Source organism: Sciurus carolinensis, chromosome 12 (genome assembly GCF_902686445.1).
Source record: "Sciurus carolinensis chromosome 12, mSciCar1.2, whole genome shotgun sequence".
Lineage (NCBI taxonomy): Eukaryota > Metazoa > Chordata > Mammalia > Rodentia > Sciuridae > Sciurus > Sciurus carolinensis.
Genome location: NC_062224.1, coordinates 68,488,462 through 68,560,550, shown reverse-complemented (window position 1 = coordinate 68,560,550; position 72,089 = coordinate 68,488,462). Strand labels below are relative to the sequence as shown.

General features: G+C 44.1%; 1 protein-coding gene across 1 annotated transcript; it reads right to left on the bottom strand.

Moving 5' to 3' along the window:
- Nucleotides 1-42,139: 42,139 nt before the first annotated feature.
- Nucleotides 42,140-71,238, bottom strand: Tlr5 (toll like receptor 5). Its single transcript, XM_047521619.1, has 2 exons — nt 70,627-71,238; nt 42,140-45,758 (listed from the first exon to the last, which is right to left on the bottom strand). Exon 2 carries the CDS (start codon nt 45,752-45,754, stop codon nt 43,178-43,180), a length of 2,577 nt encoding a protein of 858 aa, XP_047377575.1. The 5' UTR covers nt 45,755-45,758; nt 70,627-71,238; the 3' UTR covers nt 42,140-43,177.
- Nucleotides 71,239-72,089: the final 851 nt, after the last annotated feature.

The window sequence follows — 72,089 nt, the reverse complement described above, 5'->3', positions numbered from 1 at the left end:
TCTTCTGTTACCAACTTGTCAATACTCTTTGACCAGTGAGGACTTTAAATCTATATCTCTTTTACATAAGTAGAAAAAATGAAATGGTGAGGCGTCTTTGTGTTGTGGGGCACAACTTAAGAACAGACTGATCACCACTGAGAAGTTCAAATTTGAGAGTCTTTATTAGCCAACTGGCTGACTGTCTCACACAATTGCCCAAAACCCCAACCATTGGGTTGTAGGGTTTTTATACCATAAGTCAGTACATCGATCATAAGTAGCTGTTGCTATGATTCAAAACTACAAACTAACATCATGAGATCTAAAAGGAAGTGGGTCAAAATGACCTTAGTTGGGTACAAGTTAAAGAATGGTTACTAACATCTAGACAAATACTGTTGACATCACTGTTGACATGATACATTGTTTAGGAAAAATAGGAATAAAAAAAGAACAATTTTTCATTATACAAGAGTTGCTGTTTTGTGTTGCTAAACATGCTATGCTAAGCACTGTTGGGTACAGAGGTGGGGCATTCCCATGGGAGAAGTATTTTCTACATGACATGGAGTCTCAAGGTAAAATGGAGTCTGTTTAGTCATTGCCCATATAGCCTGGCCATATAACATTTTCATGGAGTCAAATATGTCCTCCTGTGGCACTCGCTATGAGATCTTACGTAGTCAGGGGTCTTTCCTCAGAGAAGATGAATGGTAATCTGAGGAATTAAGTTCTTGGTACACTAGAGAAGACAGAAGGGAGCTAATACCCCAGAAAAGGGAAAATGAAGGATTTCATCAAGATAGGGGTTGGAACCTGTTTTAGTGAGTTTTTCTGATGCTGTGAACAAAAGACCTGACAAGGACAATTTTAGAGGAAGCAAAGTTTATTTGTCACTCAAGGTTTCAGAGGTTTTAGTCCTTAGATGGTTGATTCCTTTACTTTGGGCCAGAGATGAGACAGAACATCATGGCATAAGGATATGGCAGAGGAAAGCACTTGGGAATATGGCACTAGGAAGTGGAGAGAGTTTTGTCTTCTCACAAAGGACAAAATATATATCTCAAAGGCATATCCCATTGACCCACTGCCTCCAGCCATGAGTTACCTGCCTATACCACAACTTAATCCCTATGAAGGGATTAATGTACTGCTCAGGTTAACACTCTCATAACCTAATCATTTCACCTCTAAATTTTCTTGCATTGTCTCACACATGAGCTTTTGGAGGACACCTAATATTTGAACTATAACAGAACCCATAGGCTGGATTCTGCATGCTTCCTTTTGGAAACTGATATTGGTACAGTTGTGTGTGTGTGTGTGTCTGTCTGTCTGTCTAGGGGCAACTGAAGATTGTGAGGAGTTGATGAACCCCTGAGGCTTCCATGGACTTGTTTGATCTTCAGCTGAGATGTCAGGGAGGCATCTGTTTGTCCTAGACCTTGCACAACCAGTGACCCTTTCATTTAAGCCCTCTTTGCATGATTGTTATACTTGAGGAGTGCTGAAGGGTATTGAAGGGTGCTTATAGGAGTACTTGAAAGTAAGAAGGTGCAACATTCCAGATTGATGTAAAGTTTGCAGGATACACTCTACCTAATAACATGGAAATCCTTCACTCAATTTAATATGATTATTTGCAAAAATTGATTTAAAAACTGAGAACAATTTCTACAATAAACCTCTGCTTCCATCAGCTTTTTCACTGCTGTGACCAAAAGACCTGAAAATAACAATTTCAGCAGAGGAGAAGTTTATTTTGGGCCTCACATTTCAAAGGTCTCAGTCCCTTGAGGGCTGACTTCATTGTTGTGGGCACGAGGTGAGACAGAACATCATGGTAGAAGAGTGTGGTAGAAGAAAGCAGCTTAGAACGTGGCAACATGCAAGCAGAGAGAGACAGCTCCACTCTCTACGTACAAAATATATATTTCAATATATGTTTTGGCACACCCCAATTACCTCCTTTAGTCATACCTATATACCTATTTAGTGAGTCCTGCCTATACTATCACCCCTTAATCCCTATGAAGGGATTAATGTACTGCTCAGGTTAACACTCATAATTTCACCTCTAAACTTTCTTGCATGGCCTCACACATAAGCTTTTGGGGAATGCCTAATATCTAAACCATAACAATCACAAAATCATGCCTTGCTCCTTTGTTTCCTCTTGTATATGTTGTATTTTCACTGCTCAGGTCATGTTTTTCTCTTAGAATTTAGTATTGGAAAATAGTGGAAACTTTCATTTTTCCTTTAGAACTTATAAGCTTCCTGCAAGGACCATGCAGGTACATCATCCAGATCTTCCTCTGAGGAAAACACTTGCCAGTCAGTACAAAGAGCTAGAGAGTCATCCCTACAGTATTTAGCTGAGGCCATACTCTACCTAGGCAACCCCTGCCCAAAACAGCAAGGCGGAGGTCCTGGGGCCTGGCTCTTTCTGCCCATCTGGGGGACCTACTAAGGGCAGTTTTTCATTGAAGCACCCCCTGGGGCTGACCAAGATTTTCTTGAGGTTGCATTAGAGTCTGAGGTCTTTCCTATCTGAACCTCTGTCCTTCCCCCTGTACTCCCTATATCACAATCCTGAAGGCGTCCTCTGTCTGCTCCCGGTCCCTCTCCCCTGCGCCCTTCACAGGCATTGTCCCTAACGCCTTTCTAAGTCCATCTTGGAGTTTGTTTCCCAGAAGAACTCAACTGATAATCCAAGAAGATAATGACTCCCTTGATCGCCTGCAATCTTGGTTACAGTTTTTTTTTTTTTTTTTTTTTGCAGTGCTGGGGATTGAACCCAGGGCCTTGTGCTTGCAAGCCAAGCACTCTACCAACTGAGCTATCTCCCAGCGCTTAGTTACAGTTTTAATTACAGAATCTCAAGCCATCATCTCCCAAAGTATGCTTTGAAGAACAAACTGTGTTGTAAATATCTAACTACTCTAAGACACAAGGTACAATTGGGAAACTTTGCCTACTCTCCTTTCTTTCCCATGATTATTTATAAAAACTTCAATGTAAAACAGCTCTGAGGAATCTTGGAACAGAGGATATTTATCTTTGTTTAACCCAGTTCTCTTTTTTTCTCATTTTTTTTTAACCAATTTAAACATGAATCTCCTTTTATGTGATATACCTATTAATTTATCATACGATGTTAGTACATCTTAAAACCCTGCATGGGGAATGCTAATCTAGGTGGTAGGTATTTCTTAGACAGTCATCCTTATTATTTGCTTTTTATTGAGGTAGAATATATTTAATTGAAATGTATGTAAATATGCAACACATGCTAATCCTAAGTGTATAATTTAATAAATGCTTCCATTTATTCACTGCATTTTAACCACCAACCAGAGCAACATTCAGAATATTTCCATCAGCTGAGAAGACACCATTTTTTTAAAGTATATATCCACCCTCTTTATTTAAAACTCATTTTAAATGAATTTACTGATCTTTTCATTATTCAGTTTTAGTTTTTCTTCCTACAGTTCGGATATAAGTGTTTTATCAGTTATATGTATTGTGAATATCTTCTCCCAATCTGTAGTTTGCATCTTTATACTTTTTTGTCTGTTTTTTTGTTTTGGTACCAGGGATTGAATTCAGGGGCACTTAACCACTGAGCCTCATCCCTGCCGGGGTCCAGCCCTAGCAGGAGTCCATGGGTTCCACACCGGTAAACGGGGCGCGGGGAGACAGCGTCGGCAATGGATGGAGAATGAAAGACACAGACTCTAGTTCTGGTGCAATCAATCCCACTTTATTCTGGGGAAGGCTGGGTTTATATACATTTTTCTTCAGGCTATAATGACAATCTTGTGGTTAATATTAAAGAAGTTTTCAAAGCATAGGCAGAAATTGTTTTTAACAAGGAACAGAAAATTATGAGAAAACAGTAACCTTACAGATTATCCTTACCTATTCACAATTGTTTTAAGAATATCAAACTATTATTATCTAAACTCTATGTGACCTAAAACTATTCTTAATATTCTCGTGGTTAAAACAATAGACAAGTAATCTCATGTGACTATCTCTACTAGGTCCATCTGGTTAATATCTGAATTGCTGAGTTAAGGGGTACAGGAGGGCAGCGGTCTCAATTGTAATTGTGTACCAACGTTTATTATAGGGGTGACATATTCTTTGTAGGAAGGAAGGAATGTTATGAAACCTTATTCTCTTACCTCACCATCACACATGAACAAAACCATCGTTAAAATTTAACCAGCCTGTTGGAGACAAAGGCAGATCTACAACTATTTTCTCCAGAGGCTTTCAGGGACTCATTGTACGGTTGCAAAATTATTTTTAATTTCGTTAGTGGTAAAGACCCATTGTTTTTCAGATTGTAGGTAATATTTTCTGGAATTTTTGTTGTATTCCCTTCATCCCCCTAAGCAATCCGTTCAGACTGAAATGAGTAACATATTATCAGAGAAACACAGCAGAGAAAACACCATGCTTTGGAGCAAAACATCCGGCAATTCCTTTTAGGATGAGCCTTTGCAATCATCCTCCAGAGGATCTTTGTCAAGCACTGGATGGAATTCCAGATGCCCCCGCACATCCCCACCCCTTTTTGTACTTTATTTAGAGATGGAGTCTCACTGAGTTGCTTAGGACCTCACTAACCTGGGATTTCAGGTGTGCATCACAGCACCTGGCTCTGCATGCTCTTATTGATATCTTCTGAGGAGCAAAAGTTCTTAATTTTGTTGAAGTCCAACGTATTAGACATTCCTTTGTGAGTCACCTTTTTGTATCTAATTTAAGAAATATTTGCCAGTGGTAACCATTGTTCTCACTTCTTTCAGTTTACCTCATTTTGAACTTCTTGCAAGTGGGATCATTCAGTAAGTATTCTTTTTCATCTGGATATTGCACAACAAAGTTTCTCTAATATTCATCCACGTTACGTGTATCTACATTTTGTTCTTTTTTATTGCTGAGTAGTATTCCATTGTATGGATGTCTTATGCTTTGTTTATGCATTCATTTGTTGATAGACATTCAGATTGTTTCCAGGTTTTAGGTTTTATGAATAAGGTTGTTATGATATTCTTGTACATTTTTCTTTCATGGTCATATGCACACATTGCTCCTGGTTATGAACCTACAAGTCACATTGTTGAGTCATAGTACATATGCTTAGTTTTATTTGACACTGATAGACAGATTTTCCAAAGAGGTTTATCTACTAATTTACACTTTCATTAGTGATGGGTAAGAGTTCTAGTTGCTCCGTATTCCTTGCAAACTTATGGTATTGTCCATCATTTTGATTTTAGTCATGCTGTCTGGGATGTGGTGGTGCTATTTTGTGGTTCTGGTTTTTAGTTCCCTGATGAGTAATAACATTGAGCACCTCTTCATTTTGTCATTGAGTCTTTCAAGAACCTCTTTTGGGAAGTGTCCATGCAAGTGCTTTGGCCATTTTTTAATGGGTTTGTCTTTCTATGATTGAGTTTTAGAAGTCTTTTATACACTCTGGCTACAAGTGCATTTTTAGTTTTTCTTTTTTTTTCAATGCTCTTGGTGGTACTTTTGATAAAAAGTCCTTAACTTTACTATAGTTGGATTTATCAAATCTTATTTTGTGGTTAGCCTTTTTGTGTCTAACTTAAGAAATCTTTGCCTACTCCAAGATTATGAAGATTTTCATTCATTTTTTTCTACAAGACATTTTTGTCTTTTTTTCTTTGACATTAGAACTATGATTAATCTCAAATTAATTTTTGTATACAGTGTGAGGCCAAGGTTTGTATTTTTCTTTGTAGATCTATAATTGTTCTATTTATTGAAAAGACTCTCCTTTATGTCTCTGAATTACAGTTGCAATCCAAGTGATCATAAATATTTTTTGCACTCTGCATTCTTTTCCATTGGTCTTTATATCTATCCTTGCATCAATACCACACTCCATTCATTACTCTACCTTTGAAATTGATTAATAAACTTTGAAATTTGGTGGTACTTGCCTTCCAAGCTTGTTCTTCAGGCGTTCTTGGTTAATCCTTAGTTCTTCCATGTAAAATTTAAAGTCTACTTCTCAAAGTTCTTAAAAATCTGGTATGAATTTGATTTTGATTACATTGGCTCTGTAGATCTATTTAGGGATTATTAACATTTTAAATAAATTAAAAGTTTCAATTTATAACAAGAGTATATGTCTCTATTTGATTAATTCAAGTCTTTAATTTCTTTTAGCAGTGTTTTACAGAGTTTTAGAGTAGAAGGACTACACCCATTTTGTTAGACTTATTTCTAGACAGCTGATCAAATCTTACTTTGTGGTTAGCCTTTTTGTGTCTAACTTAAGAAATCTTTGCCTACTCCAGGATTATGTTACTATAAATGACTAAAAATTTTTTCTCTTCAATTCTTCTTTGCTAGCATATAGAAATACAGTTAATTTTTTTGTTTGTGGGGGCATACTTGGAATTGAACCCAAGGGTGCTTTACCACTGAGCTTTTTATTTTTTATTTTGAGACAGGGTCTTGCTAAGTTGCTGAGAGTCTTGCTGAATTGCTGAGACTGGCCTTGAACTTGTAGTGCTCTTGCATCACTAGGATTATAGTTGTGCACTCTCATGCCTGGCTTAATGCAGCTAATTTTTTATATTGACCAACTGTCTGGTGACCTTATTAAATTCAAAAACTAATCTAATACTCTGTGAATTTTTCAGACTTTCTACACATACAATCATGTCATCTGAGAGAGAGTTTTACTTCTTTCTCTTGTCTTTGTTAAATAGAAGTGCTGCCAGTAAGTATCCTTGTCTTTTTCTCAATAATAATGGTTAGAAAGTGCTTTGACAATAAAAGCATTTCTTTTATGCCAGGTAAAGTAATTGTCCCTGACCCCCTGCAATCCTGTACTGAGATAGCAATTGAATTAGAATTCTTAGGTCCCTGCCAAGCATTGCATTAGCATCTTGGATATAGTTAGGGACCTTTTTCTCCCAGCAAGGGAGGAAAGGGAAGATATTTACTGTTACTACTGTAATAGATGGGGAAACTGGGTCACAGCACTAAATCAAAATGGAACTAGGCCCAGAGTCCAAATATCCTGGCTGCTGACCCCACTGCCCATTCCTCCTGGGTTGAGCTGTCCTGAGATCATACACAAATGGGACTGTGTTGGGTTTTGTTTGGATTCAGGCCTAATTTGTGAACAGGTCTTTGGAGTTGAAACGGTCTTCTTTTTTGGGAGTAGTCTCCATTTCAGTGGCGTGCAGAAGTCCTGTTCACAAAGTCTTCTCTCCATCAGCACTCCCAGGAATGTAGAGTCCACTTGGCCTCTCTGGCCCATTTGTAGGATGGGGACATCAATCTTTTGCCCTGAGTCCTTTGCAGTAATTTCTGCTGTCAGATCCACAGAGGGTTTCTAAATGGTCCTTGGCTGAACTCATGGAGTAAATTCTTTTGTAATATAATAGTACCCATACCTTTGTTTCCGTGGTGATTTATCAGATTGCTTATGAAATTTAATAAAAATCAGACATCTCATCATTGGTATCTTTCCAGAACATCTCCATTGGCCCCATTCTTGATGGTGTGTGTGGGTGGGGAGGAGGGGAGGATTTTACACTAGCAAGCTGAACTGAGTCAGAGAGAACAATCAGAAGACAGCTTTTATGTCTTCTGTCCCTTTCTAGACTAAATGGAGGGTAAGTGTCTGGGAGTCATTCATCTTGTCCTCTGTTGGCTGTATCTTGGACATCTTTGATTTAATCACCGTCCCCACTGCCAAGACTCCTCTCTGTGCCAGCCTCCTCATCTCTCCCCAGATTCCCATAATGTAACACTCTCCTAACCTTTGTCACTCTTTCCTTCTACACACATTCAGCACAAGTAACGACACTCAGTGTCTCTTGATGGTTTCCCATCTCACTCCCAGCGGGCAGAGTGAAATTCCTTACCAGCGCCCAGGACCCTGACGGGAGCATCTCCCCATGGTGACAGCTGTGCTTCCTCTTGCTGCTCTCAAACACCCCATGCCTGCTCCCACCTTCTGCACTGGCTGTTATCCACCTGATTCCGTGCTCATTCCTCCGGTCCTCAGGTCTTGCTTGGAAGTCATCTCTTCAGTTGGCTACTGCCTTGTTTAAAATAGCCCCTCTCCTTTCTCTATATCTCCTTACCTGGCTTCATTTTTATCATAGCAATTATATTGATTTGTGTTGTTGCTTATAGTGTGTCTCCCTGTTCTAGCATGCACGCTCCTCAAGGTAGGGGCTTGTCTACTGAATTTATCTCTGCCTGAGTAACTAGGACAAGACAGTGTTAGGTGTTCAATAAATAGGTGTTGAATGAGTAGATGATGAATCATGGGTGATATCAAGGAGCTGTGGCAATCATCAGTCATGGTCCAGGCAAGGGAGTCTGCATTACAGAGAAAGAAAGTGGTGGGGTGGCCCAGTGGGGAGCAGAGGCAAGCCCATGAGACTCCAGACTGGGTGATGACTCAGAACAGGTTGGCAGATGCTATTGACTGGGTGACCTGTAAGTGGGTGCAGGGAGTTAGCTCAGGCTTGTATTGTTTTATCTGTGTACTTGTCTCCTTATTATGAATTTCTTGAAGCTCTTGCCTGTGTGGTATCCTCAATGCCGAATAAGAAGTGTCTGTCACAGAGACCATGCTCCCTAAAATAATTGTTAAGTGGACAAATGATGAACTGAATGAGCAATTGGTGTTTCCCAGGCAATACCAGTTTTACTGAATTGTGTCTTCACCAAAATTCATATACTGAATTCCTAACCCCCAGTACCTCAGACTGTGTTCAGAGATATGGCACTAAAATGAGGTGTTCAGTGTGGGCCTTAATCCAATACCAAGAAGAGATTAGAACAAAGACACATAAAATTGCCTATCCTAGAGGGATTAGTTTCAGGACCACTTGCAGATGCCAAAATCCTCAATTCTTGAGTCCCTTATATAAAAGGAGTAGTATTTGCATATGACCTTCACACATCTTTCTATATACTTTAAATTATCTCTAGATTACTTAAAATACCCAATGCAACGTAAATGCTATGTTAATTGTTGCTATACTGTATTGTTTAGGGTTTAATGACAAGAGAAAGCCTGAATATGTTCAGCAGTGATGCAATTTTTTTTCAAATATTTTGATTGGCAGTTGGTTGAATCTATGGATGCTGACTCTTTGGATTTCAAGGACAAACTGTACAGAGAGAAGCCCATGTGAAGATCCAGAGAAAAGTCATCCTCCTGCAGCCAAGGAGAGAGACAACAGAAGAAACCAACCTTTGTGACATCTTGATCTCAGACTTCCAGTCTCCTGAACTACCAGAAAAGTTTGTTCAGTCACCTGATCTGTGGCACACTGCAGTGGCAGCCTGAACAAACTGACACATCAACCTAGGACTAAAAGGGTCACAGTTAGGGAGCAACTTTTTCTCCAAATTATCCCCATCCCAAGTTGCCCTCCTATTTCCCAGGACCTCTTGGGAGTCTGAGGAGGATGTCTCACCCATTTGTAGCCTAAGTGCCAATGGCTGCTCCCCCTCCTCTTCTGCTCTCAGGCTGTGATGATGTCTCACAGGGAAGCCAACCCTGGAGTCATGAGCACTGGCAGGCATTGGCATAAATTGCTGCTATGGTGGCTGCTGCCATCTCTGCTGCTCTTCGGGGTCTGGTTGTGGGCTTCTGGTGCCTAATGGGGCACCCTTTTGACTACCCACTCCTATCTTTTCCCCAGATTTACACATGATGATGAGATTTTATTCTGTCTCTACATGCATACACACACACACACACACACACACACACACACACACATGCACACATGCACATCCCTATTTTATGGAGATGTAATTTTATATAAAAGTGATGATACTGTTATTTTTTAGAGCTGGTTTCATATTGTTAAAATGGAAAATGACTTCTTTCTTCTTGATTGCTGCATACCATCCCTCAGTGCAGATAGACCATAATTTAATCATTTCTTTGTTAGTGGTCCTTGTTTCCATTTTAAAAATTTTTTTTATTTAAAAAAAATATTTTTAGTTGTAGATGGACACAATACCTTTATTTTATGTGGTGTTGAGGATCCAGCCCAGTGACTCACACATGCCAGGTAAGCACTCTACCACTGAGTTAGCACCTCCATTTTTTAAAATTGCAAACAAAATTTCAGGAAATACCTTTGTACATGTGATTTTGGGTACACATGCTATGATTTTTCTAATACTTAAAACCTTCAAGCAAAACTTTTGGGTACAAGGCAGAAGTATCCAATAACTTTCTACGATGGTGGAAATGTTCTATTCTGCACTAATCAATATGGCAGCCACTGGTCACATGTGAGTTTTGAGTGCTTGAAATATAGCTAGTACCATGAATAACAGAAATTTTAATTTTGTTTGAATCCTAATTTGTTTATATTTAAACAGTCACACATGGCTAGCAACCATTATATTGATTAGCACAGGTCAAAGCAAACACACATTTCAAATTTTACTAACACGTGCTCCAGGTGATCTTTATGAGCATCCATTCTCACAAATGGCATCTGTCTTCCCATACCCTCACCAACACTATTTAATTTCTGCCAATGGATGAGAAAAATTTTTGTTCATCTTGGTAAAGTGGAGCATATTTTTGTTCAGGCATTTGTATTTCTCTTCTGTGACTTATCTATTCATGTTGTTTTCTTTTAGTCCAGTGGATTGACTTTCTTTTGTTGGAATCTGGGAGCATCTTCTGCCTCTGTGGTGTGTTGTTGATCTTGCTATACATGATGTAGATATATTGTTCATCTGCAGTAGGAACCAACATGACCTTCACACCCAGTCACCAGGAATGCCATACAATGGCCACTGTCTGGAACCAGTGAGTGTCCCTCAGCATGAGCCTTTCATAGAGCCTACATGACCTCTTTGCAAAAGGACAACCTTGATGTCCTGTCCTTGTTCTCCTAGCGCTTTGCAGTCAGGCCTGAACCCTTGAGTGACTCGATTAGCATAGACCTGAGTAGAACCCCTGCTCCTAGTGAATGAACGAGGATAAGCACTGGAATCGAATGCTATCCAAATATGGCATGTGCTATTTGTTGAACAGTGAATGAAACAGGCCTGCAACAGTTAAACAACAGTCCTGGGGTGATGCCTCTTGGCCCAGTGCCCAGGAGATTCCTGCATGGGTAAGGGTGGCTTACATGGCCCCCAGAGGACCTTTCTAATTCCAACACTAAGTTCACATCCTTCCTTGCTTTGTCCCAGAAGAGTGATGGGAGACCAGTAGACTTGGATTTGTGTCCAGAAATGAATTGCATAACCTTAGGAAGTTACTCTGAGTCTGATTTCCATCTGTATTATGAGGTTATTAATAAATGCATGATCTCAACCCTCTTAGGGTTGTTGTTAGGTGTGTGTAATCCTGGAAAGACCCTAGAAAATGCCAAGGTGCTATATTGAGGTCTAACAGCCTTCTCTCCCTTGCCCTGGCTTACATGCCAGGAATCTGGCTCCATCTCCACAAAAGAATAAAAACCAGCTGAAGGCTCATGTGTGTGTTAGGTATTCATTGTTGTGACCAAAATATTTGACAAGAACAACTTAGAGGAGGAAAAGTTCATGGTTTCCAGGGTTCAGACTATGGTCAACTGACCTCATTGCTCTGGGACCAAGATGAGGCAGAACATCATGGTCAAAGGGCAGCAGCAGATGGAACTGCTTACTTCATGGCAACCAGGAAGCAGAGGGGAGTGGGGAGGGACTTGAGGGAAGAAGGACACTTCCAGAGCATGCCCCCAGTGACTTGCCTCTTTCAGCCATGCCCCACCTATCTCTATTTACTTTGGAGGGACACCTCATGTTTAAACCATAACAACTTATCTTCCCAAGGAGTTTCCAAGAACTAAAGTGCTCCCATTGTTGACCCCTCAGCTTCTCCCCAGCAATGGCTTATCTCTCTTTCACAAGATGGGGGCCGACTGCAGAGTGTGACCTGGGTATCTGCAATTCTGTTGCCCATTCTCAGTACATGGGTTTCTTCTCTGAGGGTAAGTGGCAATTTTGTGACTTTCAGTAGAATCAGAAATGATCACCAGGCAGTTCAGGGGGATCTGGAGGCAAGCAGAGACCCACAAGTCATTTATTGTTTCAAGGACGTATCAAGATATTTCTCAGAGCAAAAGAATGGCTGTGTTCCTAAATTCCTAAGTGCAACTCAAAAGTCTCATTCCCTTTAGCTTTCTTTCTTACCCCACTCCTCCTCCAGATTGCCTGGTTCTTTATCCCTTTGTCCAGGGTTAGATATTATATTCCATTGTGGAATAAGCACAATTTCAATGTCAAAAATATTTGGTATAAAAAGCTAAGGTCTGTCAATTACTTACTGAAGGATTTACACAAGTCATTTAACCTTTTTGACCCTTAATTTTCTCATCTTTGAAATGGAGCTGTTGATTTCTATGGCCTGTGATTGCTCTGAGAAGTAAATGAGATCATTAATATAAATAAGCAAACATTAACATTTAGCAAAGTGCTTGGCACTTGGGGAGTTGTTCTTCTTTTTCTTATTACCAATGCAATTATTATTGCACAACAAATGTTTACTGAATGGTCGGTGTGAAGATGAATAAAGCTGTTGTGTGCTGTTGAGAGGCTCATGATGGTTGGAGAAGAAGCACAGGCGTTGACAATGTGGATGTGAGCACAGGGGAAACAGAGATTCATTCTGTTTTTCCAGGCAGCAGGGCAGTTGTGGAAAGAGGCCCTCATCTGCGCTGCTACAGATTTAGAATAAAGCTGTGGCATATGTCATAATGGACGCAGCCCCATGGCAGCTTCGGACTGGGACAATTAAACAGTAGGATTAGGAGCACCCATCCTGCTCATCTTCCCAGGAAGTACCCCAGAAAGGACTTGGAGGTGCCCCTGACCTCCCATCCCCTCTCTTGATGCTGCCTCCAGTTCATCCTACAGAACTGGCCTTCTGGGTTTAGATCCTCACTCAGAATCTGGCCTTTGGTCCTTGACTGATCCCTTAAATCTAAAATGAGAGCTCCCATTGCTTCTAAAAGCCTCCGCCTGAATTGCCAACCCCTTAGCTCCATGGCTCACCAAAGGTCAGCCCTGCCCCACCTGAACCCTGGTTCAGAAAACAGTAGCCTTGAGTCCTGAGTGGAATGGTTCCAGCCTAAAGCACAGCACAGCACTCATGTTGGATAACAAGCATCTTCTCAGTTTCCAGGCCATCTTGAGGCAGTTGGGACTGGGGACAGGTGGCAGCTATAAGAATCCATCAGCTCATTCTTGTCAGAATGGGAAAATTCTTCCACCTTGGGAAAATAAACAGTGCCCAGAAGTGACCAGAATGGCACCTGGATTCAGCCCTCTCGTCTCTTTGGGCATTATTTCCCCCTTGCTAGAGGAGAGTCTGGGATGTGTGCTGAGAGGAGAGGCAGTGGGAGAGGCTGGGTCCCAAGGAGATGGAGGAGGTGTTAGAAGGAGCACTGAAGATTTTATATAAGAAACAATGGATGAAAAAAATCATCCATTATGGGATGATTTTTTAAAAATTACTTAAACTCCAAGTCTGGCTAAGGCACAAGTATTGGCTAAAATCAACATTAACCAATTCATAAGCAGTCTTGGAGGCAACGGAAATTGTGCTGCAGTTATCATTGAATGAGCAGTGCTCAATTCTACACGTGGAGTCTTCAGATGGACCATCTTCAGCATGCTCTACAAGGAAACAGCCTTTTCCCTCAGATTTACCTTTTTTTTTTTTTTTTTCCTCAAGCTTTGTCTAAAATTTTAGTTTTTGGATAGGTTAATTATTGTGAAACTTTCTAATGAGTTAGAGAATTAGAAGTAACTGAATTAAAAACACTTTCATTGAGTACAAAAACAGTGAGACTGATTAACTTAATTGTTGTCACAGTTTTCAAGTCATTGAAATCATGTTGTCCTTTTAATTAATCTTCTGGGTGTTTTTTTTGTTTTGTTTTGTTTTGTTTTTTAGCTCTAAATAAAGCATTTACCAGTGGTTTGCTCATGAGCAAACACATACTGAGTGCCTGGAGGGTGAAGGCCAGATGGCACCCATTCAGTCCTAGCCATCCAGTGTGAAGGCTCTGGGGTCTCTCTGTGCATGTTAATGAGGATACCCCATGGTGACCTGCGTGTGCTCTATATCTCCCAGTAGATGTGAGGCCAGTGTCATCACTTCATGGAGGTACTAAGTAACAAGGCAGGAAGAACTCAGGAAAGACCCAAGGGAGCTTCCTTTCAGTGACTCTGACAATCTGTCATGCTGGTTCTCAGCCTCCTGCTGAGACCCAGTCACACGCTGTTAGCACACCAAACGTTGAGGCTAACTTGCTGTAACCAAGCTCACAGAGGCTGAGGTATAGACCAGAATGAAACCCTTAAGCACTGAGGGATCTAAAGAGTTCTCGCTCTACCTAGACTACTTGGGAAGCCCGGTGACCAGTAGAAGAAAATTTTTAACCTTGGAAGAAAAGCCATGGGGTATGCATGTAAAGGTTCAATGACATCAAGCCAGAGTTGGATGAGGGAAAAAGCTTTGATTACAAATAGTGTTTGGCAGGTCTCCGAAAAGGTAGGGCCATTTCCTTTTCATCTGCAATGCTTGGCATATGGTGGGTGGTCAAACAAACATTTGTTAAATCAATGGCTATGTCCCACAAAGGGTGATCCAGATCCTAAGTGCTCAGAAGGGAATGATGAGACCCTCCAGGAGTGGTTAAGACATGGGAGGTTGGTTGCCCCTCCCCACATAATGCCTGTGCTCACTGGCTTGAAATGAGGTGGCATGATGGAGGGAAGAAGGTAAAGGCTCAGTTCCAAGTGACAAATACTTAATCAGGAGGTACTCATTGAGAGCCAGGCAGTGTGCAGGGTTCAGGGGGCAGAGTCTTCACCCTTGGGAACCTCATAGTCCCGTGAGTTATTGGTTTATCTATGTTGAGGGGAAATCTCCAAAATCTGCTGAGGCCAGGCTGCATGGCTCACAACAGACCAGAGACCAGGCCCATGGACTTGCCAGCCCCAGAGTGCCCAGGCTTCATTCACCACAAGTCCAGTTGTGCTGGACACACGTTGGATACACTGTTAGAGCTTTCTGTCCAGCAAAAGTGAATCTGCCTTTCTTGACCACTAAAATATTTTCTTTATCAAGTGACTGGGCACTCTGAGATTGAGCCTCAATCTTTCTGACTCTTGAAAGCAGAGAGAAAAATATAAGTAATCCAAAAAGTCTTTACTTGGCTCTACAAGTAGAAACATGGGCATCTTTAGAGCTGATTTATTCCTGGCTTAGGGAGGATGACTTTGTAATGCCTCGTCACCCAGGGTATGTTGAATACCTGTTCATTCTTCTTGGGACAAATGATGATGAAATAAGCAACATCCAGGACTGTATCACTGGCTATATTTCTGTTTAATAACATGAAAAGCTCTAAATTTACACTGAAATTTTTTTACAGCAAAGAAATTGACAAAAATTGGCTTTGGGAGGTGGGGGGGGGCTCTGGAATAGAAGAAGGAATATTGGAAAAAGGACTCCAAATTGAGGATAGGATTGCCCTGACAGGGACTTTCTTTCCTGAAAACAATAGCATGTCTTTGAGTAGCTTGTTCACAAGTATCCTCGCTTAGTATTATAAACTCAGAAATTGCTTGGATGCTTGCCTTTGGGTCAGGAGACTTGTCACCTGGGAGAGCTACTGAAGCTCAGTGCCAAGACTAGCAGTTACCCTCATCTGGTGTATTGTCCTCAAGCAGGGCCATCGGAGATGGGAAGTCCCCTCTACGAGATGTTTTCCTAGTGGCCTAGTATCTTAGCAAAGGTGATGCTGGCTGCTACCATAGAATTCACAGTGCCTTACCACCTCACAGTCTATCCATGATGTTCCCGGCTAGGGTTCCTTCCAGGTGGTCATTTGGGGATACAGGCTCCTTTCCATCTTGTGTCTCTGCCTTTCTATGAATCCATGATGTCCCCTGCATTCAGCCAGGGTGGAGAGAGGCACTAGGGAGAAGAAAGCTCTCTCTCACCTACTTTGGGATGAAAGTGCAGCCTGTTCCTTCGTGCACCTGCTACAGCTGAGCACACGCACACCATGCTGCTGAGGGGCGAGGAGGCTGGGAGATGCCGTCCCTGTGAGCTCCCCAGGAGCAACCCCACATGACGGGAGGGAAGCACAGGTTTGCCCCACCCAGACACACCTGGCGTCGGTAGAAAAGTAGGAAAGAGGTCGAGGGGAGGAAGCTACATGGGAAAAGGACACATTTGTCTAAAAATAATTTTAATCTGAAATGTTCTCCAAAGACCCGTGTTTTAAAAGTTCAGTCCTCAGTCCATGGTGCTCCTAGGAGGTGATGGAACCTTTGGGGAGTGGAGCCTCGGGGGAAGTCGTCAGTTAAATGGGGGTGTTCCCTTGGAGGGGATAGCAGCACACTGACTTCTATCCCTTCCCCTCTCTTCTCCTGACTGCAAGGTAAGCACTTCTGCTCTGCCAATCTCTGCCACCATAATAGGCTGCCTTGCCACAGGTCCAAAAGCAATGGGGTCCAAAAGACCATGGACCAAACACTCTGGAGTCATAAGCCAAAAACAACCTTCTGTCTTTGTAAATTGATTATCTCACGTGTTTTTTAATAGTGATGGGGAACAGACTAACACGCTCTTCATTCTAGGAGTGGAGTGCCCAGGTTTGGACCAACTGAAGCTAAACCTTCGAGACCCTAAAAGAAGGGATACATGAACCTCAGGGATGGTTTGATTCACTTTTCCACCCACCTTTGTGTCCCTAAGCAAAGGATGGTCCCTAGAGGGGAAACCATATGCCTTTCCCTTCTCCATCAATCCAAAAAGTGTGAGGAGCTTCCTCATCTTATTTCCTGGCAACAAACCACACAGGCCTGGTGAGTGTGCCATTGTATCCATTTAGCCAACAGACATTGTTCCAGCATCTACTATGTCCTGTGCACTATCTCATGCAGGAAAAAAGTTCTCTCTACACCCCTGAGTTCTGATATTGAGTTACTTACTATGGCAATGCAACTTAGTCTCTCCAAGCTCTACATCATTTCCCCATCTGTAAAATAAAGTTCTATAAATTCCAACTCAGTGGTTTTGAAACAGGGGTGATTTTGTTTCCCCAGGGGACATTTAGCAATGTCTGGAGACTTTTTTTTGGTTGTCATAACTTGGGTGCTATTGGCACCTAGTAGGTAGCCAGTTGTGCTGCTAAACATCCTACATGATACAGGACAATAAAGATGTATCTGGCCCCAAATGTCAAGAGTGTTGAAGTTGAGAAACTGTTCTTAGTTTGAATTTCTGATTCTTGCCAAATAGAGAATAAGTCAGTCTGAGTTTGGGATGTTGGAAATAACTTGATTTCTATAAGTTTGGCTAATGTCTCTTCTTCTAAGATAAGGATCTGCTACTAGACTCCTCTGACATTGTTGTAAGAACCCGGCAATGATATCCATGTCATCTCTACACCTGGTACATTATGGGAGTAACTGCATGTTCTTCTTAAAGTCTGCTTCGTTACTTCCTGGTGCAGAAGTTCGTCCTCCATTGGTGTGACTTATGGATGTGATGTAAGACTGGGAAGATGGTGCACTTGGATTTTTGGTCCATAGAAACCAGACTTTGACCTCCTGAGTTTTGGTAGGGAGGGTGGTTTGCATAGATCCAAACCTGTTCTTTTCCTTGTCCCCTATGTCTGAGGTTCTATATCTGTGAGATAGAGTCAAAGGAGTATGTTATGTCTACTCATGCCTTCATTCATTCGGTCAGCATTTATCAAGCATCTACTACAGGTTTAATACACAGGAAGGTGTTCTGCTCCATGTGCTGGTCATAAAGCAGTGGGTAAGATGAACATCCTAGCCGCCAATGGAAGCCACACATGAACCAGGAGTCAGATCATAATTAATTAAGATGCAACTTATTTCTATAGTTAGGCATTGTCTTTCTATAGAAATCAGTTTATTTTGCTCTAATATCATCAAAGGGAATCTTCCCAGATAGTCTAGTGGAGAGATGACTATAATTTTGCTATAGAAAATCAAGAGGGGCCCTCGGGGAAGCCAAGGGCTGCCAGGCATTCTCCTTTGGAGCCTCTGTGCTCCCCCTTCCTGAGAGGAGGCCTGCTTTCTGTAGTCAGTCTGCTGCCCAAGGGTGCTAGGCATTCCATTCTGGGGACCCGGAGGGGAAGGGGCCCCCTGGGGAGGGGAGGCGGGGGAGAGAAAAGTGTTGAGACCTGGCCAATTCCTCCCAGGCTTGTAAAATTCCAGGGCTGAGTCCAAGCTCCCAAAATAGAAGCGGACAGAGAGCAAACTTCCTGGCCTCTGAGGGCCCCCCCCCCAGGTGTTGAAAGAAGCTGTTGGTTCGCAGGGTCTGGGAGGGGTGTGTGTGTCAGGGTGAGTGCTGGTGAAGAGAGGCCTGGGTGATCAGAGGTGAGTGAGATCCTGGGGGAAGGACAGCACCCAGAGTGCTGACCACAGCCACAGGAGCCGCGAGTACTCCACGCCCCATCCTTCGCGGTCACTTCTTTCTTTAGAAAGAGGTATTTTACTTTTTGTGGACTTGGGAAGACAGCAAGTGACAACGCGGTCATGGGCTGTGCAGGGCTCGTGCGGCACGGGCCGCAAGTATTTGTGGATGTGGGTGGGGTGCAGACGCTTGGTGACCACCAGCAGCCAGCAAGTGGGAAGCACACACCTGCCTTGATGTCTCTGTTCTAAACACAACAGCTCATTATGTCCTCCAGAGAAAGGTCCTCAGTTCATCAGCAGTGTGTTGAAAATTTACAGCTCAACAATTAGCCCTTTGTGTAGTGTTTTCACAATTTGTTAATTTCAGCAAACACAATTTTTTTTTCTTAATGGTCTCTCACGAAGATATCAGACACAGTTAAATAAAAAGAAGCATTAGATTAAAAAAAACAAGGCAGCCCGCACAGAACAAATTTAGTTACTGCGGGTGGGTGGGAGACAACATTAACCTCAATCAACTGGGCATTGATGAGCTTTCCAGCTGCGCTCTGGCGTTCTGCAAATGACTTGCTGTGTGAACCTGGGACTGGCCCTTCCTCCCACTGGGCCTCAGTTTCCTCCTTTGCTGGTTCATTCCACAAATGTGATTCCAGATGAAATGTGCTAAAAGAATTGAAACAAAGCAATCGAACACACAAAATCTCGGAGTGCCATCTTTGTGCAGGGGAGGTGCTTCAGGTATTTAATGAGAAGTCCCTCTAGCGCTCTGTTCCCTGCACTTCAACTGCAATTCAGAGGAACAGCCGAGGCATTGCTCCTCCGGGGCCAGAGCTGGATTCCACGGAGCTGTTCTGGTTCCTTCCTCGGGGCTCCCTTTGAATGCTGCCTAAAACTGCCTGGTGTGTTGCTGCCTCTCAGCAGACATGTCGGGATGTGCCAGCTGGATCGAGCACACGAATTTGAACCCTGTGAGCGCTGTCACAGACTACACCTGGGGTGCCATCCCGCTGACAATCGCCAGGGGGCTGAGGGTTTCTGGGCAGAGTCATTATCTCACCAGGGGTCCCGAGTCAGGTCTAGGACCTATATTGCCCTCTATAGATTTCTTTCCCTTGTAAATGAAGTCTGTTTTGTCCCAATCCTTTTCTTCTCAAAATTAAATAAAGCGTGTGCCTTTAGCCTGTACATTTCTTCAAGTTGAGTCAGCGTGGCTCGTGAATGTGCCAGAGTAGGGGGAGCATGTGCCAGGCAAGCTGCCAGCTTCTCATTCCCACTTAACAATCGTACGAGTTACGTTCTATCTCCATCTTGGTGCTGAGGAGGCTGAAACAGAGACGTGGGGCAGCTAGTACAAGGCCGAGCAGCTGGCAGGAGCTGGACTGGGAATGGAACCTGGACAGAGAGCAAAGCCCACCCTCTCTCCACTGGTCCATGCTGCTTTCCCCTTCTGCCCTAGGGCCCTATCCTCCCGATCCTGAAGGTTCCTCTGGGCATCCAGGGGAGTCCCCGAGGGATCCCCTTTCCTAGGGAAGCCTTCCCAATGCCACAGCTCATCATTTGACCACAACAGCCTATAGTCAGGCTGTGCCCTGTTGGGCTTGGCAGACCCTGTGCAAACAGAACCAGTTTTGATACTAGCGATGTTAACATATCATAAGTTTATGTAATTATTATTGTTACTTCTGTCTTGATTTCCTCTTGCCAGACATGATGTCTAAACAGGAAAGACCAGCCTTCCTGTTTGCAGATCAGTGACTTTCAGGAGCAGGCTTATGGAATTCCTCCCTGAGGCCCCCTCCCCTTCTTGTGGTTCCAAAGATTCCTTTTCAGTCTTGAAGATGACTGGGAAATACCAATAATAGTCCCTGTGGAAGGAAGGAAAACCGCAGCAGGCTGAGTACGTGGACGCCGCTGCCGCCAAGAGATGGGCTTTGTTCCAGAAATCCCTCCTTCCTCCCTGCCGCATGGGTTATTCTTCATCCCCATGGAGCATGGCAGTTGGCTCTGACCCTTAGCATATGAATGCAGTCTCAGGAGTGGGGACAAGTGTCCTGACACCCTCGTGGTCATCTCTTGGTTCTGGTGCCTCAAAGGGCATCTGCCAGCCCAAATAAAGATAGCAGGCTGGGGTGGGGAGGCCTCTGGCCTGGCGTCACTGTCTGGGTTCTAGGGCAGGTCAGGGTCTAATTCATTTTATTCCATTTAACTGCACTTACTGAGCAACTATTATATAACAGACTGCTTGCCAGGGAGCCTCTGAGAGGTCAAAATGAATATTATAGTCCTTCTCCTGGGGAGGCTGAGGACACAATGGAGAGACCCAACAAACACACCACTAAGCTAGAGCAAAGGACAGGGCACCAGGAAAAAGGAATTGAGGACAAAAAATCCCAGGGGACCCTCAGTCCTGGTATAAGTTGGAGCTGGGCATCAGGTAGAGGGCTACCTCGCATTCCTAAGAGGCAGGCTCTGGCTCCAGAGTCCTTCACCTGGGGCTCTGGGGAGGAGGCCCAGATGATTCCACTACCCCCCTGTGAACACCTCAGCTGTGGGAACCTCGATTCTGAGTCCCCCTTCTGGGTGCTCCCTGCTGGCTCCACACTGGGGTGGGGTGGGGGGAGCTGATGAGGAGGGAGGGAAGGAAAGTCACTTTTCCCCTCCTGTCCCAGAGACTCATCCTAGAGAGATGAGGTAATGTCTGTAACTGCTCCGGGGAGGGGATGGGACATGCACAGCGAGGCGCCCATCTGACTCCCTCCCAGCTCTAGGAGGGGGCCCTGAACCCTCATGCTGGGATGGATTCTCCTGCAGTAAAGCTGTGAGGGACAGAGGGGCTGGGAACAATATTTATGAGGCCTTCAGGAAACTTGGATGCTCCATCTATCAAAGCCAACCCAGAACCTTGTTCTGATGCTTCTCCCGCTCTGGCTGCCTGCATTGTTATCCATCAGAGCCTGGACCTTGTGAGACCAGGAAGGAGAGGCCAGAGAGGAGGGGAAGGCCTGGGCCAGGCTCCTCCTGGGCAGTGCAGTGGGCAGAGGGGGCCTGAGCAGAAGAGGGCTGTGGGGCTAAGGCTGGTGCCAGCTACAGTATAACTTGGACCTGGACAATGACTGTGGGTGGCCAGCGTGAGAGGAAGAGGAGCTTCTGCCCTGAGTGGTCTCCTACCATTCAGACCGGTCAGGGCTGCTTTACAGCATGGCTTCCCCCAAAGAGAAACAGGAAAATGCCTAGACTTTTAAAGGATGCATTTAGAACTTCTGCTCCCTTCTGTGGCTCAGGGAAGGTCCCAAGCCTGTTCAGAGGTAGAGGAAGGGAGAAGGCCTTGGTTTTTGCAGGTTCAGGGGCATGTATGGATGGGAGGAAGGAGGAGGGGAGGCCACCCTTGGACACTACCTACACAGCCTGTGATGGCCATCAGGCCCTCTCTGTCTGTTTTTCCACATGGGAGGGTTTAGCCCAGGCGTCATGAATATCTCCCCTGAGACCATGAGTTTCAAGATCCTGTCAATACACAGAATCTGAGATACCCCAAATCCTGACCTCCAGCCCAAGGCATGAGCTCTGAGTGATTTTCCAGTGTTTTGGCCAGTTTCTATTTACTGTAACAAAATACCTGAAATAATCAACCTAAAAAGGAGAAAAGGCTTATTTTGACTCAGGGTTTGGGAAGTTTCAGTCCATGGTGACTTGGTGCTATTGGTTTGGGTGTGTGGTGAGACAGAACATCATGGTGGGAGTATGTGATGGAAGAGCCCTGTTCACCCCATGGAAGCTGGGGAGCAAAGAGAGGGAGAGAGAGAGAGAGAGAGAGAGAGAGAGAGAGGAGCCAAGTTCCCACATCCCTTTCCAGCACATGCCCCATTGTTCTAATGTTCTCTGAAGAGGCCCCACCTCCTAAAGGTTCTACCACTTCCCAACTGCACCACAGACTGGGGACCAAGCCTTCAGTATATGGGACTTTCAGGGACACTCAAGATCCAAACCATGATAGCCAGGAAGGAGTGGCAGGTTGCCTTGACCCAAGTGGCAGCTTTCCCATTCTTGCTCCCTCAATAGCTCCCCTTGCTGTCAGTGCCTGAGATTGATTCTGCTGTGTCCGGGAGGAGAAGGCCCCTCTGTGTAGGGTGGATTTCAGACCAGTGCGTGAAAGTTCAGAAGCAGACCTTACATCCATTTACAAATGAACTCTTCCAGAATGGAGTAGACCGATTTCTAACATGGTGTCCCCTGTCCCTAGAAGTGTCAAAGTCAAAGCTGGAGCATCCCCACCTGAAGAATAGTGCCAATTTCTATACAGAGAGGCTAGAATCTTTAGACTCTAAAGATTAACCACCCTTCAGTCTAACCATCCAGGCCTGACTAGGTGACAATTATCATTCTGCAAGTGTGGCAATCCTCATTTTAGGGGACCATCCCTACTTGCCAGTGTGTTCACTGCTGAGGAATAGGGGCAGGTGGGGTGAATTCAGGGTGGCCCTAGCTATCTGGGCAACAAGTTTATCACCAACTAGTCAGCCAGGTCATGTGACTTTGAGCATTTTTACTTTAATATATGCCTGGGTGGAATTTGTAAACCAAGGAAAGATCCTGCAGAGTTGTTAAACTCTTTCTTCTTGGCCTGTCACCTGGGATAAAAGTGGAAAGGACGTGGTCAGAGCACCCCTTGAGAAACTTGGAAACATTGCCTCTCAGGTTGGCATTTACCACTGACCCCAGCCACAAGCCTGGGCTTAGGTTTCTCCATCCTCCAAGGAGCCCATTCCTGAGGCTTGGTCCGCAGGATTTATGCCTTCTCCTTCCACATTTTCTCTTGGGTTCTTACAGCCACCTTGGCTAGGCTGAGCAGCAGCTGGAGCGGGTAGGCCTGGGGGCCAGAAGTTCTCAACATGATCTTCACACTGCGCTGGTTCTGCTGACTTCCTGGGGTCTCTTGGCTGCTGGGTTCCAACGATTGGTTGGTCTCTGCTCCTGGCTTGCTGCCAAGGCCACTGATCCTGTCCCTGCATTCCCAGGAGGGATGAACCAAGGGTCCAGATGAAGCGCTGTTCTTGCTCACACAGGCCATCATGAACAGGGAGAGAAAAATCTCCCTCATTATGGGCCAGGGTCAGGGTCAAATGAGGGTACTTAACATGTAAAAGATGTAGTCGTGGGTCAATCAACTTTAACCTTTTCCTTTCTGAACCTCATAAATATTGTCTTTACTTTCAGTAGCAAAGAACACTTGGCAAAATTAGCAAAGGCATGAGGAGATGTGCTCTTCCTAGCACATTCCAAGTTCTTCTCTGCTTCCAGTTGTGCTGCCTGTCACAAGTCTGCAGGTGCACTGCAGCCAGGCTAAGATGTGGGCTGTTGGTTCTTTCTGCCGCCTGGCATGTTCACCTGGGGGGGGGTGATTACTCCACTGTTCCCAAATCAGTGAGGACCCAGCACAGGGCCAGTCCTCAGATTGCACCTGTAGGGTGTGTGTGTATTGTAAAGTATGGCGTGTGTGGTATGTAGTGTGTGTGGATGTGGGTGTGTGTATGTGATAGGTGGTATTTTTTGTAGTGTGTTTTTTTGTGTGTGTATTGTATGTATGGTGTGTGGTATAAATGTATGTGTGTGTGTGGGTGAGTGTGGTGTGGGTATATGGTGTGGTATATATGTGGTTCGTGATAATTGTGCAAGTAGTGTGTGTTACAAGTGTGTTATGTATGTTATATGGATGGTATGTGTGTGGTATATGTATATAATTGTTGTGTACTGTATGTGTTTTGTTTTTTTTGTGTAAAAGTGGAGCTATGTTGTGTGTGTGGTGCATGTGGTGTGGTGTGTTTGTGTGTGTAGGGTAGTGCTGTTTGTGTGTCGTATGTGTGGAGTGGTGTGTGTGTGTGTTGGCCCTGTGAGTCGTCTGCAAGAATAACAGAAGGAATGTAGGTGGAGGTGGTGAGCTGTGTTCCCAGCCAGACGCCTCCATCTGTCAAAAGACTGTTCTTGTGTTTTCTGTTTGTTTTAGTTTGTTTTTGTGAGTTTGAGCCTCACAGGGGTTTTCCCCCTGAGGCCAAGGCGGCTGTGGTTGTGTGCCAGGAGGGTTTCTAGAGGTGAGAGAGGCCCCAGGACAGACTCAGGGAGGGATGGCCCAAGCCCAGACCAGCTGGGTGTTGGTGAGTGTGAATTCCAGCAGCCAGGCTCACAGCCCTGTGTCACTTCTGACGTTAGATGGCAGGGACATGCTAGATGCCTTTGACTCAATTAGATTTGGAAGGCTCCAGAAGGTTTTGGGGTGCTAGAAGAGGGCCAGGCCTTGAATTTAAGCTTTGACCTCTTGGTTTCTCCTTGGGAGACAGTAAACAATCAAGGCAGGCATGGAAAGGGCTTGGGGAGCCTCAGCTGAGGGCGCCTCTCAGGGCCATGGTCCTGCAGCACCATCTGGGGGTGACAAGGAGAATGGCTGCACAGGCCCCAGAGGAGGTCCAGCGGGTTCCGAAGCATCCTAGCCTCTGTGATGGGTGGTCAGGACCCCACGGACTGCACTGACCCCAGAGGAGACTGCCCAGTTCCTTGGGATCCACCAGTGGACAGGAAGAAAGCTCGCCCTGAAAGCCTGGGCTTCCTTTGGGATTACTATGCCTGGGATCCCAGAAGGACCCTAAGATACCATTTCCCACTCTTCCTGCCCCACTGTTTGTCAGAATGGCATTTTTTAAAAAGATAAAAACTGTTTAAAGATCCTTGGAATATTGAGCCTGGGAGATGGCAGATCCTGACTCCTAGGTCAGGGCTCTTCCCATTGCTATCCCCCAGGCTGTGGACCACCCACTGCACGGGGTGCATGATTAGGCACCCCCAGAGGGACAACAGGCAGCAAGGGAACTTCCAACCTGAAGGGAGAAAGGCAAATCCAGAATAAGGCCAAGAGCTGACTGTGTGGAGGCGACTGTGAACATAAGGAGAGCCCAAAACCCAGTGGTGTCACTGAGGCAGCAGGTCACTGTCAGAATCCCCAGACTGCAGCTGGGGGTTGAGAAATGAGGCTTTGTTGAACCTGGAAGGGCCACATGCTCCTACAGCCTAAGTGAAACAAAGAAGTGACTATTGTAGTAAGTACCACCTCTGAATTTAGTGCTCTGCTCTCCTATGTGGCACTGGCCTGGCCTTGTCATTGATGCGCCTGACCACAAACTCTGGAGAGCAGGCCTCTGACCTCCCTGTACATCCGGCCTCCAGGACTTTGCTTTTGCTCTTTCTGCTTCCTGCATCAAAGCTGCCTGCACACAGCCAGGGGCCCCTGGAGCTGCGGTGAGCTTGCCAGGCCTGCTGTAACCAAGCACCACAGGCCGGGCGATGGAAACAGGTTTCACAGTTCCTGTTAGGCCAGATGTTAGGGGCAGTTTTGGTTCATCGATAACTCCCAGAAAAACGCTCCGCAGACACAGGTCCCACACGAGGAACTTTTATTTTATGCGGACGAATCGTGCCCGCTTGGGGAAAAGGGGAAAGGAAAAGAAGAAAATGGCGCAGGGTTTCTCCTCAGTTATCGGAATTTCGCGGGCTGGGAGGAACCAATGGCGGAGGAGAATTATTACAGACTGACTGATGGACCAAAGACATATTAGAATGTAATGTGGGAGGCAGGAAGGTTACAGCAACATAAGCCGGAAATTCCTGTAATGGGAGAGGCGGGCGTAACGCAGATTGACAGGTGGTTCCTGTAGCGGGAGAGAAAGGTGTCTTTATACCCTACAGTTCCGAAGGCTAGAAGTCCAAGTCAAGGTGTCAGCAGGGCTGGTTCCTCCTGAGGGTGGTGGGGAAGAAGGTGTTCCAGGCCTCTCTCCTTGGCTCTGGCTGTCTTTTTCCTGGGTCTTAGCACCTGGTGTTCTCCCTGGTACACGCGTCTGTCTCCATGACTTCCCTTTTCAGGAGCGTGTGGTCATATTGAATCAGGGCCCAATAAAGGTCACATTCTGAGGCACTGGGTGTTAGGACTTCAACCTAGGAATTTGAGGGGGGACATGATTCTCTATCAATACACGGTTCTGGTGTGGACAGTTGTTATACTTTTCCTTCTGTTAAATGGAATCTGAAAACTGAAGGGAATGGAATTATGAACAGAAATTCTGAAGTGGAAGATAGACTGGAAGTGTACAGCGGGGAGAAGACTGCTGGTGGACTTGGGAGGTGGAGGTGGAGGAGGAACTGCTGTAGGAGCAGACACTAAGGAGAAAGATCGGAACTGTATGCTAAGAGTTTGGAGACCTCACACACCTGCAGCCCCAGTTACTCAGGAGGTTGAAGCAAGAGGATAGCGAGGGCCCAGGAGTGCAAGGCCAACCTGGGCAACATAACAAAACCCCATCTCTTCAAAAATAAAAGTGTTTTATTTTGGGGAGGGAGTGTCACTGTTGGGGTGAGAAGAAAACTTTCTTCAATGTCCTTGGAAAACCTTAGTGTGGATTACCTTATTTATACCTAGATTGGACTTCACTCTGTTGGGGAGACTGTGTGAGGATACTCAGGCTGGCTCAAGGGCAAGAGCAGGTACTGCTGAGGGGCTCAGGGGGAGCCCCAGTGAATCTAAATCCTATTTACCTTCAAGAACTGACTCATGTCCCTTTTCTTTACACATCTTCACTTGTGTTATTCTGGCAAAAAAAGAAAACAAATTATGATAAATTACATGATGTACATTATTTCCACACCACTTCTTTAGGAGAAGCTATTTTGTAATACAAATAACTATTGCGTGTATGTTCATCTTACTTCTACAGGTGGTACTTGTATGTGTGTATGAAATAATGGGCAACCAGGAGCGAACTTGAGACTTGGTTTTGTTTCTCCCCACTCCACCCCATGGTGCTTAATATATTGCATTGCATACAGGTGCTTGTAAAACAAGACTGCTGGAAGAAAGTGCCCATCCACCATTCCTTTCTACCAGCATTAGCACAGTATTGGACATTGTGTTGGTTTTCTGTCACTGTGATAAAATACCTGAGATATTCAACTTACGAAGAGGAATGTTTCATTTTGACTCAGAGTTTCAGAGGTTTCAGTCCATGGCCACTGGGTCCTGTCCCTTGAGCCTGTGATTGCAGAGTACATCATAGTGGGAGCACATAGTGGAGGGGGATTGTTCATCTCATTGCAGCCAAGAAGCAGAGAGAAAGATGAAGGAACTGGGATCCCAGTAGTCTCTTCACTGGCATGCTCCCAATGACCTAACTTCCTCTCACTAGGCCTCACCTCCTAGAGGTTCCACCATCTCCCAACAGCATCAAAGACTGGTGACCAAGCCTTCAACCCATGGGCCTCGGAAGGGCACTCAAGAGCTAAACTATAGCAGACATGTGTACTCAAGGTTCCCAGCATAATTGTTTAGTGGCCAGGATGAAAATGGAAGTGAAACCCACATAGTGTACTTTTTTGGTTTAGCAAAGGCTCACCCTAATCTTCAGATTTCACTCTTCTCAAAAATGTAGGCCACACCCCTGGAATTCACTAAAAGAGTTCAAAAGGTCTGCTGCTGCATGCTTTGATCTCGGGTCCTCAGGAAAGGCTGAGGCATTTGGCTCCAAGTGTGCATCTTCACCAGGCTGCTTGAAGTGACTGTCTCTTTTAGACACCTTGGGAAAGAAATGGAATTTGCCCTACAGTCTTTGAGAATCCCTTCCCACTTAGTAAATTCTGTCTGAAGCAGATGATAATGATTTCAGGGATGAAGTGTTGGGGATAGATTGTCACATTTTAGGGAACAACAAGTTCACAATCTCCAGACCTGATGATACAGGCTTTGAGTCAGGGCCATGCTGGGAGGACAAAGGGCCCACAGAGATGGAAGGAAGGTTTGGCAAGGTGGGAATCTGGGGCTGGAGCAGGGTCACGTGGTGAGCTGAGGGATGTGGAGGACAGCTGGGTCAGCAGGTAGGGCAAGGCACTCAGGGGAATGGTGGGGAGGGGACCTCTTTGAGGCTGTCCTGGGAACCAGGACTTGTGAGTCTTGGGCTGTGAGAGCAATGGTGCCGCCAGTGGGCCAATAACCAATGACGACGAAGGCTGCTCCTTGCCACATCGGGTCTTGGTGCTGCTTAGAGCAATGGCCTCAGAGATCCCATGACTCTGGAATGCTGGTGAAGAAAAATTACTCTTATTACTTGCTAAAGATGGTAAGAGAGGCTCTGTTTAAGGGGGGCTATTGTGGTAGGTCTTAGAGAGCCCTGCCATGGAGTCTTGCAGAGTGTGTATGTGGTGGGGGAAAGACTGAAAGTAACCCACCCCAATAAGAATGAATGGGGATTCATAGCCAAGGAGCAGGGTGAGTAATCAGTGGGTGGAAAATTACTAAGAAAAGGGGAGCTTTTGCTAGGCAGATGCAACAGAATTCTTGCTGATGGTGGGCCCAAGTGAGGAGCCATTGAGGATTTGATACCCAGTGGGAGCTTTGGGAAAGATTTTCTCTAAACTAACTTAGCAGGATTGCTCAAACTGGATTCTACCAGACAACAGGGAAGCCCAGAGTTAAGCCCACTGAGCAGAGGATTCAGAAGGGCCTAAGAAAAGCCTTACTGAGAGGAAAGAGTCTTTGTCAGTGCCCATATTCCAAAATCGTGGTGGTGGGGTCCAGCACCTGAAGGGAGAGAACCAGCTGAGCACACTCATGCCATTGGGAATGTAGAAATGCTTATGTAGTGTGTATTTTATGTGTTTTATATATTATATATTCATGTAATAATAAAGTGATAATAAAAATTAAAAATTTTTATGGCACTTTTCAATTTACCAACCCTTGTGTGTATTTATTAATTGATTCCTAGTCCAATGAGGGGAAGTTCCCCTAACAGGCAGCAGAGAACACATAAAAGAACATGTATGTACTTTAAATAAAGTGGGTATCATCATCATCATCATCAGCCCCATTTTATAGATAAGACAATTGAGGCTTGAAGTTTTGGAGTTACCTAAAGAACAAAAATAAATGGAAGAGGCAGACTGTGCAGTTCAGTTGCCTCTACTATCATTACTACTGCATGCGGCTCCTGTTTATTGAACATATACTTTGGGCCAGGCTCACAACAACCCTGCCAAGAAGAAACAGAGACTTGGCGAGTTAACTTGCTCTGGCAGTGATTACTGGAGCTGGGCTTTGAACCTGGGACCTCTGATTCCAAGACCCATGCTCTATTGACTTTCTGGCCCTTCCTCTCCTCAGCATATAGGTCACTTCAAACTCTCGCATGTGGGAGAGATCTTTAATACCATAAATGGGTGGGACAAACATATTCCCTATAGATAAGCCAGGTCACGTTCAACTTTTTCTTGTGACGTTAGTATCAAAATTTGTCCTTGCCATTTCCCCCCTATAGGCTTATAGTGAGCCTATAGGTTTCCAAAACCTTTTCTTTAAGAGGGAGATCAATATTAGCAGTGCCCAGTACAGACAGTATGCAACCCTAGACCAAATAGCCCCTATGAGGATGTTAACAATATTATCATAATAAACAGAATGAGTTCAATTATTATCTTCAGTATAACAAATAGATTTGCAATAAGGTCTGCAGTTTCTAATGGAGGACAAAGAGGATGGGGAGGGGTGTAGCTATTTATGGGATAAGAAAAGAATATATAGAAGTTCTAGATCATAGAAAGAGTGAGAGTGTAATCAAAAAAAGTTGGTTGTTAGCATGGGAAAAGGGAGAAAGAGACTCTGAGTGAACAGGTAAACAAAAGGAAAAGAGAGTGAGAAAAGTAAAGAAATAAAAACTTAAAATTTTTCAATAAGGAGAAAAAAGAAAATCTACACTATAACAGTCATAGAATATTCAAACCTCCCAGTCTTCAGTAGCCTGATGTATGAGAGGTACCTGAAAATTAGCCTCCAGTCTCCAGCAGGTGTCTCAAGATGAGATTTGCCCCACCTAAAATTGGGAGATAAGGCTTCCAGGATTATCCAAGATGGCTGCCCTGGCTTCCAAATTGTTGGCAAATGGGGAGCTGTAGCACAGGGTGTGGGTGTGGTTGGCTGGAGGTCCTGGAGGTGGGGTGTTGTCGGTCTGGTTGAGGGATCCTGGAGGCAGGGTGCAATCAGACGGTCTGGGGGTCCTGATGGTGGGGAGCAGTCAGTCGATGTGAGAGCCCTGGGGGCAGGAAGTGATCAGTCAGGCTGAGGGATCCTGGAAACGGGGCTCAGTCAGTCCAGCCAGGAATCCTACAAGTCCTGGCTATTGTCTCAAAATGTTGGCAGCCATGTGTAATCAAACCTGCAGGTACTGTGACAGTGAACTTCCAGACAACAGCAGGCAGCTGGTGCTCCACTGGTGGTCTGTGATCAGTCTGCCGACTGCTGTCAATCAGGAGGTGAACCTTGGGCAGTGGGTGATGGGTAGGGTGAAAGGCAGGCGATGGACCGGCAAGAGGTAGGCAAATGGCAGATGGTATGTGCCAGACAGTGAGCAATCTGCACTCAAAAAGTAGTCGATATTCTGGCAGACTAAAGGTGATTGCAGCCACATCAATGTTCATAGCGCTCAATTCACAATAGTTAGATTGTGGAACCAAACCAGATGCCCTCCAATTGACGAATAGATAAAGAAACTGTGGTATATATACACAATAAAATATTACTCAGCCATAAAGAAGAATAAAATTATGGCATTTGCTGGTAAATGGATGAAGTTGGAAAATATCATGCTAAGTGAAATAGGCCAAGCCCAAAAAAACCAAAGGCCCAATGTTTTCTCTGATAAGTGCATGACAATATATAACGTGGGGTGGGGGGTGGTGAGGAGGGGAAGAGAAGAATGAAGGAACTTTGGATGGTGTAGAGGAAAAAGAGGTGGGAGGGGGTGGGGATGGAAAAACAGAAGAATGAAACAGTATTACCCTATATATGTATGATTACATGAATGGTGTGAACCTACATTGTGTACAACCATAGAAATGAAAAGTTGTACCTCATTTGTATACAATGAATCAAAATGTGTCTGTAAAAATAAAAAATATTTTAATTAAAAAATATTTTTCCTTGGACACATATAAGCCATTTTTTAATGAGAGATCTGCTGTGTTTAAATTTTGGGTGCATGTCAGGGAATTGATTCTGCTGGTCTCACTCTTCTCATGGGCTTCCACTGCTCAGGCTTCCAGTGCCTGGGATTCCATTGTGCCTTCAAATGCAGATTTAAAATACTCACATAATTCCAGAAAAACTCTTGCAATCAGCTCCAGAGTCTCTTAAGGTGTCTGTGGGGCTTTGGGTCTTTGAAGTGCAGGCTTAGGAAGCACCCCATCCCCACCATGCTGCCCGAGGATAAATGTTACTTAGCTTCTTTTTCTTTTTTCCAGAATTGTTTTATAATGAAAACAAATGGCAGTTGGCAACATCCCTGAAGCTTTTTAGTGGGGCTCCTATAATGAGGTTTGCTAAAATTCTGGATAGGAAATGTTTCCCTCCATAGGCTCAGGATGCAAGATTTTAAACTTTTGTGATGTCTGTGGCCATTTTCTTTCAAGCCAGCTGGGTTTGCCTCTTCAAAGATGTCAGCCCCAGCCGTGCCAAGTTTGGAGTTTATAGCTCCACTGTTAGGGAATTACGTGAGTATAAAAATAGGTCAGTGTTTTTTCTTCCTTCTCTCTTAAGGAACAGAAAAAGTGATGTGGGTGGGTGTGTGCGTGTGTGCGCGTGTGCATGAGCTCGCTTGAGCTTTCCAACATCCCATCAGTCAAAAACAGTTGAAACAATTTTAGCTCATTTTTTCCCCAGAAGATTCACTCCAAGTCTGACTCAGATGGTGGAACACTTGAAGGAAAAAAAATTTTTTTTCCATAAAAGTTAAGTGCAATTAATGAGGAGGGAGTTGGTGGGAGAAAGAATTCCTCAGGGTTCACTGTAATGTCAATTATGCTGCTCTCTGACAAACACGCATAAAACATGTAACAGATCCACTGCGTGCTCCCCTCCACGTCAGATTATTATAAGAAATGAACATTTCTTTCCATTACGAATCTGGATGGCTCAATTTTCCCAGTTGAAACTTTAAACAAGACGAAATTACACACACGTCCACACACACGTGTACACAGACACACACTATATCTTTGAAATTACTGATGAAGAAAATTTCCTAAAAAACTAATTAAACAAGGAGTTAGTTCAGTCATGGATAAATTTGCTGTGTGTCAAAAGGTGGTGGGTTAGAGCCTATATGCAGAACAGTTGAAATGGTTTTTAACTGCAGCAGCTCCAGAAAGACTAGGAGTTTTATCCTATTTGTATTTGCCCTCTGTTTCTTCCAAGTTCAAAAACGCGCTCATGGCTGTGTTTACAGACAAGGTCATAAGCTTTTGCAGAGCTTTGTGAGTTGTCTCCCGCTTCTCCTCCTCCCCTCCCCCACACTCATTTGCTCCCACAGGTTCTCTGCCAGTTCCCTGGGGAGCTACTTCATCTTCACCCACTTTCTCACCTGCCCCCAAAGATCTCCTTCTTCATCTGGTTCCTTAGCTATCTCCTTCCATGCACATCTCAACATTCTCAAGACTCCTCCATCTCAGAACAGAGCCTTCTCTCCACCCCATTCCTCCTTCCCAAATTCCCTGTCTTTTCTGCCCTGCATGGCCAGGTGACTTGCTAGAGGAGGCTATACTTGCTGTCTCCTCTCTCTCACTCACTGATCTGTCATTCTCCAAAAAATCACCACATGTTCTGAGTTCATCTGTGACTTCCAACTACCAAAGTCAATGGAGAATTTCTCGGACTTTACCTTATGGGAGTTCCTTGACAATGACCATTTATCCATCTACCACCTGCCACACAGTTATTTCGATGAATCTTAATTTCAACACGGGGGCTTTCCGGGGTTGCTTGGTCCTCACCTTCTTCTGTTCTTTGCTTCACTTAACCCACTGTAAGGAGGATTCCCCAAGCTGTCTCTCCAGCTGGGGCCTCTTTACTTAGCTCCAGAAGTCCTCTGGCTTCTCATGCCTGGGGGCCTCTGTGTCCACAGCCCTCCTTCACTCTGCTCAGGAAATGGATCCAGATTCATGGGGGTCATCCTCAACTCTCCCTCTCCTTTTGGCCAATTCCCTAACCCTTTTGGAAAAAAACAAAAACAAAAACAAAAAAAACCCATGATGCCCTTAATGGTTCTTCCATGCCTTCAGATTAGGAGCCCCATTCTCCCCACCAGAGGTCAAGTTCCTCCAGCTCCACGGACCCCATCCTGCCTGCTCCTGTCTAACCCTGACTGTAGCCCCTTCACTTTGAAATAGTAACCACAATTCACTTAATGAGTGTTCCTCTGCACCAGGTGCTAAGATGAGGGCCTCATGTGTGCCATCTCACTAAACCCTCATGACCCGGGAGCTCAGAACTCATATCATCCCAACCTCACAAATGGGGAAACTGAGCCTCAAAGTGACTTTTGCTGGTCCTTCCTGCAGATGGCTTCTTAGCCTCTCTGGGTTGCTGTGGCACCTTCACAGCTTTTGGCTTCCCTGTGTGCTTCACTCTGCAACCCCAGGACAGCTGCTGCCCATTCCTGTGCTCAGCCTCAGCTCCTGGACCCCTGCCTGGGTCAGAGTCCTGTGGTCCCACCTGATGGAGCCTCAATTTCTCTGTCCTCATTCCTTTCAGGCTGAATTCCTATTAACTAAAATCCTATGCTCCTCGGGAGTATCTTTGTAGCCTATCTCCCTCAGTTGCAGCAGGATTATTTCTTTAAAATGCGAACCGGGTCAAGTCCCTTCAGCTTAAAACCCTTCAATGATATCTCCTTGTTCTAAGGACAAAGCCTAAGAGTTTAGCTTGGAATTGATCATGGCGATGACTCTAACCTCTGCTCAGCCCACTCCTGGCACAGTCCCACCAACACCTCTCTGCTCCAGCCCGGCCACAGTCCCACCTTCCTGGCTTCCCTCCTTCCCTTACAGATGTTTGTACATGACAGGCAAGTGCTGGGCTGATCACTGAGAATAGAGATGAAATAGACAAACTAGCAAAGAGAAGGCTCCCTGCAAACATAGCAGGGGCAAGCCCCCAGAACAAGGGTGATCAAGCCTGACAAGCAGTACAGTGAAGTCACACCCACCCCTGCTGCTCCGGGCTCTGCCTCCAGTGGCCTCCCTCATCTGCCTGCCTCGCTCCTACTCTGCCTTTGCAACTCAGGTGCACTCAGGTGAGCATCTTGCTCTCTGGAACATCTCCCAGGCACCCCCTGCTGAAGGGTGCACACCACTCAGAAGAGTCACAGAAAGCAAGGGACAGATTCAGAATTTTATCCTAAAAGCATTTAGGTCCCATTGAAAGATTTTTTAAGCTGCAGGATGACATGGGTGTGTTTGATATTGAATATGTTCTTCAAATTTCTCTGTAGAGGAGGAATTAGAAGACAAGTGCAGTCCTCAAAGCATCCATGCAAATCCCTGGGACACACTGGAATCACAAGACAGCTGACAAAACACCCAGGCCTGAGGCACACCCTAGAACCTAGTTGTGGGAGGGCAGGTTGGGTAATGCCTCTAAGGTCTGCACTGACTGACCCTGCATTGTTCCACCCCTGCACCTCTCTTATAGGGACACTAACACCACGACCCAGCTTCCCCAAAGTGACCCTGGATATGCTACTGAGACACAGACACCCCTCCTGGGGCTGGGGTGATTCTTAGAGCAAGTGCTGGGTTGTCTGAGGTCAGCTTGCCTTACCCATCCCCACCCTCAGAGTCTCCTCTGCAGGAAGAAGCAAAACCAGGAGCAAATCCTGGGTCTCCTTTGCTCTCCGGCTCTTCCTGGCACATGAGCAGGAAGCAGGCAGAGGAAAGGCCGGTATTTTCCAGAGACAGGTGCTCCCAGATGTGGGATTTGATATTTGGGAGGACTCCCTGGAGCGCTCCAGAGTCATCCCTTTGCTGCTTCCTGGCAAGTTTGCAGTGGGCAGTGAGCCTCTTGCTACAGAGCTGCTTCCAGGGCCTATGGGGGTGGTGGTTTCCCTGCACTTTGATTCCCCAGGTCTTACAGCAGGTCAGTTGTAGACCCTTCATCCTCCAAAAGGAAACCTTGGATGCCTGGCTGGACACAGAGTGTCTTAAAGTCTGCTCTGGGGGCAGAGCCTCTGGTAATTTTTTTAGCACAGAGCCACAATGCTTTAGCAGTGAGGAAGGAACCAGGCACATCCCAGCAAGGAGAACGACCTCTCTGGGTGAGTCACAGGAAGAAGGAAGAAAGGGGCACTTCAGTAACGGGGGGTTAGAATGAGAAAGAATCAGCAAAATCAAAGAATCATAAAAATCTCAGATTTGAAACACTTACTAGCTAGGCAAGTTGCTTGACTTTTCTGAGTCTGAGTCTGAGCCTCCTTATCTGCATGAGGCCTGCAAACAGAAGGAGCCCAGTAAATGTCATCCCTTTTCCTTCTTGGCAGAGGCAGCCAGCATGCTTAACAAAGATGCTGTCATCCACCAGCAGGGAGGGTGAGGACGCTTCTCTACTTTCAGGCTAAGACAATGGCTTCTAATTCTTCCCCTTGTTCAGAAGGAGGATGGGCAAGGGAGGAAAACCTGATGGTTTCCTTCAGTGGCACACAGTCTTGTGCTGGAATAGCTCTTTGTGACAATGAATTGAGCTCCTCAAACCAGCACAGGGACAACAGGTTTAAATATAAAGGCTGCAACTACAAAGTCTCTAGATGAAAACACAGAAATATCCTCATGATTTTAGGGTAGGGGAACAAAAACCTAACCATATAATAAACTTATGTATTGGATTTTATCAAAATTAAAAGTTTTTGCTCATTAAAGATATTGTTAATAAAATGGAAGTTCAAACTACAGATTGTGAGAAAACAACAGTATTACATATATCCAATGAAGATCTGTATCCAATTATATAAAACATGCCAACCTACAAATCAATAATAAAAAGACAACCTAATTAAGCAGGCAAACCACTTGAACAGACACTTCATAAAAGAAGATATAGAAGTGGCAACTAAGCATGTCAAAAGGTACTAAATGTATTAATCACAAAGGAAATGCAAATGAAAACCATAATGAGCCACGACTTCAGTCCCAGGAAGATGACTAAAATGCCAAAGACTGACCACATCAAATGCTGGGGAGGATGTGGAGCAACTGGAACCTCACACATGGTTGATAAAAGTATAAAATGCTACAATCATCTTAGAAAACTGTTTCTTTTGTAAGGAAAACACATGCCCAACAATTTCACTCCTAGATACTGGTCTGCAAAATAATTTGTAAAAGAATGTACATAGTAGCTTTATTGCTAACAGCTAAAAACTGGAAACTAGCCCAATAGGACACTGGATAAATCATGGTATATCCATACAATGTGAAAAAAAGGAAGAGAACACTGATATATGACAATGACCTAGAAACGCCTCAAAAAATTCCATTAAGTAAAGGAAAACAGATGCAAAAAAATTGGCTGAATGGTTCCATTTATGTGAAATTTAAGAACAGGCAAAATTCATCTATGCTGATAGAAATCACAACAGTGGTAGGTGCAGAATTGGCAGGAAAGGGCAAGAAGGAACTTTCTGAAGTGATGAAAATATTCTATGTCTTGATCAAGGTAGTGATTACATGGTTGTAGACATTGGAGGGTATGTTTAGAATTTGTCCATTTACGTGCTCTTTAAAAAAAACAAACAGATTATTGATTTCTTTCTTAGATGTCCAGAGGCATTGCTTGAACTCCCACAGAGGTGAGATTTACCCCAGGGACAAAAAAGGGAATGTGAAGACCAGGAGAACCAGAGACAAACCTGTGGCGCCCAGGGAAACCTAGATGGTCCACTTTTCCAGCATGACTTTACCTCTGCAAACCCATGTGTCACTGTGCATTGATTTTATACTAGGAATTATGCTAATTGTTTCTATAAACCTTTTAATCCTGGGGAAAACAGAAAGCACAATGCAAACCATGAAGCTCCAGGGAGTTGCACAACACAACTGGAACTGCAACACGGCTCTTCTAATTTCAAGTCCAGAGCACTGTCTAGGGTTGACTCTGGGGAAGATGCCAGCGAGGGAAGCCAAGGCTCATCTTTAGGATGCAGCCTGAGCAAGGAGAGAGGCCATGCCTTCACCAGCCAGTGACTGCCCACAGGTGTCATGCTCCTGCTCCTGTGTTGGGCACCCAAGCCTGAATGTCTTCCTTAGAAGCACCAGAGGGAATTCTAATTTCCTCTCCAAAATTCACTTGTTTTAATTGGGACCAGGGCAGCACTGGTGACTTATTTTTGCAAATACCCCCAGGCCTGGCATGACCTGCAGACTTGGAGGATTGCTGGCCCTATAACACAGCTGCAGCTGGAGAAAACCCTGGGATCCAATTAATGGCCCAGGCCATCGGAAAAACCATGGAGGTGGCCTCAAGTGTTAGGCCCTGAGGGCTACCTGTGCAGTGAACCCAGGTCAGTGCAGCAGAAAAGGGCCCCAGCCTCCCTTCCTCCACAACACCTGCTTCCTGAAGGGCAGCCGGGCTCCCAAAGAGACATGATGTCATCAATTTTTATCACGTCTCAGACAGGCGACCTTCCTGGGGAGGAGACAGGGAAACAGGCCTGTGGATGTGAATGACCTGAGCTGGGAAAAGAAACACAATTTCCAGTCACTTGGATCAGGTCCCCAAGTTTCAGATATAAAGCCACCTTGTCAGACTTGCCCTGGACTGTGATGCCTGAGAGGGATCTAGGAGTCTTAGCAAGTTCTTTCCATGGAATTTTCCCTAAAATAAAAAGGTTTGATATCTTAAAAGTTCAATGTAAATGAAAGCTATTGAGAAATAAAACATTTAATTACTAAGTAAAACAGATTAAAAATTCCTTTAATCTTAAGAAAAATAAAATCAAGAAAAACATTATCTAAACACATATATATGTTGTTTGCATGTATATTCATCTGCTGAAGTAATTTTTTTCTTTGTGGTTTAATTTAAAATTTCTGGCTAATTCTTTGTATATTCTCTGTCTGCTGCCATGGACAGAATCATCATCTCAATTTTGTGTAAGTACATATTTGCTTTTGCCTATTTTAACAGTTGTTAATGAAATGCATGTACAGAGTTAAACATCAACTATTACAAAAGACCCTTAACAAAAGCATGCAGTCCTCTGCCCCTTGTTGGGTAAGCAAGGAAAAACTCATTTTGCAAAAATAAGGCATAGAGGAGAGCAAGTCCCATCAGTTCTACATGAATCAGTCTACAACATGTCTTCTATTCCTTTAACAACAATGAAAAAAATCTGCCTTCTTCTTAAAATTTTTATTTTTAAATTGAAGAATAAGGCATTACAGATAAGTGAACAAATTAATGGGTACAGATATTATGCAACACCGCTAAGTGCACACACCCAATTACCATCACCCTGGTCAAGAAATGGAAAGTAACCAGTATCTCAACAGTCCCCACCAGTGCTTTTCAAAGGTGACCATTATCTTCATTATCGAAGATGGATTTTGCCTTTTTGAAGTTTCTAAAAATGGAACCACTCAGTAAATAATCATAATGCTTCATTACGACTTAACATTTTTGTGAGTTTCACTCATGTTTTTACTTGTCACCATAACTGGTTTTCATTTGTCTAGTTTTCAATCACACAATTTGTCCATTGTATGGATAATGAACACGTGGATCATTTCCAATGCTGGGTGTTACATATAATGATTCTGAGATGTTTTACATGTCTTTTGGTGCACATGTGAATGGTGGTAATACCTGGTGAGTGAATTTACCTATGAGAAAAACTGCAGCATGATAGGGCGTGTGTGGATTCAACTTCCATAGAGAACGGCAAACTTTTAAAAATTATACCAATTCCTGATAACAGAGGAGAGTTTCAATTGTTCTTTATCTTTTCCACTATTGGATATTGTCAGCCCTCTTAACTTTAGCCAATCTGGTGGTTTCGTAGTGGTATGACAGTATATCATTTTATTTTATCTTGATTACTAGGAATTGAACTCAGGGATGGTCTACCACTGAGCTACATTTCCAGCTCATTTTATTTTCATTTTTAAGTCACCCAGGCTGTCCTTTAACGTGCAATCCTTCCTCAGCCTCCTGAGTTGCTGGTATTGCAGGCTTGGTTACAATGTGATTTCAATTTGCATTTCTCTGATGACTGAAGGAACTTGAGCATCTTTTCATTTACATATTGGACATTGGATATCCTTTTGTAAATTCTTCAATCTCTTCCCCATTTTTCTTTTCTGTTGTCTTTTACTTATTGGTTTATATACATGTTTTCATATTTACATTGTGAGTCCTTTTCAAATAAATATTCTACAAATATCTTCTTCCATGCTACAGTTTGCTTTCACTCATTGATGCTCTCTTCTAATTAATGGAGCCATGGCTCTTGATTTCCTCCTCTGGTTCTTGGCCCTAGTTACTATTTTGTAGCTCTCCAATGCCTTTAAATAGATTATAAAAAACAATTTCTCCAGCCTTTCTAGATGTTCTCAGTGGAAGACTGAACAGAACCCCCTCAGATAATCACCACTAATCTCTCTACTGTTTTGTCATTTCCATACTTTAAAATATGCACTTAGACTATTATTTCTTGGTTTAACACTATAAACACTTTATACTGATTGTTTACTGTGGTAGATAAGCATGTAACTATCCTATCTAACATGTGTACACCATAGTCTCTTACCTTCCTAACAGTTATTTTGTTTTATGATTTAAAGCTTTAAGTCAAATTTGTTTTACATTTATTAACACTATCCAAAATACTATTCACTGCAGGTGTGGGTGATTGGCAAGAACTTTTCAAAGTCCCTTGTATTTGGGGCAACAAGGAAGATTCTCTTTGAAGCTTTCAGCAGCCCCAATCACTATTCTAAATTTTCCAGAATAGTATCAATTTCGAACATGACAAACTCTAGGCATTCTTAGATTGAACTATAGTAGTTTCTACTATTTTGGCATGACTCCAAAGGACAGTGCTCAGTGGATGCTATAGTTTGGATCTTGAACATTTCTCAAAGACCCCTTCCCATAGTTTCCAGAATGGTACTATTGGGAGGTGATGGAAATATTTTTTTTGGCGGGAATGGGGGATTGAACTCAGGGGCACTCAACCACTGAGCCACATCCCCAGCCCTATTTTGTATTTTATGGAGAGACAGGATCTCACTGAGTTGCTTAGTGCCTTGCTATGCTGTGGCTGGCCTTGAACTCATGATCCTCCTGCCTCAGTGGTTCCTCCCAGTCACTGGGATTACAGGTATGCACCACAGTGTCTGGGGGTGATGGGAACCTTAAGAGGCAGGGTCTAGTGGCAAGTCTTCAGGTTACTATGGGCATGTGCTCCAAGGAAACTGGGGACCTCAGCCCCTTCTTCTTCCTTATTTTTGTTTTCCAGCCATGAGGTGAGTAGCTTTGCTCCATCACATGCTCCCTGCCATGATGTACTGCCTCACTGAAGGCCAGAAAGCAATGAGGCTGGCTGACCATGGACTGTAAGCTCTGAAACTGGGAGTGGAAACAAACCTTTTCTCTTTATAAGTTTAATATCTCAAGTATTTGCTATCACGATGGAAATCTGCCAGCACAATGGGGTCTGTCTGTTTAATGAGACCTTGAGTTGGTTTTTTGAGCCTGTGGTCTCCTCCTGCTTCAGCCTGCCATTCAGCACCTCTGTGGACTTCCCATTCTCATGGCCCCCTCCTGCCTGGTCCCTCCCCACAGACTCTGACAGCAGCAGGTGTTGACAGAGGGGTGGCTGGACATCACAGTGCATGTCATGTATTTATTAAGCACATACTAAGGCCCAGGCATCATTCTGGATCTGGGATACACAGATGAACAGGGCAAGGTCCTGTCATCAGGGTCTCACAGTCCTGAGTCCAGGCTCACACATACAAAACACATTGACAAAAGGATCGCATCTTAGTGACAGAAATCTATGGGCCCATGATGAATAGGAAGTCATGCTAGTCTAGGAAATTCACCAAAAGACCAGGGTAGGGAGAAGAAATTCAATGGAGGAGGAAGCTCAGACAAGATGTGCTGGTGGGAGACTCTGGTAAAGACCTGAAAATACTTAAGATCTGTGATGGTCAGAGAGTGTGAGACATAGAAGGTGGTTCATGGGGTCTACAATTCAGAGGGGTAGGTGGCCAGACAGGCTCACCACTCTCAAGAAGGTGGGAAATAGAAAGTGCTAGTTTAAATAGAACAGATAATGTGCTAAGAGTTTTCGCAAGACAGAGGACTTTGGGTTGCAGGGATCCCCAGGGGTTTCATGACTTTGATTTTGAAGAACATGTCTCAAAAGACTTGGGAAAATAGTCCAGAAAGGAAGAACACTGTGGGGTGTTCATGGCTTTCATGAGGACAAGACCATCACTGGGTGTGGGGTGAGCTCAGCCTCATGGATGTGTTGGCCCAAAGAAGCCAGGATGAGAATAGCCTGAGTGTGTGTGTGTGTGTGTGTGTGTGTGTGTGTGTGTGTGTGTTAGAGAAGTGAGGGCTGGGGTGCACCATGAGGGGAAGGGAGTGACATTTTGGAGTGCCGAGCCCCAGGCCCAGGAGTACCCCTTGAGCTGTAGTCATTGACCTGACTACAGTATGTTGGATGTGGGAGAGGTTGAATGTGAAGCTAACAGGTAATTATGACACAAGTTCTTTGGCTAAAAATTTTATTAATGTTTTTGCAGAAACTCGCTTATATTAAGAAACAAAAAATAATTCAAATGCAAAATACATGTAGATTCTTTTTTGGGTCAAAAAATTACAAATTCAAAGAAGTTGTAACTGCCCCCAGAGGGCATTCAGTTTATGTAGTCTCTTGTGGCCATTAGGAAAACTGAGGAAAAGATCTGAGAAGTCCTGACATTCTTGGCTAATTTAATTTTCCCAGTGACTTTATGAAGGTGATATTATGATGTCCACAGGTGAGAAAACAGGCCCAGCAAAGGTGTAACATACTCAAAGTTACACAACTAACAAGCAGCAGAATCAAAATTTGATCCAGGATCTGTGCATAAATTCCAAATCCTTCCTACAAGAGCTTGTTGATTTGATAAATGAGGTGGTACCAGTAGAAGAAAACTTCAAGAGGAAGGTTGGTGCTAACATGGAAGGTCCTGAGTGCCAGGCTGAAAGAAGGGTCACATGCAAAATGGTCATGGCCCACAAGGGTTAGACCCAGAGGAGTTGAAGTCTCCTCGGGGCCACCTGTTATCCCCAAGAGAGTGTGACCCGATTCCAGCACTGGCATTGTTCTTAAGGCCAAAGAAGGAAAGAGATCACCTCTATTTGTTTTCTACTCAGTATTGTTTTGCAGAACACAAAGACCTCAGAATCACAGACCAGCCCATTCTTGAACTGAATGCTGAGAAAGCATGAAGTCACCTGTAACTTCTTCCAAGGTGTCTTTTCCATGACTAGGGGACATTCCATCGTCCACATAACAGGAGAGAACAGTATTATTGGGTCTGAAGGGAAATTAATGGTGAGTAGGAATCTCTTGGGGCAGTTGCAATTTTTTAGATATTTTCCACTTGGAGGTCAGTGAGACAAAACATTGTGTTGACAGGAAAGCCAAGAGATTGATGTTTTCATAATAGGGAAAAGACCTCTGAAAAGAGCCCCCAAGTGGTAACTTTGTGCAAATACAAAGTCAAGAGTTATTTGTGGCTGGGGATAAATTGCATGCTGCTCTTTTTACTAGGTGATAGTTGCTATCATTTGCAATTGAATGCGATTGTTTTCTTTCTTTTCTTTTTCTTTCTTTAGGATGTGCTGAGAGAGTTTATTGAGAAACCAGCCAACATCTTGGACATCCTCGGGCCACCTCAAGTATTCCTGCTTCTGTACAAATCCTCTGATTGACTGGTGTTTCATCAGCTGGTACTGGGACAGTGACCCAACCACCACCATGATGAGGACACTACTGAGGTCAGAGAGGCACCTGCTTTGGGCATAACTGAAGGCTTCCAGGCACCACCCATCCCTAAGGAAGTGTCTGCTCACAAGACAGATGATCTTTCTGCTGTTCCAGATGGCAGCCTGGATGTTGGCGATGTGGTTTTCCCCTGGGAGGAAGTCTCTTTCTTCAAAGCACAGGTGAAATCTATTTTGGTCACTGTACTGAGTGTCCAGATGTTTCAGCAAAGCATTCTGTACCCACTCAAAGTCTTTGCTACTGAAGCAAAAGTAGGCATCATATCTGTACCTATCAGGTTCTATTCCCTGCGGATGGTCATTGCACAGCAGTCTCTGGGCTGCCTTATAACAGATGAAACAAAATCCCCGGAACTTTGTGACTATGAGAATGGTCATGAGGAACAGAGTCAAAGTGACAGTGAATAAGATAAAAAGGGAAAACTTTAGGGACTTTAAGACTTCCTCTTCATCACAGTCCTCCATGGAAATGGAGTAGAGGGAAACCCCCAAGAGTGAGTTAGGATACATGCAGTTTATATCTGCAGGAGATCCCAGTAGAGTGACATTGGTTTGATTGAGCCAACTTATAAAAGTGCTGAGTTCACACTCACAAATGAATTCATTATGGGTTATGTCCAAGAAATTAAGTGATGCAAATATGCCAGGATCAGGAGATAGGAGATGGTTTCTGGATATATCCAGGACCTCTAAACTAGCAGGTAAACTACCAGGAGAAAGAACCGTGAGCCTGTTGGAGTTGAGGCTCAGTCCCCTCAATGCAGTCAGATCGCTAAATACTCCAGGGGGAAGGAAATTAAGATAGTTATTATTCAGATACAGAACCTGGAGATGGGAGAGTCCCTTAAAAACATCCCAGCAGAACCCAGTTTCCCAGGCAAGTTGCAACATATTTTCTCCAAGGAGAAGGTGTTTTAAGTTGTGATTACCCAGAGGGGTGTGATTTGGGTCACAAGAGGAAAGACGATTTTGATTTAAAATGAGAGTTTGGAGCTGAGATACCTGGAGAAGGCGGTAGAGGTCAGCCAGATTTTCGAGCCTATTCTCTGATAAGTGAATGTAGTTGGCTTTAAAGTTAATATTTGGCAAAGTCACCAGTTTATTGCCACCTAAGAAGATAGTAAGTAAGTTTGGAATAAAAGAAATGGTTTTAAGAGCATTATCCCGGAGATCTAAGGTATGTAAATCTTTTAGGAATCTGAATGTCTGGTCCTGAATTATTCCAATGTGATTCTTTTGGAGATCAATGTAGGCTACACTATGTAGCCCATCGAAATTGGAATTATAAAGTTCCCCAAGAAGGTTACATGATATATTGAGTATTTGGAGGCTCTCAAGTCCATAAAATGCTTTGTCTGCAATCCTATTTATCTTGTTGTAGGCAAGGTTCAGAAGTTTCAACTCCTTGAGTGTCTTAAAGAGTCGGGGGTTCAAGGAGAAGATATACCCATGTGAAAGATCCAGGCGTACCACTGAGCTTCTGTCCAGGCCAGAGAATGTGTTCTCATCAGGATCTTTGATGTTTTGGAAGCCAAACCCAGAACCCATAATATGGTAGGTGAGAATCAAAGAGGAAGTCTGGCTTCCCCTGATGGCATTGCTGAAGTTTCCTGTGATAGCCACGGTCCAGCCGTTTTCAGAAACATCAAGGGTTTCCAGTAGCATATTTCTGAATGGATTCATGCATTTCTCCCAGTCCATCGAGACTCCCTTGTACAGGTTAGTAGCTTTGAGTCTGAAAAGAGAGAGCATTTTTCCTTGAAGTGGCTTGAGCTCACCTTCACATAAGATGGATATTTGGTTGAAGGAAAAATCTAGGGACTTCAAGGAATTCAGTTCCTGAAATGAAGAATGAAGGTAAAGGCTACCAATTTTATTGTAGGATAGGTCTAAGTGAATTAAAGAAATCAAATTTCTGAAATAACCATCTCTTAATACAGCATCAGAGAGCCCACAGGCAAACAGTCTCAGTTCAAGCAGATGGAACAGTCCCTGGAAAGCATCCGGATGCAAGAAGTTGATCTGATTTTTACCCAGATCCAAGATCCTAAGATTGGGCAGGTTTCTGAAGGCCTCTTTGTCCACTGTCAAGGGAGTAAACTGGCCCCCAATCTCTAGCAGCTGGAGCTGCTCCAGGCGGGGAAATGAGGTGGTCGTGATGGCTCTGATATAGTTGAAGCTTAACAGGAGCTTCTCTGTGGTGTTGAGGACCTGGGGAATCTTGGTGAGATTGCAGAAATGAAAAAAGCCCATCTGACCATCATAGGAGCAGGAAGAAATTCCAAACACAGGACCGGCCATGAACACCACTCCTAAGAGAAGGTCAAGGTGATCTGCCATGGTCCTGTGGGGGAAAGGAGAATGAAAACACAGTATCTCAGCTTGAGCCACTGTACATGATCCTCAGAACTTGGGGATCTCCTCCAGGATGTGCCTGCTCTGGTGGACCCCCCTTTGCTCACATGATGCCAGAATGGGGCTGTGGTCGGTACTGCCTGCTGTGGATGAAGCTGTTCTGTCTGTCTTTCTGTCAGACACTTAGTACTGCATTTTCTCCATACGAGGCAATGTTCTAGATATTGACCTGGGCTGGGATGTAGCTCAGGGGTGCCCCGCTTGCCTTGCAGGTGCAAAGCCCTGAGTTAGATCCCCAACATTACAAAACAAAGGAACAGAAACTAATTTCACCTGGTCTTTTTAATAACTGTCTGTTCATTCATCTGTCCATTCATTCGCTCATTTATTCAAGATTTGCTGAGGGAAGTTGGAGAAAAGTTGTTTCACTTCAGTCAGAGAATAGTCCATTTCTAGCCCACAAAAGGTTCAGCTGATGAGTGGAAAATAAATCCCCTTACCTTTCCACCCTCACCTGTCTTGTCCTCTAGCCCACCTCATGATCTGAGCTGATTCCATACACAGCACATCTCATCATACAGACATTGGGTATTTATGATTTGGATATGAGGTGTCCTCCCAAAGCTCCTGGATTAATATTCAGAGGTGAAATGATTAGATTTGGAGAACTATGATCAAATAGGTCCATCCTAACGTGAATGGGCTGATTGGGTAGAAGCTGTAGGCAGGTGGGGTGTGTCTGGAGGAGGTGGATCATGGTGGCATGCCCTGGAAGGGTTCATCTCTTCTGTGGCCCAGTCCTCTTTTTCTCTTCTCCTCTCTCTGCTTCCCAGTCACCATATCCTGAGCAGCTTCCCTCCATCACACCCTTCTGCCATGATGTGCTTGGACCCAGAGCAATGGAGTCAGTTCGCCATGGATGAAACCTCTGAAACCATGAACCACAATAAGACTTTCCCTCCTCTAAGTTACTCTTGTCAGGTGTTTTGGTCACAGAGATGAAAAACTGACTAACAGAGTTACTTTACATCATCTCCACAAAGACTCAGATCTGGTCAGTTTAATAAAGATTATAAAGCATCTACTGCATGCTTAGCATTTGTGTGACTCTGTGAGTGTCCAACAATAAATAAAACCCAGTCCAGTTGCTGAAGTCCACGGGGTGAGTTCTCCATCTCTCTGGGTTGAGTGTTTGCTTAGCCTATGCAGCAACGGCAAAAGGTGCTCAGTCATGTCTGGCTTAAGTTCCCTCTATCATGCTGAGTGCTATGAGAAGCACAGAGACAATTCATAAGGCTCCTCCCTCTTTGGTGCCTGAAACACATTCAGTTTGCTTCAGTGTAACAAAAGCCCTGTGATGGAGGCTGCTGTGGTTTGGAAGTGTTAAAAGCTTGGTTATCAGCCTGCGGTGCAACTGGGAGGTAGTGGAACCTGTAAGAGGTAGAGTCTAGCAGGAGGAAGTTAGGTCGGGGGGCATGCCCTTGAAAGGGAAATTGGGACCCTGGCCCCTTCTTCTGCCTCCCTTTTGCTTCCTGACCACCAGGAGGTGAGCAGCCTCCTGTGCCATGTGTTCCCTACCATTTCGTACTGTGCTACCACATGCTCCGAGAGACGGGGCCAAGAGATCATGGATTAAATTCTCTGAAACTGAGTCAAAACAAACCTTTCCTCTCTATAAGTTGTTTACTCAGGTATTTTGTCACCATGATGCAAAGTTGACTAATACATCAGCAAAGAGTTATGCATTCAGAGGGCAGAAGAATGAAGGGGAATGAAAATAAAGAAATAGGAAGGAAGGAAAGTTTGTAAAGAGCAGAAATTCCACAAAATACCATCAAGGGCAATAGTTTTGACTTTAGAATAGATTAAACCCAGAACAGTCATGGAGCTGGAGTTGGGCACTGGACCCAGTTCTGATGAGGTTTTGCTTCCTGTTGAGCATGATTTCAAAGCATCTGTGAAGCTGTGACCCAAAAAATACAGCAGAGCAGAATCAGGTCTTTGAGGCATTTAATGGTTATTAGGAGAAATTTGGTGAGAATGTTTATCATCATTCTTAGTTTTTCTGCCATCTCAGTAAGTAGCTCGATTATTTTTACCCAGAGGCTCAGGATGACAACAGCAGAATCACCCTCATTCTCTTGAATATCACCCCACATTCAATTCATCTGCAAATTCTGTGGGTTCCTCCTCCTAAGCCTATCCACTGCTCTATTCCAAGCCACTGCCATCTCTTGTCTGGGCCAGGCTGGTGACTAAAACTAGGAATTCTTTGAAACCTACTTATTCTTTCCACCTACACAGTTTGTGATTATTTCTTTTGCAGGTGATCAGATTGGGAAATAGAAATAAACTAGTCCTTCCTTCCTTCCTTCCTTCCTTCCTTCTTTCCTTCCTTCCTCCCTCCCTTCCTCCCCCTTCTCTTTTTTTTCTTTCTTCCTTTTTGCCAGGGATTGAACCCTGAGGAGTTTAACCACTGAGGTTCCAGTCCTTTTTATTTTTTATTCTGAGATAGGGCCTTGCTAAGTTGCTGAGGCTGCATTTGAACTTGTGATCCTCCTGTCTCAGCCTCCCAAGCTACTGGGATTACAGGGGTGAGCCACCATGCCTGACTACCTTATCCATTTCTTAATGAGTTTCTGTGGCTTTGAGTGGGAGCTAATGATCTTGTATTTATAGTTAATACACAAAATGGAAAATGGAATAAAAGTTCCAAGTGATATTAATAGTCAACATGATGAATTAATGAAAGAAAATAGAAAGCTATCAGAGCAGATAAGGGTGCAGCAGAACCCCCAAAGGCAGACACCATCCTGTCTCCCTTAATGGTTTGGGACCATTCTTCTCAGGCATAATGGGAGGTTCCATTGTCTTTCCACTGTACCTGACATCTTCAATTATACACTTATCATTTATATCCTATATATTTTCCAAAAGCATCAAAAATATCAAATATAAATCATGATTATTAAAGCAGGACTAAAAAGTGCAGACCAGCATCTACAGAAAAAGAGATGGATATGCCAAGGGAGAAGATGAAAGGCAGGTACTTCAAGGGACCCCAAATCCAGCTCCAAGTGTCCTGGTGTGCACTTGTTGGGTCTCTGATTCTAGAAGCTGATAGAATCTTAGAAGGCAGATAAAGGTATGTGTTAGGAAGCATGATCCCTTATGCAGTGGTACCCAGGGTGAAGATTCTGATGATGCATTTCAGAGGAGACAAAAATAAGGGGAAATCAGGCTTCATGACCCAAGGACAAAAATAAATGATCATGGAAAAATCATATTTAGGTGGAATTTTATGTAAGCTTTTTCACATCCTCTGGTATGAAGTGGATTCTAGCAGGACCTTCAAGACACATAAGATTGTCAGTCTCATTGCCCACATCTAGATGCTGTGGTCAGCTATGGCACTCAGGCACACTGTCCAGCAGGAGACGATAGGTGGTAATTCTCAATGTTTTGAGGTGACGGACCCCTCTGTGAATCTTCCGACAGCTTTGAGTCCTTGCCCTCCAAAATTGCACATTTGCATCACAAACCAAATTTTGCACCCAGGTTTAGATAATTCACTGATCTCCAAGGCCTACCCATTTCAATGTTACATTGATAACCTTTAGTATATGTAAAAATAACCACCATGGCTTATTTTCCAGAACAGGTTGGGAAAAAAGTTTCCTGGAAAGGGATAGATGGTAAATATTTTAGGCTTTGCAGTCCAAACACAGACCACAGTTTGCTGACCTCTCTGCCAGAAGAAAAGAGGACAGAACCTTTGATTTCACAAATGAGGATTTTAAGTGACTTAAGATAAACATGTTCTGATGTTGAACTACTGGTATTTGCAGAAATGAACCAGCATAGTCCCCAAGTTGCTGAAAGTTTTTAGCTGCTGCTTTTTCCAAACATCAGAATGAATCCTCATCTTATGTCACCAGACAAGAAATCCCTGCAGAGACACAGCAATGAGAACACCAGCTCAGGATGACAGAGTTAAACTTTTAGTTTTTCTTTATGGATGACTCAAGGCATATAAACATATGAACCAAACTAGGTGAATGAACTTGAATCTGTGGTGATAATGAGTGAAAGAAAACATATATTTCAAGACACCAAATTTTCAAAGCCATACTAGGACAGCTAAAATTAAAGTTATTAAGTAAGGTGGATAAAACCAGCCAAACAAGTATTTTAAAGAAAATTGTTTGAGCTTATGTTGTATTGTAAAAATTTCATGCATTCTTATTTCCTTATGAAGTACAGAAAGGCATGAAATAACTACATAATTGCCTCTGAAGCAGATCTCTATGGGTCCAATGGCCAAACAGTGGGCAGAAGAGTCAGGTGAGCTGAACTGAGGTGTCTGGAGAGGTAGTTTGTGCAGACAAGAGCAGGAAGAAGGGTCACACAGCAGATGTCCTGGAATGGGAGCCAGAAGCTAAAATGAGTGGAAGCAAATTTCAACTGAGCACGATACAGGGCCGATCTAATCTGAAGTGAGAACAAGACAGTGAACTTGGTTAAGATCCAGTCAGACTTCAGATGAGAGTTCAAGAATAGAATCCACACAGCAAGAGAGAGAGAGCCAGGGTGGGGGACTGACTCAGCCAGAGAGGTTTGACCAATGTGGACATAACAGAGTACAAGAGGTACCAAGAAACCTGAAACCCAAACTCTAAGTGAGTTGAGTCTGGAAGGGAGCAAGATGGGTGGGAGCAGGTGGGGCAGGACTCAGAAGAAGCCTGGGAGCTTCGGCTACTTGCTTCTCCCCAGTTCATGTTGTGGGCACCATAGAGCAGGAAGAGCTTTCTACCCATCAGAGTAGTGTGCCATCTAGTGGGTCTCCAGAGTAGAGGGAGGAATGGGAGGGAGGGGGACTAACATTCTGGAGGACGCAGGGTGCTCCTACATCATTATTAGAAGGCTGATCAAAAGCAGCTGTAGAAATCAGTATGGAGGTTCCTCAAAAGACTAGGAATGGAAGCACCAGATAACCCAGCTATCCCACTCCTCAATATTTATCCAAAAGTATTAAAGTCATCATACATTTAGAGATATGTGTTTATAGCTGCACAATTCACAATAACTAAATTGTGGAACCAGCCTAGGTGTCTATCAACAGATGAATGGATAAAGAAAATGTGGTACATGTATGCAAAGGAGTATTACTCAGCCATAAAAGGAATGACTTTATGACATTTGCAAATAAATGGATGGATCTGGAGACTGTCATGCTAAGTGAAATAAGTCAACTCCCCCTAAACCAAAGGTTGAATGTTTTCTCTGATATATGGAAGCTAACCCCCAATGGAGCGGGAAGGGAGAATAGAACTTCTGTAGAGTAGAAAAGTGGGAATGAAGGGAAGGGAGGGGAATGGGAAAAGGAAAGACAGTGGATTGAATCTGACATAACTTTCCTATATTCATATATGAATATACCATAGAGAATCTCACCATTGTGTACATTCACAAGAAATCAATTAAAAAAAATAACCATGGGTAAATGGCAGAAAGATCAATAGAGGGAAGAAAGCAGGGGTGGGGGGAAGGGAGGAGAAGGAGAAGTACTGGGGACTGAATTAAAATAAGATATATACAGAGAAACAACATGTATCCCATTTGTTTACAATAATAAAAAATAATAATAAAAAAAACCAAGATATATTCCATGCTTTTATAATTCTGTAAAATGAATTCTACTATCATGTATAGCTAAAAAGAACTAATAAAGAAGAAAATGTGGTGTACACACACACACACACACACACACGCAATGGTGTTTTACTCAGCCATAAAGAAGAACAAAATTATATCATTTTTAGGAAAATGTATGGTACTGGAGAGCATCATGTTAAATGAAATAAGCCAGACTCAAAGTGAAGGGTTGTATATTTCCTCTTATAGGTGGAAGTTGAAGGGAAAAAGTGATCGTATGAAAACAGAAGGGAAACCATTAGGGCATAGAAAGGGAGCCAGGAGAGGGAGGAATGGAGGTATGGGAGGTACTGGGGAATGAAATTGATCAAATTATGTTCTGTGCATGTATGAAGATGCCACAATGAATCCCACTACCATGTATAACTATTATGCATCAATACATTTTTTTAAAGCAACATGTAAAATTTACTTCTGTGGTTACTTCTATCAAGTAGCAGATACTTTTCTTCTTAGAAGTCACTGTGCTATGTAAAATCACACAATAAAAACCACAAGGCTTAAGGGGGAAATGGGACTATGGCACAACACTGAAATCTTCATTAGTGGCACATTAAAAAAAAAAAAAAAGATAGCACAACACTGAAATCTTAATTAGTGGCACATTAAAAAAAAAAAAAAGAGGAACCAAACAAAACAGTAACACCATGTTATCTAAGTTAAATGTTTAAGAAATACATCAATACTAGGGTAGACATGGCACTTGACTTTGAAAAAGCTCCTAAGTTTGCTTGTGGAAGTGGGTGTCAGAAGGATTGTGATTTATTTTGTTATTAGTAGGTGGTAGAAAAAAGAGGGATATTTGGTATCAGAGGGAAACACTGGATATGGACGCCAGTGACACAAAACACACATGAAGAACTCACGTAACTGACAGACCGTGGAGTGTACTTTGTGTATTCTTAGGTGGCTCGGATGGGCTGGGTTGTTTTCTGCTGTTACGTGTGAAATAAGCAAATGCGAAATTCACATTCCTTAGTAACAGGTGGCTTTTATTGTTTTTCGTTTTGGTGCCGGGGAGAGAACCTAGGACCTTGTGCATGCTAGGCAAGTGCTCTACCACAGATTATTGGTACATTAGGGACCAAGTACGGTAGGGTACTGCTCCCTCAGGTACCAAAGATCTTCTCTAACACTAGTATTATTCCTCAACATCAGTTGTGTCAGGAACAAATTCATATTTCAATACAAGTTTTACAGCAGATCTGACTTTACTCTCATTCAAGGCTAACCATTCAATGAAGAGCAGAAGAGATGCAGATCCTGTAAGTGATCCCACCCCTGCACCGGGTGGTAGAGTTGGGGGAATGCATGGGATTGGTTTGGGGATCAGCTCAGGAACCAGTGCAGACTTAGCCCTTCAGGGCTCAGGGGCTTAGACAGAGCGTGTCCCTTCTTGCAGCCTGAAAATTCTCACGTTTCACTGAGACTGAGCAAGATTAGTGGTTCTCAGCCCCAGCTACATATTAGAATTACTTGCAGAGTCTTGAGACCTGTGAAGCTGTAAAGCACTGGTGTAAAGCAATGATTCTTCAATGTGTCTATGCCATGGAATCACCAGGGGACTTTAAAAAAATACAGGCGCCTGAATCCCATCCAAGGAAGGTTGGTTTCCTGGGTCTGGGTTGGGGTGTGGGCATCTGGAGCCGTGCAATCTCCCCAGGTAACTCCCATTTTAGGAAGTCTGATCACCCTGTCCTCTGGCTGTGACCCCAACTGTGCTTCAAAACCCTACCAGCTCAAAAAGTAAACACAGAATTTCCACATGACTCAGCAATTCCACTCCTGGGTAAAGACCCAAAGGAATTGAAAGCTGAAACCCAAACAGATATTTATACACCATGTTCAAGCAGTATGACTCACAATCGCCCTGAGGTGGAAACAATGTAGAGGTCCATCCCAGATAAGCCAACGAAATTTGGGGTTTATACAAGCAAATATGATCCAACCTTAAGAAGGACTAAAATTCTGACAAATGCTATAACATGGACGAACTTTGAAGATGTTATGCTAAGTATAATGAATCAGAACAAGAAAAAAAATTTTTGTACGATTACACTTGGAATTCTCTTTTTTTCCCTTTCATTTAAAAAAAAAATTTTTGAAGCCACTCAATTCACAATCGCTAGATTGTAGAACCAACCTAGATGCCTTTCAACACATGAATGGATAAGGAAACTGTGGTATATATACAAGTGGAATATTATTCAGCCATAAAGAAGAATAATATTATGGCATTTGCAGATAAATGGATGGAATTAGAGAATATCATGCTAAGTGAAATAAGCCAATCTCAAAAACCAAAGGCTGAATGTTTTCCCTGATAAGTGGATGATGATATATAACGGGGTTGGGGGTGAGAGAAGAATAGAGGAACTTTAGATTACATAGAGGGAAATGAGAGGGAGTGGGTATTAAAAATAGTGCAATGAGACAGACATCATTATCCTGTGTACATATATGATTACACAAATGGTATGAATCTATATTATGCACAACCATAGAAATGAAAAGATGTACCCTATTTATTACAATGAATCAAAATGCAGTCTTTAAAAATAAAAAATTATTAAACAAATTTTTTTTGAACCTGGGGATCAAATTTGGAGTTTAAGCATGTTAAACATGTGCTGTACCACAGAGCTACACCACTTAACCTGTAGGAGGTTTCTAGAATGGATAAATTCAGACATACAGAAAGTGGAGTAGGTTGCCAGGGGCTGGCAGGAGGGGAGAATGGGATGTGATTGTTTAATAGGCACAGAGTTTTAATTTGGGACCATGAACAAGTTGAAAGATGGTGGTGGGTGTACTTAGTGCCACTGAACACTTCAAAATGATTAAAATGATAACGTTGAGGTTATCCTTATTTCCCACAATTAAAAAAAAATTAAGCCAAACCCACTACTGATGCCAAGCCTGATGCCAAGCCTGCCTACTGGGTATTTAGGTTCCTTGGGCCTGGTGGGGCCTGAAAGTTGCACTTCACAGCCATAACCCAGGTACTCGGAGGCAAGCAGTTCTCAGGCCACACTTTGAGAGGGCACTATCTGAAGGGTCCCCTTCATCTCAGAAACCCCATGATTCTTGAGAGAAAGAAGGGCTGATAGGAAATTCAGAGGGTTGTTGTGCATTGGATTTAGATTACTAAGGGTGGGTTAATGCGTATCTAGGGCTTTGAGGGGACAAAACAGGAACAGCACAATCAATGCAGGCCTCAAGGTTCCTGCCAGCCACTGTTAATTAAGATGATAAGACCAGAGAAGGGTCAGTATCTCTTTCAATTGAAGCGAGTCCATTTCTCTTTCATCCCAGCCATTGGTGGAGCAGGTTCCCTTTCTTGACTTCATTGCCTGGACAACAGAGTTGCTCGCCTAAGCTTCCTGAGTTATGGACCATGGTGCACAAGCAGCAAAGATGCAAGCCTACATTTTGGGGGTGCCCTGCTCCCTGGACACCACAGTTGGCCTGAGGATGCCTTGGTCTGAGCCAGAGCTGTTCCTATGCTCATTTAATCCTTGATCCCTAACAGGTAATACCAGGAATAGGATCCCTGGCAGGACCCGTGTTCTGAACAGATTCCAGGCTGGCCACGATCATGTGGCAAGCTGCAGAGAAATGTTTCTGCTGGCAGGTGCCAGGTCAACCTGGGGCCCCATTGGAGTACCAAGCCTGGTGGACTCACTATCTGAGAAAGACACTTCGTGGTAGATTTCCAAATGGGGACCTGAGAGAGTTTCTGCAAACATCACAGAGTAATAAAAATACTGGACTAATTCCTAAGGTGGGTATGGAATGTAGGTTTAGCCTTGAGAAACCTGAAGGGAGGGGACCAGGGGAAGTCTCAGAGGACAAATACATTCTCTAGATGCATCCTAATAAAGCATCCCACTGAACAAGCCAACAGATAGGTTGGAACAAGTCCAAAACCTCATTAGGGTCGCAGTCCCTCCAGCTCAGCATTCCACCTCTGACCATAGTTCCATTAAAACAGATGGGGACTGCGTGCTCTCAGTCTCAGAATTTGCTCCCCAGGTACAATGCTAGCCTCAGTCACCATGGTTTTAAGGCTATGGAAGTGATTTCATTTTCATTCAGCTCCACCTCTGTTTATTCTACAGGGACTCTTCCGAGGCTGAGTTATGTCAGTCACTGGATACTGAGGATCCTTGCCCACTGGGAGCTTGTAGGCTCTACAGACTGTAGGATACTGATACCCACAGTGTGGTCCCCCCTCCAGCAGCAAGAGCATCTAGAGAGCAGCACGAACACTTGGGGTCCACCTGAATCAGAAGCCTTGGGATTGGGGCCTGGCACTGTGTTTTATGGAACCCTTCTTGTGATTTTGACGCATGCTCATGTCTGCAGTCCACTGGGCTAGAGTCTGGAGGGAAGACGGAATTGTCAGTCATCCCTCTGTATCCTCCAGCTTCACATCAGTGGACTCCACCAACTGTAGACCAAAAATATTTGGGAAAAAAATGGCACCTGCACTGAACACATGCAGATGTTTTTCTTAATGTCATCTCCTAAGTAATACAGTATAACAACTATTTACACAGCACTTGCCATACATTAGGCATGATAATTAATCTGAGATTATTTAAAGTATAAGGGAGGTGTGAGTAGGCTATACAAATACTACACCATTTTATATAAGACACTTGGATCTGATATGTTTGGCATCTGTGGGTGGACCTGGAACCAAATTCCTGGGGATACTGAGTGAAGACTGAATGCTAATCACTGTAATATCATACAGTGGGATACTGTAGACTCCTCCACTATTGTAGACAACATTTTACAAATAAGGAAATTGAGGCCCAGAGAAATTAAGTAACTTACTTAAGACCACACAGCTCTGTCTGCTGTGCATCATCTTCTTTGTCAAACATCTTCCTTTGTGGCAGTGCAAGCTGTTTTGTGCAGTGGTCCTGCTTCAGCCCACCTCACAGTCATCATCTGCTAATCTTGTGGTCACTTCCCTTTAATCACAAAACACTCTGGCCCTGGCTCCCAGCAGGTCACCCTCTCTGGTCCTCTTCAATGTCCATATGAAGGTCCATTTTATCTCTGTGTAATTTATTGCTGGCATGGTTCCCACTTTGAAATATCGAGTTCTCTCAACACAGGCTTCTCCTCTCAGCTCTCTCATGCCCTTATCTGAACCATGGCACCTTCCTGATGGCCTCAGAACTTCCCTGCATCTGGGTTCGGTAGTGCATGCCTGTAATCCCAGCAACTTGGGAGGCTGAAGCAGGAGGATCATGAGTTCAAAGCCAGCCTCAGCAACTTAGTGAGGCCCTAAGCAACTCAGTGAGACCCTGTCTCAAAAAAATAAAAAGGGTTGGGAATGTGGCTCAGAGGTTAAGCCTGGGTCCAATCCTGGGTACAAAAACAAAAACAATTAAAAAGAAACAACTGCCCTGGAACCTACACCTGGAGGCTGAGCTCTGCCAGTCCATGTTATGTGCGTTGGTGCCCTTACAGAAATGCAGCACTCAAGTGTGCCCTCAACACAACTTCACCAATCTCTTCTTTCTCTTACTCCTTCAGGAGCGCTTCCACCCGTTGCCCCTCCCAGAAGCAGCTGACCTTGCTTCCTGCTTCTAGCAGCCTAGGAAGGCCCAGCTCCTGCTCCTGATTGGGAGCGTGCTGCTGCCCTCTAGTGGCCACCCGTGTGGCTGACTGTGTTGGGACAGCAACGCCCGCTAGAGGGCTCTGTACCCGTACTGGGGCAGCATTCTGCAGCGCCACTGGGAGGGAAACTGGAGTCAAGCAGGGGAGGCTGGGCCTCGGCATTTTACGTTAAGGTTACTGTGGTGAGAGAGGGCAGTTCACTTGTGCAAACAACATTCCATGGCTGGGGACAGGCGACTTCACACAAGCAAAATGCAAGCACGCTCCACACCGTCACTTAGACACATCACACCCCTGAGCAGAGGCAGTCGTTAGCAGCTTCTGTGAACACCAAGGACGAACATAGCAGGGTGAAAGTCTGGCGACTGCCTACAGTTCTATAAACAGGACTCTGAGATCAGCACATTAGGTTTCTGAGCACTGGTGCACTCTCAGGAGAAGGGCTGATTTATTTACTGACGCTTTCTGGTCTCATTAGGCTCTGTTTGCATCTCTAAGTGTTTACGATGATTCTATAACACCAAGCATGACTATTATGTCTAGCCCAGTAAGAAATGCCCCTTTTATGTTCAGTCTTTGTTCCATGCACACTGGGTGGGATTGCGAGATATCATGAGAATCTCTGTCCATGCCGAATTCCCGGAGTTGCAGAAACTGAAAACCCTGTCAGGACGGACGTGACCCTGCTGCAGGGAACGTATGCAGTGCAGGGGTTCCCTGAGCTGCAGACCATTCACTAAATTTCTTCTAGAAATTCATCTACAACTGCCATCAATCTCCTCAGCTGGTATTTAATGTCCCACCTGCGTCTCTGTTTGTAAATTAGAATTCTATTGCTTGTTCTGTTTGGTTTACTGCCTGTCACTAGCACCCAGAAGGAACCACGTTGGCAAATATCTGCTGAATGAATGAATTTGCTTGTGTCCTGCTCTGGGGCCCCCCTTCCTCTTCCTGGACCTGCAGAAATGGTGCCCAGGCATTTTTATACATAAGTGATGAATCTTCAGAAAGAGAAATTAGGAAAACTACCCCATTCACAATAGCTTCAAAAAAAATAAAATACTTGGGAATCAATCTCACAAAAGAGGTGAAAGACCTCTACAATGAGAACTACAGAACACTAAAGAAAGAAATTAGAGAAAACCTTAGAAGATGGAAAGATCTCCCATGTTCCTGGATAGGAAGAATTAATATTGTCAAAATGGCCATACTACCAAAAGTTCTATACAGATTCAATGCAATTCCAATTAAAATCCCAATGATATACCTTACAGAAATAGAGCAAGCAAGTATGAAATTCATCTGGAAGAATAAAAAATCCAGAATAGCTAAAGCAATCCTCAGTAGAAAGAGCGAAGCAGGGGGTATCGCAATACCAGATCTTCAACTCTACTACAAAGCAATAGTAACAAAAACGGCATGGTATTGGTACCAAAATAGACAGGTAGGATCAATGGTACAGAATAGAGGACACGGATACAAACCCAAATAAATACAATTTTCTCATACTAGAAAAAGGGTCCAAAAATATGCAATGGAGAAAAGATAGCCTCTTCAACAAATGGTGCTGGGAGAATTGGAAATCCATATGCAACAGAATGAAAGTAAACCCATATCTCTCACCATGCACGAAACTAAACTCAAAATGGATCAAGGATCTTGGAATCAGACCAGAGACCTTGCATCTTATAGAAGAAAAAGTAGGTCCAGAGCTTCAACATGTCGGCCTAGGACCAGACTTCCTCAACAGGACTCCCATAGCACAAGAAATAAAAGCGAGAATTAATAACTGGGATAGATTCAAACTAACTAAAAAGCTTTCTCTCAGCAAAGGAAACTATCAGCAATGCAAAGAAAGAGCCTACAGAGTGGGAGAAAATCTTTGCCAATCATATTTCAGATAGAGCACTAATCTCCAGAATCTATAAAGAACTCAAAAAACTCTACACCAAGAATGCAAATAATCCAGTCGACAAATGGGCTAAGGAAATGAATAGACACTTCACAGAAGATCTACAAGCAATCAACAAACATATGGAAAAATGTTCAACATCTCTAGTAATAAGAGAAATGCAAATCAAAACCACCCTAAGATTCCATCTCACCCCAATTAGAATGGCGATTATCAAGAATACAAGCAACAACAGGTGTTGGCGAGGATGTGGGGAGAAAGGTACACTCATACATTGCTGGTGGGGCTGCAAATTAGTGCAGCCACTCTGGAAAGCAGTGTGGAGATTCCTTAGAAAACTTGGAATGGAACCACCATTTGACCCAGCTATCCCACTCCTTGGCCTATACCCAAAGGACTTAAAATCAGCATATTACAGAGATACAGCCACATCAATGTTCATAGCTGCTCAGTTCACAATAGCCAGATTGTGGAACCAACCTAGATGTCCTTCAATTGATGAATGGATAAAGAAACTGTGGTATATATATACAATGGAATATTACTCAGCCATAAAGAATGATAAAATTATGGCATTTGCAGGCAAATGGATGAAACTGGAGAATATCATGCTAAGTGAGATAAGCCAATCTCAAAAAACCAAAGGACGAATGATGTCGCTAATAAGTGGATGATGACATATAACGGGGGGGGGGAGGGGTTAGTGTTAGGGTTAGAGTTAGGGTTAGGGAGGGGGGCAAGAATGGAGGAAGGAAGGACTGTATAGAGGGAAAAGAGGGGTGGGAGGGGTGGGGGGAAGGGAAAAAATAACAGAATGAATCAAACAACATTATCCTATGTAAATTTATGATTATATAAATGGTATGCCTTTACGCCATGTACAAACAGAGAAACAACATGTATCCCATTTGTTCACAATAAAAAAATAAAAATAAAATAAAAAGGAAAAAAAAAAAAGAAAAGAAATGGTGCCCAGGAGCTGAGAGCTGTCTGCTGGTTCTCTGGGTCCCCTGGATGGACTGATCTGGGCTCATGCACAGCAGCCCCATCTCGCTTGCTCTCTTCTCTCCTTCCTGGGCCATCACTCCCCTCTGACCAGTGAGTATTATACCAGTGAGTATTACCTGGTAGTACTATATTATCTGCTTTGGAGAGTGAGCTCCTTCCTTCCTTCCTCCCCTGAACACACCCTGAAATGTCCTTTTCTGCATCTGTAGCATTTCCCCTAATGCATAGCATGTAGACTCCGATGTTTCTGAATCCCTTTGAACTGGTCAAACACTGCCTCAAAATCATCATTGGTTACAGGACCCTTGCTTCTGTCTTCAGTATATATATCCTCAAAATCTAATAAGGTGGCTTCCCTAAGTCCCCACAGGAAGAAGCTTCAAGGACGGTATCAAAGCAGTTGGCAACAAGTTCTACGAATTTCACCTCTGAGTATCTCCAGCAGTGATTCCTCTGCCTTCCTATTCTGCTGTCTCTTCCTTGCTTCAAGGCCCCATTGTCTCCTGCCTGGATTCCTAAAGCAACCACCTCCCAGAGTGGGCAATAGAGTTTGGATCTCGAATGTTCCCCAAAGGCCCATATGGTGAAGGGTTGGTTACCAGCCTGTGGCACTGTTGGGAGGAGGTGGAATCTTTAGTAGATGGAGCCTAATAGGAAAAAGTTAGGTTACTGAAGGGGATATTGAGATCCCAGTCACTTCCTCTTTCTCTCTTTGCTTCCCAGGCACCATGAGTTGAAAACTTCTCCATTACCATGCACTCTTGCAATGATATGCTGCCTTACCACAAGCCCAAAGCAACTAGGCCAATCAGTCATGGACTGGAATCTCTAAAACTGTATGCCAAAGGAAACTTTTCCTTTATTAAGTTTATTGTCTCAGATATTTTGTCACCATAATAGAACTAACAGTGTGTATAACTCTGACAAATGCATCCCTCACTCTGCTACCTGAGGGAGTTTCCCAGAGCAAAACTCCTACCAGAAAATTCTCCCTGGCTCCTTATGCCCACAACATCAGAACTCTTCAGAATTACTCTGGGGCCCTCCACCTGGGACCATATCCTAATTCTGGAATGGCCCCTTAGAACCTGCACTCTCACTTTACAAAGGGGAAACCTCAACTCAGCCAACCTTCCTTGCTGTGTCTAGACTTCCTTCCCCTTGCTTCTTTGTTTCTCAGATATAATCTGCCATTCTCAGAATTTGGCCTCCATCCTGATTTCTCTGCTTGGGTAGTCCCTGGGCTTGGGATGCATATGCACATCTCCTCAGCTCATCCCAATCCACGCCCCTTGCCAGGGCTGCTCTGAGGCCGGCTCTTCCATGAAATGGTCCTCGCATTTCTCCAGGCATGCTTTGCCTCTCTCCCTTGATATTCTGGGTACGGCTCCAGGACAGCATTTTTATTACATTATGCCTCTCTCATTAGATTGTCAATCTGGAGGGCAGGAACTCAATTTTATTCATGTGGGAGCCCCTGCAGTACTTGGCACAACTTAAACATCCCCAGCAATTTTTTTCCCATTAATATTTTGAAGAAGATATATATTCATCAGAAGCACTTACCTCCTCATCCTAGCATGAGGGATTTCTAAGTTATTTTCATTCTAGGGGCAGAGGGTGTATGTGTGTGTGTGTGTGTGTGAGAGAGAGAGAGAGAGAGAGAGAGAGAGAGAGAGAGAGAGAATATATTAGGAGGAAGAGTTTTTGCTTTCTTAAGAGAGAATAGGAAACTAAGAGAAAGAAATAGAAAACATTACATAGGTGGATAGGTGGTTTTCTGTGCCATATGACAATTTTCTTTTTAGGTGTGTTTCTATTAAATGGAATTTTAATCAGAAAAGATCAAGACCATTTTGTAAGTTGAGGCACATAGAACATCAGGATTGAAGAGATTTTGAACAATCTCTGGCCCAACCTCTGGTTCAGAAGGTGGCTGTCTAAGTCATTCAGTCTGATGGGCAAATTTCTTTCTTATAACTCCAGGGAGAGGAAAAAATTCTCTGTGGTGGTGAGGAAGTTGCCCCCCAGGACCCAGAAGTCTCTTTCATGACATTTCCATGGTCATTTGGTTTCTGAGGCTCAAGCACAAGGACAAGACAATTCCACTGTCTCTACTCTCCAGTGAGCAGAGAACTGCTGACTCAAGGATCTTGTGAGTTTCTGGGGGAAAATAGAGCTAAGGTCACCACCAGAGTTTGACATTTCTAAGCAGTAGGACTAGGTAAATCACGGCGATATTAGGAGACACCACACAATTATTGGGTCTCAGATTTAGGATGAGAGTGTCCCAAGAGTTGAAGATTTGAACACTTTTGCTTTTCATCATTTTATAGATGATTTAATGGATGCTCACCACAGTAAGCTCTTGCCTAAGGTCTTCCATCTATTAAATCGTGGAGTTAGGATTTGAATCCAGTTGAAAACTTGTCGTTGTGATTTTTAAACAAAATCAATATTGAATACACTGCAAAACACATACAGAGCTTCAGTGGGCGCTTTGCACTACAATCACATAGAGATCTTGTTGGAAAAAAAAAAAAAAAAGGAGAAATGTCCATCTGTCAGTTCTGGGTGGGGCCATAGAACCTGCATTTCTAACAAGCTCCCACATGGTGACCATGCTGCCGCTCCACTGACCACACACCGAGTGGACAGGGCCTAGAGATGTGCTCTCTGCCTGGTGCTCACTGCTCCTCTGCTCATCTGGGCTGCCTCATGCTGCACAATCAGCTCTGAGAGGAACTGAATTCACTCCCCAGTTCTTCTTAGCCCTGGAGAGTGAAACATCAGGTAGTACCTCAGAGAGGACTCATTTGGGATTTCAGAAGATGGGGAGCTAGAAGGGTCCCACTGTTTTACTAGGAGCTAAGAAAACAGGAGGGCTTGGGGTCATTTCCTCTGGTTCAGAAGCGCTTCTCCTGGAGATCAGCAGGGGGCGCACAGAGGGTAGAATTGGGGTGGGAGAGGCTGTGCTGGGCTCCACTGGGAGGCTTGTATTGCTTGCATAATGGGGTGAGTTTAGAGATGAAAATGACAACTAAGCTGCTCATAGCTGGATTCAAATCCTAGCTCCACAATGTAACAGATGTGTGAGATTGGGCAGTACTGCAGCCCTCAGTGCATAAGTCTAAATCATCTGTAAAACAGCAACAATAATAGTTTCTACTTCCTCCAGCAACACAAAGAGCAGCTACTGAGGACCCTCCAGTGTCCAAACTGGAGAACCCAGTTAGCTACATAATCCTCTCATATTTCTTGCTTGTTTAAGTAGAAAGCCATCATTTATGCAACTATTCCTCACCAGAAAGGCATTCCTTTTAAAACCACTGAAGGGGAACAGTGAGAGAAGGAAGTGGGTTTCTTGACACACTGGGGTGATTTGGTGTTTCTCTTTAAGTACTCATGGGAAATTATGTACTAGCTTCCTCTGTTTTCTTTAATATTGTCTGGTGGTGGTCCCCAGCATCATAAAACAACAAAAACAGCAGCAACCAAGGGAGCGATAATCTGAAAACAGTATGTTGAGAACTGAAATGGGTTAGGCACAGAGTGGCTTCTCTTTTGTCTGCTTATTATAAACTTATTAGCACAGTGTTAAGGCATCTGATTAAAATAAATAAATTCATCTGAGTGATTATGAAAAGTGAACAACTAGCATAACACATTCAAAATCCTCAGGGAAAGATAGTTCACCTAGGAATTGAACATCTCTACCTGTCTTCAGGTTCAATCTGTGCTCATCTTCTCAATTAGAAAATTAACATTGCAGGCTCTGACAGCCTCCCAAATGCACCTCAGCTAAACCTGGTGTGTTGATGGGCAAAGTGAATTGCCAGGAGAGCTGGGCAACTGCAAGGTCAGGGAGCTGCAGAGACAGGAGCTGGGAAGTCCAGTGTAGCACCCCTGAAAGTAATGACACAGACAACCTGCTAGGAGCAGCAGAAATAATCTGGACTGTGATGTAAATTGAAAGAGGTTGGGGCAGGGTGGGGAGTGTGAACAGAGGAGAATAGAATCTCTTTTCAACTGTGCTCAGTGATATGCAGAGAATGGAAGTGGGAAGGGAAATTATAAAGCACTGGAGAAGAGTCCTGGGAAGGATCTGCAGTCTGTATTTCTCTTAAGTTCCTTAGGCACATGAAATCATGTTGGCTTTGCAGCTGACACAGATGCCTCAGTTGCAAGGTGAGCCTCAAAGAGGTTAAGAAGGAAGAGGACCTCTGAGAGCCTCCAGGTGCAGAAGAGGAAAGATGATTTCAGTGGTTGTGCCTGAGTGACTGTGAGCAGGAGCAGGCGAAGGCCCCCGAGGAAGCACAGGTCCCTATCATGTGCCCAGGCACTGCTCTCCAGAGCAGGTTTATCATGTGTGAAATCTGCCTGGGCAGGTTGTCCAGGCGGCTGTGCTGCACTCTGACTGAGGGCGGGGAGTCAGCGAGTGACTTGGCTGCAACTTGCTGGTGGTGTTTACTCCCAAGATACACGTGATCCTGGCAGGAGCGCTGGGCTGGGTAATAGTAAATCTGGGTCCTCCTCTGGACACCGTCAGGGCCTCTCAGACAAATTTAACTTTTCTTGTCCTCAGGTTCTGCATGTGTATAATGGCAAATCTGAACTGGCAGCATTTCCACATCCTTGTGAACTCTAAGATTACCTAAGGAGACTTGCTGAGTATCATGACAGAAATCACAGACCAGTCAATCCTCCCTGGAGCACAACATTCATCTCCATGTTGGCAAATTTGCAAGCCTGTTACCAAGGATCTTGAAAAATATAGTGGAAAATAGCATTATCAACGTACCTATAACATATACCCCAGCCTTAAATAGCAACTTCTTTCTTCCTTAAGAATTTACTCTGAAAGGGAACTACATCTGTGGCTAGAAAATATTTTGAGATTAGAAAACTTGTTTTTCCTCTTCTTGTATTTTCACCTTCAGGCAAGTGGCAGGACCGTACCCAGAAATACCTTGCAGATTCTTCTGCTTTGATTTCCTAAACAAAGCTGTAGGGAGCGGACACACAGCCTTTGCCAGGAGGTACAGGAAGAAGGGGAGTAGTTGGACAAGGGAGAAACAGGAGAACAAAGTATGTCTGTAGGTCCCAGGAGGGACTGTGGCTTGATTTCAGAAAGTTAGACTTGTGGTCTTGGAGCAACAGACCTGCTGGAACTGAAGGGGCTAGGGCAAGAGCACCCTCTTGTGTGGACTGGAGAACAGGGCAGGAAACACCTCCCAGTCCTGCCCCTGAGATCTTGGCAATATGTGAGAACCAGCAATTGTGATACAAACTGAGGTAGTTCTATGGATCCCAGTCCAGTGAGATGAAGATGCCAAAGAAATATTAAGTCAGTATCTAGGATCAGTTTTTTTTTTTTTTTTTGCACATCTAAGCATGTTCATGTTAGAGATGAATACTCACCATCTATTAATTTAACATGTTGGCAACGAAAATAAAAGGTAGCCTTGAAACTACGTGGACTCACCTCTGAGCAAGATGAGGAGGAATCTCAGATCATAAAACACTCAGGGATGAAAGTGGCATTAGATTTTGCCTTGATTTTTGGCTGTTTGAGTTCAAATCCTGGCAGGGTTTTCCTGTCTCCAAATTGGAGTGATGAGGAAGAGCAAATGAGATAGAGGATACAGCTCAGATTTCCAGGTCTCTTGCAATACCTTGCACATGATAGATTATTAGTTAGTTGTTAAATTACTTATTGACTACTAAAGTTGGTCCAACAACGAAAATGGGTCTGGAGAGTTAATGGTTTGGCAACTCTGGACAAGTCATGTTGTCAGTAGCATTTGGATTATGAAAATTGTCGAAGTTTCAGGAACATGAACATGAATTTACAGTAAAATACCAACTTACTTATTTTGAATTTAGAGTAGTGATTTAAGTTCATGGGCTTAAAGACAGACATGTTCAATCTGAAGAACACTGGTTTACCATTGACCCCCACAGGTACTTGGGACAGTGTCCGGCTGAGAGTAAATGCTATGTGTGTATTTGCTGCTATTACTGGTCTTATGAATTTGTGTACAGTAAAGGGAAAAATGACCACCACCATGATGAAAGAAAGCCAAGCATGGGACATCTGAGAGAAGTTTAACACAGGTCAGGAATATTTTCATTTTGGCATCACAACATCCAATGGTTAGATTTAGTGATACCATGACTTTGGAAATATACCAGAAAGTTCTATGGGATACTTGCAAGGGAAACAAAAGAAATTAAATGAAATATAATCGATATGAAAAGGAGAATTTACCCACATTCCTTCAGAATAAACATGCACGCAAACTTAGACATTCCTTCTGCATGCAAACTTAGACATCAGTCCCTTATAAAATGAACAGAAAGTCTTCTCTTGACACAGCTACTTTCCCTCCGTTCTGAGAAATAATCTATCCTTTCTTTCATGGCCAGATTCCTCAGATATGAAGCCCAAAACCTCTTCCCAGTGTTTCCATTTCCTACTAAATAGCCTCTTTTTAACCCCTGAGCTCTGGCTTCCTACAGGGGTGCTCTCTTGAAATTTGTTTCTGTCTTTCTTTTGGGAACTCCCTTGTTCATTCCCTTTCTTTCTTTCTTCCTTTCTTTCCTTCTTTCTTCCTATATTTCTTTTTTTTTAGCATCAGACAGTTTTGGCCAACTATTCTCAGAATATCTTCTCTTGGCTTCCATGATTTCCCTTTTATCGTTCCATCATTCTATTTCTCACAAGTTATTTTCCCATCTCCTACTCCCTCTAGCCTGGGCATTTTTCATCTCCAAGGGGTTCTCAGCTGTTGGCTTCTTCCCTCAGTCACCACATATGCTCTCCAAGATGGACCATGCCCACTCCTTCCCCAAGATCTCTCTCAGCCTTGACCTCTCCTGGTCTCAAAGGACATCCATTTGGATATTTTGTTGTATAGTCAAACTCACTATGTCTCAAAGTGATAAAACATTTTGCATTCTGAAAATCCTACAGGAAATAAAAACTTTTTTGCATGGAACTCAGAGACAGATAAGTGGACTTCTCCCAGACCAGGAATCTGATCCCTGTGGGATTCTGCCTCTACCTGCTGTGTCCTTTAATCTTTTTACAGAATTAATTAATTAATCACCAAATCCTACTCCCCTGCCCTGCCCCTTTCATATGTCTCTAGATCTGTCCTTCCTTTTGTATTTTTGTCACCCCAGGGTGATACATATTTATTGGAAACCATCTCTTGGGACTGAAGCTAGCTGATGGTGCAACACCCAGGATAAACCCTTAGCTGCCTTCAAGGAGCCCACAGTCACCAGCAGGGAGACAGCCATGTCACTGCAGCACAAAAGGGTGTGATAATTACTGTTGGAGGATGTGCCTGGGGTACTCTGGAGCACACAGGATGCACAAGTCTTCTACACACAGGGGATGTAGACCAGGAGTTCCAAGGATCCAGTGTTAGGTAGGAACAGCAGTGTGCAGTCCTGGCAGAGACTTCTAAGCAGCATGGTCTGGCCAAAGGGGAAGAGCAAATCCAGGCCGGGGTGTTGCTTGTGCTGGGGTAGCTCAGAAGGCCAATGTGTGTGTTCAAGGTGGGAGTTGAGGCTGGACAGGACATGCTGAGGCCAGATCAAAAACAGTCTAGAATTCCATTCTGAGGGTGGTAGGGGGTTTTGAGTACTGCTACTGCATTAAACTCACACTCCTCAAGGGCTCTGGGAATGGGCCCCACCTAATTTATCCAGTCTTAGATCTTCAATAACACATCTCACACCTTCTGCTCCAAGGAAGTGGGAGCTTTGATCTTCCCTTTATACGGCTGGAGTTCAATCAAGGCTCATTTACCAAATGCCTCCTATGTGTCAGACACTACCTTAGGCTCAGGGGTTCCCCAGATGTAACACAGCCCTGCCTTATAAAAGGGACTTGCAGAGGCTGATTTTGCTAAAAGCAGTGGCTTTTTACTTCCTTCAGATACTTTATGGGTAACTAAAAACAGGATAAAGCTTGGCATCCCTGGCTTCATTTTGTATCTGTCTCCTTTATTACCTTCAACTTTATGATCTGCTCAGATCCGCGCACTGGCAAGATAATCATTTAAGGAGTGTTCATCTTAAAAAAAAAAAACAGTAATATAAGGTTTATTGACCCTAAATTTACCTAACTTACCTCATTCTCCTTCAAGACTGGGGCAAGATTTGCAGCATCCTGTTTCAGACCCCTGGTGTAATGCCTACAAGTCTTCAGTAGTTGCCTTGCATCTTCCAGCTCACCCCAGAATGAGACTGTCCTCTCCCCAAGCAGAGGTAATCATCTCATGGAAACTGAATTCCTCCTTCCAAGATCACAGAACCGATAGATATCTTGAGCAGCAAGTGGCAATTGCCCTATCACGCAATAATGACTTCTCTGGAGCCACTTAACAGACTAAGAACTGACAGAATAACCAACCAGACCACAATTTGGCCAAGACTGCTTATTTCTGCATACCTCTCACCCACTGCCCCAGTTCATCTGTTTAAACTTAAAGTTTCTGTCAATACACCAAAGTCAGGACTGAGATGCTGAATCTCACTTTGCCTTCTGAATATGGTCATATTGGTTAAAGATCTCCCCCAGTTTTTCATTATTACCTTTTCTGTTTATTTTTTGGGGCAAGTGCCTGGACCTGGTTTGTTGGGACCCTCAAAGCCAGACCTATACCCTAGGACTCTGGTAACAGCCTGAGTGGGGCAAAGACCCCTCAACTCCGATGGGCAGTACAGGTGATAAGAAATTCAACAGGATGATAAGAATGCAAGGAGCAATGAAGGACAAGGGAGACACTCTCCAGTTCTGCATGAAATCTAGAGTAGGGGCCAGCCAGGGAAGTCTTCACTGCAGAAGTTAGTATTTGACATGCTTTAAAACTCTAGAGGCTCCCCCAGCACAGCATCCTGAACACAGGAGAGCAAGCAGAAAGGAAAAAAAAAAAAAAAAAAAAAAAAAAAAAAAAAAAAAAAAAAAAAGCGGGGAGGGGGCAGGAAAATGGTGTGGTCAGAATCGTACAGGAAGGTCATGTACAGCAGGATGGGAACCTGAAAAGAGTGACCAGAGATGGAGTTGGGAAGGGAGCCATGGAGTTCTGAATGTATCTGTGGACAGCAAGTGCCTTTGCTTGTCCTGAGTTTCCTGTTACTCTGGGGTTTCCATGCTTGTCTCTGGTTCAGTCTTTGGCTGTGGTTTCTACACTGAGCTCAAGACCAACTAGCTCCTAGAAGTCTTCTCTGCATTTTCTAGCCTACACTGACTTTATCTTTGAACTACAAGATGATACCACATAATTTTGTACTTAATTGCTCTCTAATTGTCTCGTGGGTGCTGGTTTTACCTTCCCACCTACACCTGGAGGATTCAGAACAATAGGCAAACTTGTGTTTGCCTCACAGAGCTGAGCACATTATAGATTGTGGTTTACACATTAGGGGACTATGAAGCCAGAACTTCAAATCACCAAAAATTCAGAGACCTGACTGAAGAGTCAGAGATTCAGGCGGATTCAGAAATCTACCTTCTGCATTCTTTTCCACAATTAAGTATGAAATAAACACATCTGGAATCAGTTACTGGACGTTCCAGGGTATCTTGCTATCCAAGTATGTGACCAAAAAGAACTATTCTGATTTAACACTGAGCACATTCACATTTCCAGATGTGTGGAAATCAACGAAGAAGGCTCTGTGCTGCACATGCCTTCCCTGGGAGGTGTCTTCCCTCCTCAAACAAAACTCAAGACCTGACAGGATTGGTTTTGCATTCAGAAAATGGAATCAGAAAGCTTGCTTTGCTCAAAGAATAAATGTCTCAAGGGGTGATCCTTGCCATTGTTTAGGATGGAAGTAAGTGCCTATCAGGATGATAATTAAACCTGTGGGCATGATCACTGCATTGTTTAAAATATGAACTGGTTTTGTACTGCTTGGTAATTAGCATTGGCCTGGGCCCTTCCTCTGGGACCCCCCTGGATCCTCTCCACAATATGGCAAGTGAAAGATTAGCATCTAGCCCCACAGAACTTTTTCCAGGGCTCTCCTCCAGGGTTTTCCTTCTGATTGACTGTGCATGGTGCTCTGGGAAATTCCTGGCCATTGTTTTCTTTCCCAGAGAATAAGGTGAAGTGAGTCAAAGAGTTCAGGAGATCTTGGATGGGTTGTTCAGAGCCTGAGTAAATGCAGAGAAAAGTGATCAAACTAAATGCATCTTTCAAGAGCCTGTGCATCTTTCAAGACTGTGCCTGTCCAGCAGGTAATCAACACCCTCTTCCAGGCACTGAGCAGGAGGACAGTGTTACAGACTACAAATGCACTCTATGTCCAAACAAGGCATTGCATTGATTGGGTCATTGCTCAGCAACAGTATCTGAAGGTTACTGGGGTTAAGCTGTTCATAGTTAACTATATTGGGCTGATGTGTCCCAAATACTAGGTAACAATAAAGCTAATCCACACCTGGGAGAAAGCCACCATCATGGATTTCCACTCAACGTGGCCTCAAGCAGTCTTCTTTGGAAGTACCTCACCCACAGGACAGTCAATCAACCAAACCACAATGTGGTCCCAAACCCACCTCAGAAAATGTCTTCCCAATTTTGGTTTTACAGACGCAGAGCCACTGGGCCATTATCTTCACAGGCTGACATTTTTCTTTCTTGCAACATAAAGGCCAACAATTTTTACTGTGGAGTCTTTGCCAGGCTGCTCCACCTGGCACTTTGGGGCTGGATGTTTAAGGCCTTTTGTGGAACATCTTAGGGACTTTCTGGGATTTCCATGGCCCTGTTAGCAGAGGCTGTGTGTCTTTCCTTTACAAGAGGACAGGGAGAAAGCTGCCTCTGGACAAGTCGCCGGGCCCCTTCCACAGGGTGGGGACTAAGGTGAAAATGTGAGAGCTTGCCAAGAAAGAATGGCTCTGTTCCAAGGCAAGCGTGGGAATTACCTGCTTGCACCGCCGAGGTTTCTTCGTGTCCTGCCTGTTGGGCACAGGGTATCCACGTGTCACTTTCCCCTCTCCACTTTGGGTCAAGGGACCCCCACTTCCCTCAGTATCGCGGTGCAGAGTGCCATTCAGGGATGGGATGTTCGGCTGAGGGAACAGAGTTGGAAACAGCGCAGGCCAGCTCCAGGAGGAGGCCGGAGGAGAGGCAGAGGCGCCCGACCGCCAAAGGCATCCGTGTCCCAACCCCGCGCGACTCGGCCTTCCCGGTCTCCTGCAGCTGCTGACGCTCACCTCCCTGGACAATCCCCGCGCGAGTCGACCTCGGCTCGCTCCTCCCACGGCAAAGCCGGGCCACCTATCAGGGCTCCCGAAGGCCTCGCAGGCGGGAGGCCCCGCCCACCACCAAAGCCACGCCCAGCGACCCAGCCCGCCCTCTGACCTGGCCTCGTCCCCTCTGCCCTGTACCCTCTGAGCTTTCTCCTTAAATGGGAGACCTCGGGCTCCTGCGGCAGTGACCCTGCGGGGACGGGGCAAGGGTCCACGTGTCGAGGGAGAACGCAGAAAGCTCGGAAGTTTGTGGCGCGGGGAGCTGGCGCCCTGCATCCAGGGGAAGGGCTGCGGGGAGCCCGCGGAGGTCCTGCGGCGGCCCCTGTAGACCCCAGATATGCCCACCGAGATCCTCCAGACCAGCACTGCCCCTTTCCTTCCTCTTCCTGTCGTACAGAGGAGCAACCCAACACTTCAGCAGACCCCGAAGCGTTGTCAGAAGACCTAAAGTGTCCAAAGGCACTTTAGGTGGAGGAGGAACTCCGTCCATGCTGACTCCCAGGGCAGTGCTCCTTCCACTGCACCACTTCAGGGTAAAATGTGAAGATCTTCAGAACAGACTCCGGTCAGCAGATGCTACTGTGTTTGGGAGCTGGGGTGGTTTGAGGAAGGAAGTTCTTATTTTGTTTGCAGAATGCAAGAGAGGACAGACCCTTTGTGTCCTATGAGCCTGGGGTTCCTTCTGTCCTAACTTCTCTTTTCTTTTCCTACCCTCCCTCTGATGCTGGGATTTGCCACACTTTCAGGAAAAGGGGCATGTCAAAGGA

Coding starts and splice junctions, on each gene's coding strand:
- Tlr5 (XM_047521619.1), bottom strand. CDS start 45,754: ATGGCAGATCACCTTGACCTTCTCTTAGGAGTGGTGTTCATGGCCGGT.